Source organism: Solanum dulcamara, chromosome 4 (genome assembly GCF_947179165.1).
Source record: "Solanum dulcamara chromosome 4, daSolDulc1.2, whole genome shotgun sequence".
Classification (NCBI taxonomy): domain Eukaryota; kingdom Viridiplantae; phylum Streptophyta; class Magnoliopsida; order Solanales; family Solanaceae; genus Solanum; species Solanum dulcamara.
This window is the reverse complement of record NC_077240.1, coordinates 39,972,444-40,044,532: the sequence shown is the minus strand read 5'-3', so window position 1 is coordinate 40,044,532 and position 72,089 is coordinate 39,972,444. Positions and strand designations below refer to the sequence as shown.

At 36.4% G+C, this 72,089-nt stretch overlaps 1 protein-coding gene across 1 annotated transcript; it reads right to left on the bottom strand.

Moving 5' to 3' along the window:
- Positions 1-31,936: 31,936 nt before the first annotated feature.
- Positions 31,937-36,461, bottom strand: LOC129887350 (acetate--CoA ligase CCL3-like). Its single transcript, XM_055962414.1, has 3 exons — positions 36,083-36,461; positions 33,863-34,453; positions 31,937-33,067 (listed from the first exon to the last, which is right to left on the bottom strand). Exons 1-3 carry the CDS (start codon positions 36,296-36,298, stop codon positions 32,171-32,173), a joined length of 1,704 nt encoding a protein of 567 aa, XP_055818389.1. The 5' UTR covers positions 36,299-36,461; the 3' UTR covers positions 31,937-32,170.
- Positions 36,462-72,089: the final 35,628 nt, after the last annotated feature.

Genomic DNA, 72,089 nt, shown 5'->3' with positions numbered 1-72,089 from the left:
ATGTCTCTAGGCTGATTTATGGCTTTACACACATTGAATTTAACTTCCTCATTATTAATCCTGAAGGTGATCTCGCTGCTCTCCATGTCCACTAATGCTCTGCCCGTGGCCAAAAATGGTCTTCCCAGGATTATGGGGACTTCAAAGTCCACCTTGCAGTCCAAGATGAAAAAATCTACAGGGAATAAAAATATGTCAACTCTCACAAGAATATCACATAGTATCCCCATGGGTTTTGTCACTAATCTATCAGCCATCAACAATCTTATTATAGTTGGTTTGGGGGCTCCCAAGTCTAACTGTCTGTAGATCCTAAGTGGCACCAAGTTGATACTTGCTCCTAAGTTGCATAGAGCCCTGACAAAATTGCATGCACCAACAGTGTATAGGATAGTAAATGCAATTGGATCCTCTTTTTTTAAAACCAACGACCTTGTAGTAATAGCGCTACAATGGTGTAGGTTGTCAGCGAGCTCGAAGATGACTATCCTCTTCGTAGTAACCAGGTATTTCATGAACTTTTCATAACCCGACCTTTGTTCCAATGCTTCTACCAATGGAATATTCATGGGCAGCTCTTTCAGCATGGCAATGAATTTCAAGAATTTCCCATCTTCAGCCTTCTTTTTTCAACCTGTAAGGAAATGGAGAAGGTGGTTTGCGAATTGGTGGCAATGGTTGTATTACCTCTAATTCGCATTGTTGTTTACCTTTTGCCTTTTTTGTCATCTGTGATTCTATCGCAATCTCATCATCATCAACTAACACTGCCTCATGTCACCCAAGTTTTTTCCTACTCGTCGACGTCGGATGCAATATCCTTATATTGCTCACTGCTTGCAGGTGATTGTACCTGAATTATATTATCACTTCTAGTTGTCATTGCCATGCATTTTCCATCTTTCTTTGGGTATTGTGCAGTGTCACTAGGAAGTGTGCCATTATTTCTTTGATTAAATATCGCAAATAACTGACCCATCTGGTGCTCTAACTGTTTTATAGTAGTAGAGCGTGAATCAACCAGTTGACCCATGTTGGACATATCTACCTTAAAGTATTTGAAACCTGCATCAGTTGACTCTACCTTTTTCAGGACTTATGCCACTATGTCTTCCAACTTTAAGTTTCTAGAGCTAGTTGTTGCTCGATCTCTGTTCCCTGGGGCACATACTCACCATTGCATTCATTCTGTTACATTCATTCTTGAAGGTATATGTTCCTTACATGTTTCCTTGGTCGTGGTTACTCGTTCTATCATAAGAGCCATCCTTATGAAAGTTCCGACCTTGATTTTAAGAATCATAATTCCGAAAAACCCCTGGTTGTAAAACCCTAGAAGTCGGAACATTGGAGACCAAAGACAAATCTTCAAAAAATGGATTGGACTTAATATTATTACTCACCTTAAGACTCATATAGGTTTCTATGACTCGTAGAGATGAGTCATAGAGGGACTCTGACGGTTGATCAGGACCAAAGCTCATAAGATGTCTTACAATCCAACACTACACTCGTAGATAATTTGAGGAGTCATAACATGGACTCGTAACCCAACTTCAAAGGCCCATGTTTCATAAGTTCCTTAAGGTTGAGTCTACGACTTGACAGGATGATTTGTTGAAATTGTTACGAGTCGTTCCAAAGTTCAGAGACCCTTATAGTTGTAGGTTTTGGAACCTGCAGGATCAGTACAAATGAAGATTCTTCATCATGAAGATGAGTCATAAAAATGACTCATTTGAAAACTCCAGGACTTGGAATCCAGCCCTTTTCTCAAACCTACAACACGAGTCATCTTTGATGACTCGTCATCACTTCTATGACTCATAGAGTCGATTCATTGGTCTGAATCCAATGTTTTAATGAGCGGTATTTTTCACATTTTTCAAGTTCATTTCAATGAACCTAAACACAATTATGGCTAACTTCAAGCCTATATCTACCCAATCCTTTGAAATTTCCCTCATTCTAAATCATTCTTCTAAAATTCTACAAGGCAAGGAACTCAATTCTCCCAAGGTTTCTCTCTAATCTTCAAGCTAAGTTTTAGATTTCTTCAGGGTTTCTTCTTAAATTTTAAGTAATCTCAATCATAGTATGTGGTTATTGATCCTTTGGTTCCTTTCACCCAAGGAGTCCCAAAGTTTTCTCCAAGTTTTTCCTCAATTTTCAATGATGTATTAACCCTAGTTTTGATAAATTACATTGGTTGTTTCAATTTCATTTTGAATTGTTATCAATGATTATTCTAAGCATGTTTCTACATGAATTGCATGATTTTTTAAGTTGAATTATGGATGCCCATGCATAAAGATATCTCAATTATGATTTTAAGGTTCAAAGATGATTTTCATGAGTTGATTATGAGTTCAATGATTTTCAAGGAAAGTTTTCATGTTTTTAAATTTGAGATTATGATTTTAATAATGAAGTTATGATCATGATCAACTTATGATCAAAGAAATTTATTATGGTGTGATAAGTCCAATTCTCACACACTCATGTTAAAGATAGTGATAAGTACAATTCTCAATGAAGTTATGGATTCCTATGAATCATTAAAGCTAATGAGCTACTGTAACGACCCATTAGGTCATTTTGAGTATTAGGAATTTTTAGTTCATAAAAGACTCATCCCGTAAATTTTTAATTTGGTATTTTGGAATTTTTGATAATTATGGTTATTTAGTTGAGGGGAAAATAATTAGTGGGTTAAAGTATTAATTTAATTAATACTCTATACCAATTATTAAAGGAAAAGGATAGGGTTTATAAATTTTTATACATAATTAGTTTGAGAATAAAAAAAGAAAAAAAAAGAAAAGAAGAAGCGAACAGCGAAGACGAACAGAAGCAGAAGCTGGGGAAAAAAATACGGAGGAAGAAAGAAAAGAAAGGGGAAAAAAAAATAAAGGAGAAGAGAAAAATAGGAATTTTCATTCCAAAGCGTCAAGGTAATTATTCTCATCCTTTCCATTAAACTTTTATGTGATTATGAACATATTTTTAGGGTATATTGGTGGAGAAATAACGCTGAAATAAGAAAATATGACCCTAGGGTTCTTCACATAAAATTTTGATTTGGGGGTCGAATAACGATCCGTTTTAGCTGAAATTTGACATGTGAGTTTATTTTATCATGAGCGAACATAATCGGAAAGAAAATTTCAGATTTGACTTCAATGACTTGGATGACTTTTTGACCCAATTTTTTATTCAAAAATAAATATAGCAATATGGGTGTCATTGAATTCGTATTCTGATGAAGATTATGTATTTGAACAGATTTTGATCATTCGGAAGCATTACAAAAGGCTCAAGTTTTAAAGTGATTATTTAATTTAATTGAGGTTTAATCCTAGTTTTAAAATTCAGAAAATATGGGAGTTTACATATTAAGTGCCATCAAGATTAGGAACATGTTTATAGAATTGGGTGAGTTATTGGGTCTAGGTTAATATATATATAATATTGGTGTTTACGGATTAGTTTACTTATAAATATTATATATTTGATAGATTGAAATTGGTCTGAGGCATTGAAGAAAGAAAAGACATTGGTGGATTAGCTTGCTTTACTTCGGTTGAGGTAGGTTATGGTTTTTATTCTATATCATATATAGACTCTTAATAGTGATTGTTATTCATTGAGTAATGTGTGAAGTTTACTATGCATTTAATTGTTGTGGTTTGGATGGTTGATATGTTCTTGTGATTGGTCTAAAATCCCGAGGCCATAAAATCCATAATCTTGAACTTGCCCTATCAAAAATGGTACCTTGAATAAAGAAGGCTTGATGAAATATTGTTAATGAAGTAGAATGTAATCATGAAGAATGATAAATTAATTATATTTGGATCGGGTGTCACATTCCGACACGGTATATTTGGATCGAGTGTCACATTCCAACATGGTATATTTGGATCGGGTGTCACATTCTAACATGGTATATTTGGATCGGGTGTCACATTCTGACACGGTATATTTGGATCGGGTGTCACGTTCCGGCACGGTAATATTAAACAAAAACAAATTAAAATAACTTAATACTACCCAATCTCAAATAACTCATTTTCTAAAAGAGTGTGATATGGAGGCTTGAGTCCTCATGTGTGATCTTAATATTATTGATTGGTTATGAAATTATTCATTGTGTTGTCACTTGATCTTGATCTTGTTGGTTGCCACCTGTTAAGTGCTACGGTTGATTTTCCGCTATTACTTATTGTATATTGATTCCTATTTTGAGTCGGCTGATGATACCTACTCAGTACATGTTGTCCTGTACTGACCCCTACTTGTATCTTTTCTTGTTTTATTTTGTGGGGTGCAGCGAGTGTTCCACCGACTTTGACTCGACCTCAGCTCTAGTTAGTCTCCAGTTCATAAGATTTTAGGGTGAGCTATCCTTCTAGCTGGCGATGGAATCTCTTGTCATGGCATGGTGTCCTTAGTTTTCGGATATGTTATGCTATTTATTTATTTGGTGTTTGATAATTCGAGACTTAATTTTAGAATTTAGATGTCCTTTATGTGATGACTTTCAGGTTTTGGGGAAAACATATTTATTTGAGCTTCCGCGTTATTGTTATATTTATTAGTTGGGGTTTGTATCATTGCTTCTTTCACCTAGGAGGTTAAGTGTGGGTGCCACTCATGACCCATTTTGGGTCATGACAGCTACACCTAGTATGTTTTTAAAGATGGAATGATAGGTATTTACTATATTTCTTTATTATGTTATGATCATGTTTTATGAGTTTCCGTTGAGATATTGACTACGCACCGAGAGGGATTCTATGTGGGGTTCGATCCGGTAACGCATTTAGTTATCTAAAGGAATGTTAGTAGCAACCTAAAGTCCCAAACTATATGGCCCGTGTAGGATTGCCTTTATGTCCTAGATAGTAGATCCACATATAGCACAATTCAGTTGAGTTGAGTATTATGAGAGAGTATACCCTGGCAAGGTAGCCTCTCCCTTCTTGATAAGCCTTCCATCGGATTTCATGTTATATCTCGCATGGTCTTAGATGTTGGTTAAAGTTGTTATCCTACACAAGTTGAAACTTAAGCTATGAATTTTTATGATGAAGTTTTATGATATCCTTTGACCATGAGTTTTCATATGTTTTCAAATGCTCTTAAGCCTTATATATGTTCATTATGATTGGTCATGCATCTTATGGCATATTTTTCATGCTCCTTTACTTGTTCATGCATATTTCACATACTTAGTATCTTCTATATACTAACACATATTTTGCTTGCATTGTCTCATAATGTAGGAACGGACGACACTCACGACCATCCTTTTTGTGGCTAGAGTTGCCTAGTTTTCTCAAAGAAGTTAGTGAGTCCTCATATCATCGAGGACATTAATTTATTTCACAATTGTTTCAATGACTTATTTCTATTATTTCGGGTGAGCTAGGAGATTATCCTAGGCCCCCATCAAAAGCTTAAACTAGAGGCATGTTTAGATGCCATGTGATGTAGTCCGTTGGACATATATCGAGTTTTCTATCCCTTAGACCCATTCCCTTAAGCTTTTACTTCCACTTATTTTACTATATTTCTTTACCTTATGTATGCGCTGTATGCTAAAATGGCTTGGTTAGGGTCCCTCACATCCCAAACGCCGTGTCGTAGCTTGGCCCTAGTTCGGGTCATGACACTGGTTTTTTAAATACTTAGCTTCCTCATCAAAACCTATCTCTAGATCATCATACCTGTTAGCCCTCCAACTATATTAACCTTCTCAGCACCTACGGATAGTAAGCGCTTAGTCAGTAAATCCACATAGGTTTTGATGTGAGCAATATCTTGATCAAGCTCCTCTTCCTTCATATTTTGCGCAGCTGACATAACAAAAGTGTAGCCCAGACCTCCAACTTCAAAATCTTTGGTGTACTAAGTTCTGCTAGTCTTTGAATATGATTCAAGATTTCTTACACTTCCATAAAAGTATAAGACATGAACGATCCACTACAAGCTTGATCAACTACTGGCTTGGTCACAAAGTTGCACGATCTATATAATATCTCCATCAAATGCTCATCTGTGAGATTATAATTTGGGCACTGTTTCAGCTACTGACTGAATCTCAACCATGAGTCATGCAATGCTTCATGAGCTAGTTGCTTGTATGCATTGATCTCATCCTTAATTTGCAGCTTCCTTGAAGGTGAAAAGAATCACTTTAGGAAGGTTTCCTTTAGCTCTCTCCAATTTGTGATTGTGTCATACTAGCTACTTGATTGCCTCCATAGACACAGACAATGGAAATAATTACAGTCGAATTGCAGTTTGACTAACCCTAGGGATGTCACACGTTTTGCATATAACAATGAAGTTCATCAAATGTTGATGTTCCTCCTCTCCATCAGATTCTTTAAATAGTCCTTTCAAATTCAAAAGTTGAAGTATGGTGCTAGTAATGGTGAAATTCACACCTAGTGGTAATGGAGGAAGAACTATTGCCCAGTGGCTCCAACTCTATCCATGTTGGGATCATCATCATCTAGAGAAAAATCAATAGGACTTTTTTGCACTCTATCTCATTGCATTGGTGGATTATGGAGGGGTACCTCACCTTCCTCGTCCCCAAGAGTATCATTGTTAGCACGATTGCCTATGGTTTGAGCTTCCACAAGTTTTTTCAACCTTTGCGCCTCACGCTCTTGTACATTCATCTTTCGAATCAATTTTCTGTATTTCAGGATCGTAAGGGAGTAGTGGTTCACCCTTACTTCCGATACTAGGCATACACTAACCCGTATCCTATATAAACAAAACTAGAAATAAATATAAAATTAGGAAATAAGACTACAAACCAAAATAAATACTAATAGAATATTTCAAAACCGTATTCCCCGGCAACAGCGCCAAGGAAAAGAATATCATGCTAAACACTTTCCGAAAATCACCTATGTGTTTGCCTACTTCATTATTGTGTCATGGTTCCCACAACCCTAGTTATGGGGTTTAGCTACTCATAATCATAAGAGATGAATCAAGAATTAGTGTTGAATTCATAAAATAAGACTTATGTTTATAGAAAAGTAAACCTCGAATTTCAAGATGAATGACGGATCAAGAACAAACCAAGGGTTTAATTAAGTTTGAATCTTGAAAAGTATCCAAAACAATATGCTTCACAATGTTCAAAAAATACTCGAAACTTAGAATAAAAGATGTAACCTTAAAAATAAAGGGAAAAGGCATAAATTCCCCCCTACAGTTGTACCGAAAAGTCAGTCACACACTTAAACTATCATGGCGACCTATTACACACCTAAACTACCTAAAAGTGAAACTATTACCCCCCCTAAAACTGACGTGGCCAAAAAAAGAAACAAGGCGTCAGATTTTGTAAAGTAAAAAAAAATAAAAATAAAAAATCACCCCACCCCTACATTCTTTCTTCTTCACACCCACCTACCATCTTCTTCTTCACATCCATCTCCATTTACTCCCATTTTGAATCTTGATTTGTTTTCTTTCAAAATCCATTAAAGTAAAAAAAATTAAAAATAAAATCACTCCACCCCCACGTCCTTTCTTCTTCAAAACCACCTACCCACTTCTTCTTTACACCCACCTCTATTTACTTTCCATTTTGAATCTTGATTTTTTCCTTTCAAAATCCATTAAGAAGAAGAATAATGTTTCTCTCTATTTTGATGGAAAAGACGATTGGGTTTTTTTTTTGGGGGGGGGGGGGGGAGATGGGTGGTTAATAATTAATTTGGAGTTAATTTGTATAAAATAAAGTTAATTAATAAATAAAAGAAAAGAAAAAATATAAAAAATAGGATAGTAGTTAATAATTAATTAGGAGTTAATTAGTATAAACAAAAGATAATTAATAAAGAAAAGAAAAGAAAAGAAATATAAAAAATCAGATGGGTGGTTAATAATTGATGGGTAGTTAATAATTAATTAGAATTTTATTAGTATAAAATATAGTTAATAAAAGAAAAGTTAATTAATAAAGAAAATAAAAGAAATATAAAAAATCGAATGGGTGGTTACTAATTAATTAGGAGCTAATTAGTATAAAATATAATTAATAGAAGAAAAGTTAATTAATAAAGAAAAGAAAAGGAAAAAATATAAAAAATCGGATGGACAGTTAATAATTAATTAGGAGTTAATTAGTATAAAATATAGTTAATAAAAGAAAAGTTATTTAACAAAGAAAAGAAAAGAAAAAAATATAAAAAATTATAATTTCTAACGTAGCGTCGATGTGGCACTGACGTGGTGCAATGTGGCAGCGAGTGTAATACACCACATACTATGAGAGTGGTGTTATGCATTCAGCTGTGTAATAGTTTTACTTTTAGGTAGTTTAGGTATTTAATAGGTCGTCATGATAGTTTAAATGTGTAACTGACTCTTCGGTACAACTTCAGGGGAGAATTTATAGAAGTATAAAACCTAGTCCTAAACCAACTAGTAAAACTTACGTCAACAGAATTCACGCCCATGCACCATGGTCCGTACAAGCCTTAACTCCTCGTGGTCATGCTCTGTGGTGTTTAACTTAGCTCCACCACTATGTGAGCCTTTTTTTCTTCATGGGCAAGCACCATGTCTTGTGGTCATGACTAGGGTCCATAGTGATTTCCTTTGCAAGTTTCAATCATCCATCAGCCATCCTTCACGAGCCTTCATCACGCCCCGTAGTGGAATACACGGCCTGTGAAGGGTCCTGTAGAGATTCACTTCGTCAAAATCTCAGAACTTTTAGCTTCACATGTATCAGCATCACTCTAACCACCATGGCTCGTGCAAGGAACTACAGTCCGTGCTGGCACTCGTGGTCCTTTGTCCTCAACAAAACACCATCATATCCTCAAAAATAATTCAGACTCATGTGCGACTTAGTTTTTCTGCAAAATGAGCAAAATACACATGATATCAACAGAAACGTGCTTGCAATGCCCACTAATTCACCATTTTGAGCATCGAAAGTTTCATAAATACGTGACACATCACCTACTATGACCTATCAATAGGCAAGCCAACCCATATCCCAAAACTGAGAGTAATGGGATGTAAGGTTAGAAAACCAATATTCAAACTAAAAACAGTAATAATATCACAAAAACACAAATAAATGGACAAAAGCAAACCAAAAATATATCAAAATAAAGGATCTCTCTCAGAACCTGAAAGTCACATGTACAGAGATACTAAACAAAATGAGTACAACTCCCAAAAGTAAACCACAGAAACAATACTGTCTCAAAAAGAAAAAGACAAGTCATAAATATATACAGAGGAAGACAGGTAAATACAAAATGTTGTGTGCTCACCTTTGCATCCGATCAAGACTACAGCTAGCTTGAGATCAACACTAATAGCTGGTGCTCGGACCTGCATCACGAAAATAGAAGCAGAGTGTAATTTGAGTACCAAAATAATAGGTACCCAGCAGGCATCATTAGCAGATTGAGCAAGAAAAGCAATGTAATCTAAAATACAAGAATCTAAAACACAACTAGATACAAGAACAAGGAAGTCAAATAGGTATGTACATGAGCGTACTCACACATAAAGAGTAAGAGAGAAGCTACCTATATCCACTGGGTCCCACAAACCCGATGGGTACGCTCATGTACAACTCTAAAGTAACAACCCAAACACACTCCCATAAGTTCGACAGGAGCAAAGACTGTTGAAATGAAATGAAAGAATCAGGAGTAATACCAAGAGTATCATAATTTCCTACGGACTTGAACCAAACCATTTCGAGAGCCTAAAGTTTTGAACTAGAAGCATGAAAGATTTATGGACTTGAAGCAAATGAATATGAAAGGATCAGGGACTTGAACTAAGATTTGGAATAACCAAGGACTTGAATCAAGGATAAGGATATTCATGGAAGTGAACCATGTAAAAATTTGACCTAGGACTTGAACCGAGGTGATAGTAGCTATGGACTTGAACCAAGGCTAAAAGATAGCAATGGATGTGAACCAGACTGTAAATGGCGGTGGAATTGAACCATGGATAAGTAAAGCCAGGGAATTTAACCGAGGATATAATACTAAGGGAAGGACTTAAACTGCGCTCGAAGGAGTGATTTGGGGACTTGAACCACGAATAGAGGTGAACTGTTAGAATTAGGATCAGGGGCAACCTCAGCATCACGGGGAGTACCCCCAATCTGATTTCCATCAATAAATCACTCCATCCCAAACCACTTCCAACCAAAATCGATGAATATACTTCCAGAACCAAGATTCATGTGAAACAGGACCAATGAAATCAGGACTTAAGGATATATGGTTCCAAAAGTTGTCACTACCTAGGTAAGTCTTAGACTATCAGACTCAAGTCTGCTATATTAGTCTATGGGGAGCTAAGTCGTCTGAAGCAACGTCGGAGAAGTTCTAATGTCTAACGGCTCAAAAAATATGCAAGTCTATTAAATAATATAAACCAAACACACAATACACGCCACAAAGGAAGCATGCTTCTATAACTTAAATTTCCCGAAAATAGAGCCGAAGACATGGTTTCTAGGAATTTAGCATGGTCAACACCCAAATACCCCCAATTTCACCCAAATCATCATAAAAATACTAATACATGCTTAGTCTAAGGTGGGGAAAGTCGTAGCCTACCGGTAGGCTAACCACGCATGCTCCAAGTTAGGTAATTGGAGTTTTCCCTTTTGTATGGCCTCAAAATGCTGCCAAGGTATCAAATATAAAATCATAACATACGGTTGTTTTAATAGTAAAATTATCAAATTCAGAGATGAACCAATGGGGACCTACTCTTGTAATTCTAAAATTAACACCGTAAAAAGATCCTAAACACTACCCCAAACTTATGTTCTAAAAATAGAACATAACTCAGGGCTCAAATCAACCCAAACAACACCATGCAACAACATCACCTTTTAAGCAAGAAACCCAAAAAGGATAGTATGTTTTTAATGGAATTCATCTTGAATGAAGACCTCTTGATAATCCCCGATTGGTCATCTACGTAGCCACGAAGTTTACCAAATGACAGGGCTTTGAATCGCCAAAATTAGACAAGAACTAAAGGAGAAATTGCAAGTTGAAATAGGAAATAAAGGTTGGTCGAGGTCTGGTCTTAATTTAAAAGACCAGGCGAGATTCCTCTTTGCGATTAGGAAAAAAGCCTAGTCGATCGCAAGGTTAACCTCCGTGATAGCGATGACCAAGACTTGTCAATGCCCAAGGATCCTCTTTGCGATCATGGCTAAGGGCCACGCGATCGCGATGCCCAAGTACTGAGGTCCTCCATGATCGCGGAGCCTTCTTCGCGATCGCAGTGAAGGAATATACGCAACTTTGCTGTAATAGCAGTGTTTGCCAAGTTTAAAATCTCCGATAGGGTGATTGAAATTCATTCAAAATCCCATGCACAAAAATAAGATATGCTACCACACCAAATTTGGCATATCGAACTCAATGGCGCATTCAAAATTCCCATACAAGGTTATTTTAATGAAAAGTAGGTCCTACACCCAAGTGTCTTTTAAAGACAAATTCCACAACTGGCCTCAAGATTAGATTGAAAGCCTCGTGAAGCAAATGAAGGGTCATTTTAAATCAAACTGAATATTTTGAAACTAACTGCACTGACAGAATTTTATCCGGGTGCATTTTCCGAGAATGTTGAGCAAAGTCAATCTTAGGCCAAATTTCAAAGGCTAAAGAAAAAAATAGCCCCAAACTCATACCAATTTCCTTGATACTCATTCCAACCATGCTACTAGCCTAATTTGACCATTTTAGAGCTGATGAAACCGTTAGAATTATATTTTAAGGTCATTTACCCAAATTAATGACCAAAATAAAATTTTCAAGTTATAAAATCTCCAAATAAAAGAAACAGGCCTAAAACCCAAAGGAACGACCAGGTGACCGAATAGTCTGTGCCAATAATTCATAAATGACTTGGGGTCGCTACATGAATGCTCTAAATGATGAAATGATGCATTAATTCAAAAATAACCTGGAGGATCATTACAACATCCACTATTAAAAGAACTTTTGTACCTGAAAGTAAGACTCAAGAAGTACATGAAGGTGCAAATAAGCCAGGGAACTATTCCCGCATCTCCTGCTCTCTCCTAGGTAGCCTCTTCAACTGGACGATGCCTCTAATAGAACTTAACCATAGGAATGGCTCTAGATCAAAACTGTCTGTCATCTCTATCTAAATTAGCAATTGGCTCCTCAATATAACTCAAACGATCATACAATTCAACCACATCATACTAGAGCACATGAGACTCATTTGGAACATACCAACGCAGTATCAAAACATGAAAAACTGGGTGAATAGCTAAGAAGGCCATGGGAAAAGCTAACTCATAAGCAACCTAACCAACTGTTCTCAAAATATCTAAAGGGCCAATATATCTAGGGTTGAGCTTTCCCTGCCTCCCAAATCTCATCATGCCATCATGAGTTGTACACAGAGGAATACTTTGTCACCAACGACAAATCTCAACGATTGACGCCTACGATCTACATTATTCTAGTGCTTACTCTAACTATCCTGAGCCTATCTTGAATCACACACACATGATCTAAGGCCTCCAACATCAAGTCTATATCGCGTGGCTTGGGCTTCATAGACTCAAACCTACCAACCAGAGAGCAACAACACCTACTATATAAGGCTTCGAATGGAGCCATCTAAATACTAGAGTGGTAGTTGTTGTTGTAAACAAACTCGGCCAAAGGAAAATTTTATTCCCACTGACCTCAAAAATCTATAACATAGGCCTACAACACATCCTCAAGAACCTGAATATTATGCTCTTACTGACTATCAGTCTGCGGGTGGAAAGCTGTAACTAAGGTCAATAAGTATACCAACTCCTCCTGAAAAGTCCTCCAAAAACTGGATGTGAACTGTGAGCCCTGGTCTAAAATGATAGAAATAGGCACACCATAAAGACGAACCACCTTACAAATATAGATACAATCCAACCTCTTAGCACTGCAAAAAGTATGAATAGGGAGGAAATGTGCTGACTTGGTCAATCGATAAACGATGACCCAAATAGTATCAATACCTATGGAAGTGAGAGGCAACCCCACAATGAAGTCTATGGTGATACACTCCCATTTCCACTTGGGTAAGGGTAATCTCTAAAGCTCTCCAGCAGGCCTCAAATGCTCAGTCTTAACCTGCTGACAACTCAAATAATACGACACATAGTATGCAATATCTCTCCTCATACCACTCCACCAGTAATGATGCCTCAAGCCACGATACATCTTAGCGATGCCCGGATAGATAGAATATCTGGAATCATGGACCTTACTAAGGATCAATTATATTAAACCCCCAACTCTCAGAACGCAGAGACGACCACCAAACCTAAATACTCCATCTATATATAAAGTAGTCTGGCTGGCTTCACCTCCTAATACCTAATCTCGAAGAATAACCAAATCCTCATCCTCAAACTGATGGCTGAAAATCCTGTCTGATAACTGAGTTCTCATATAAGCTAGCACATAACGGGAATCAGAAAGATCAAGCCGAATCATCTTGTTAGCTAGGGACTGGATGTCCAAAGTCAAAGGCCGCCCCATAATAGAAAAGAAGGCTAGACTACCCATACTCACTACCTTCCGACTGAAGGATCCTACTACTATATTCACCTTACTTGGATGGTAGAAAATAGAGAGTTCATAGCCCTTCAAGAGCTCAATACAATGTTTTTGCCTCAAATTATGATCATGATGAATCATAATGTACTAAAAGCTCTTGTGATTAGTGTAGATCTCGCATCAAACTCACTATAGGTAGTGCCTTCAAATCTTAAGTGTGAAGACTACCGCCACCAACTCTAAGTCATGAGTGGTATAGTTTCGATCATGCAGCTTAATCTACCTCAATGCATAGTCAATAGCCTGGCCCCACTACATAAGTACATAACCTAAACTAATGCTGGATGTGTCACAAGAAATTGTGAAGCATTGTCCCTCAACTAGAAAAGTCAAATATAGGAGTTATGGTAAGCAACTCCTTGAGCCTCAGAAATTTGCTTTCATACTCCTCTAACCACTCAAAGGGAATATCCTGAAAAGTCAAACGAGTCAAAGGTACTGCTATAGTAGAAAAGTCCTCAACAAAACAACTATAATACCCTGCCAATCTGACGAAGCTATGAATCTCTGTCATAGAGGTGGGCCTGTCCCAATCATGAATAGACTCAATATTCACTGGATCCACCACAATGCCATGGTTGGACACTACATGCCCTAAGAATCCTACAGACTAAAGCCAAAACTCGCACTTTGAGAACTTTGCATAAAGCCACTGATCTTTCAAAGTCCAGAGAACTATCCTTAAATATTGCTCATGCTCAACCCGGCTTTGTGAGTATACCAATATATCATCAATGAATACTATGACAAAGGAGTCCAAATACGACCTGAATATCCATTTCATCAAGTCCATGAAGGTGGCAGGAGCATTAGTCAACCCAAAAGACATCACTAGGAACTCGTAATGGCCATAACGATCCTAAATGCGGTCTTAGGGATGTCTGTTGCCCTAACCCTTAACTGGTGGTAGATAAATCTCAGATCAATCTTAGAAAACACCAAAACACTCTAAAGTTGGTCAAATAGATCATCAATCTGAGGCATGGGGTAACACTTCTTCATCGTCACCATGTTCAGCTGCTTGTAATCAACACACATCAGCATAGTACCATTTTTTTTCTTAACAAACAAGACTGGGCATGTTAAGGTGATATATTAAGATTAATGAATCCTTTACCTTAGAGATCCAGAAGCTGAACACTGAGCTCCCTAAGCTCTGCAGGGGCCATATAGTATGGAGGGACAAAAATATGATGAGTACTCGACTCCAAATCAATGGCAAAATCAATATAAAGATTTGTAGAAAGACTAGAAAGGTCTGTAGGAGACACATTAGCAAACTCTCAGACTATAGAAATTGAATCAACTATAGGGCGCTCCCTACTAACATCTCTAACATATGCCAAGTAAGCCAAACATCCACTAGCCACTAACCTCTGAGCTCGAATGAAAGAAATTACCCCAATCAGTGTGCGACTATAAGAGCCCTGCCACATTACCGACAGAATACTATGCATGGCTAAGTTAATGGTCTTGGCATAGCAATCCAAGACTACATGGTGAGGGGATAACTAGTCCATACCCAGAATCATATCAAATTCTAACATATCAAGTAAAATAAGGTTAGACCTACTGTCTCACCCCTAAATAGTCACCACACAAGATCTGAAAACCTGATCCATTACTAAAAAATCACCTACCAAGGTTGAAACACACAACGGCTCAGCTAAGGACTCTGGAGAAATTGATCGAGGGGCACAATAAATAGATATATATGAATAGGTAGAACATGGATCAAATAAATTTAAGTCAAGATGATGGCATAAAAGAATTATACTTGTGATCACATCATCCGAGGTCTTAGCATTTGCTCTAGCTAGAGCTGTATAAAAGTGGACATGGGCATCTCTACCATATTCATCTACTCGGTCACCTATCCTACATCCCTGAGTAGCTCCACGTGCACCCTGATGACCACCCTTATAGTCCTGGCTTTGATCTCTATCTCTAACTGAAGTTGTTGTTGGTGGTGCAGGCCTAGTGACCTGTAGAGTAACTGTGACTGACCTACAGAGATGTCACTTATAGGATAAATGATCTAGCTCTTTATAGTCATATAACCCCTATGGTTGTCTTCTAGAAATTAGAGGTCGTCCACCTGAACCTGAATGAATAGTCTGAATACCACCTTGGACTTGACTAAAATCGGCACTAGAACCACCTTGATAGTGTTGGTTTGCCTCTGTAGCATGAAGTGTATCCTAAAATAGGCGACTGGACTAAATCTATTGTAACCTCTAGCGGGACCTATCATATGAATCTCTAGGCCTAAAATAGGGCCTATCCTATCAGTCATCCAGCCTGGATCTCTTATTTTATCCCCCTTGAGCCTCGTGACAGAGCTGCTCAAGTGTCCAGGCATGGTCCACCATATACAAAAAGGAGTGCCCACTGAGACTAAGGACTAAGTCTCAATCTGTAGCTGGAGTTTCAAACCTCTGATGAAGTGCCGAGCTCTCTCCTTCTCAGTAGGTAAGATCATTCTGGCATACCTAAATAGCTCATGGAATCAGGTCTCATACACTAACACTATCATAGAGCCCTTCTTCAACTATGAAAATTGATCTCAAAGTTGATCTCTAATGCTCCTAGGAATGAATTGGGCTAAGAATGCCGCAGAAAACTCTGTCTATAACACTAGTAGAGACCCAGATGGCCTATTATCTAGATATGAATGCCACCATAGCCTGATAGGACCATATAGCTATTACGAGGTAAAGTCGACTCCTCTCGACTCCACCAATCCCAAAGTTTGTAGTTGCTTATAGAAAGTATAATGACCCTTCAGGTTATTTTCTTTGTTCTTTAATCTTTTCAGTGTTTAGAGATTTTTGCAGCGACCCCAAGTCATTTATGACTTGCTAGCACTAATATTCGATCGATTGCTCATTCGTTTGGGTTTTATGCATGTTTCCCTATTCTAGAGCTTTTATAAATGGAAAAGTTGACTTTTGTCATAACTTTGGGTAAACAACCTCAAAATGGAATTCTAACTGTTCCTAAGCTTAGAAATGCCAAATAAGGCTAGTAGCATGGTCAAAATGAGTATCAAGACAATCAGTGCGAGTTTGGGACCAATTGGCACTTTTGACTTTGAAATTTGGCCTATGATTAACTTTGATCAACATTTCTAGAAAACTTGCTCAAATTGAAATTATGTCACCATGGTTAGCTCTGGAATGTCAAGTTTGGTCTAGAATGACACTACATTTGCTTTCAGCGGCTTTCGATCTAATCTTAAAGCTCGTCGTAGAATTTGGCAAAATAATGACATTAGGAGTACGACCTATATTCAGTTGTAACAACCTCGTATGGAAATTTTGACTATACCATTGAGTCAGGAATGTCGAATTTGGTGGGTTAGCATACTTCGTTTGCATGCACGGGATTTCAAACGAATCTCGAGCACTCTGTTAGAGAATTGGGCAGGCCAAACTCTAATTTTCACTAGTTGAGTCTAGTGTAATCGCTAAAGAGAATCCTGGTCACTAAAGCAACTGTCGGTAAAGCAACCATAAGGTTGCTAAAGCACCCTAGGAGAGTATCGCTAAAGTGACAATAGGTCGCCAAAAAGACCCCTCGCTAAAGAGACAGGGGCCTCGCTTATGGGGTGGTCGCTTAAGAGAACAATGGGGTCCACTTAAGAGACATATGGGGTTTATTTTTAATGTCCAAATTTCAGTTAGGTGTTCAACTTTGAAGATTGATTTCACTTTCAATATTAAGGCATTTTGGGAGATTCAAAAGGCTATTTTGCATGGTTTTTCGAGAGGATTCTAGTGATGTTCTCAGAAATCTGTGTAGAAGCTTTGTGGGAGGTAATTTCTTCTATTTTAGTATGGCCTTTCTTATTTTTGAACCAAATTAAGAATGTCTATCCATATTGGTGTGGTGGTTGTTTTGAGTAGTGAATTGTTTTCCTTTTTAGAACACAAGCTTGGGATAGCATTTAGGACCTATTCTCAGAGTCAATTCTATAAGTTGTAGAAAGGGTCCCACAATTCCCGATCTTTGACTTTGAAATTAGCCCGTCTCTAAATTTGATAAATTCAGTATCAAAACGATCATATTAATGAGGTGATTAATATTTTTTTAGCATGGTGGCAATTGGAGGATTCAAAGCACGTGTGTTCGTCTTTGAGGTATGCTATGGTGTCCCCCTTTTTGACTGAACTCTATTAGATATCATAAAGTATATTTTACATGTGACTTAGGTGAGTAATTATCGAGATTAACATTTTCCTCATCTGATTCCGTTATCTTGTTCCCGAGTGAGCTTTAGGATAGAATAGTCAAAATACTTTGAATAGGTTGTGGCCCTTTGTTGTGGTGTTGTCTTATAATTATTATCTTGTTTAGGATTGCTATTGATGTCTTTAGGCTAGGTTTGAGCCTTAGATACTTTATCAGGTGTTTATTACCCTCTTAGCTAAGTGTAGCTTCCGGTAGGGCTTACTATAGATAGGATACACTTTATGCTAGGGCTTGAGACCTCTGGGGCACGTCATAGCCATAAATTTGGCTTAGCTTTGCTTGTTGGGAGATGAGGTGTCATATTTTGGGGTAAGGCATCTATCTTAGAGATATTTCTTCCCCAAGCAGATTTTAAGCCATGTATCGATTGTTTGCATTTGTTTAGTGATAGGCTTAGGATTCCTATTTATCTATTACCTATTGATTGGGCCTGAGGCCATGCTCGAGGAGACGGTTGGTATTGTGTGTTTCTTTATTAGATGCTGGTGATGGCATGCTTACATTGATTGAGCATATTCACTCATTTTGTGGTACGATCCTTGTATTTCATTGGTTTTTAACTACTGCTTTTGAGAAGGATTTCTCACACTTTTACTACTTTTAAACTGGTTTTTAATTATTATCGTACCACTTAGATATTGGTTACTATTTTTAATATCTATGAGGAGTCGAGGATGTGCTCCTTTTATACTAACAGTTTTAGAGGCATCAAAGATGCGCTTAATTTTTATTGATATTCGATGTGGCGTTGCCCTTTTATATGTTATCTCTATCCGAGATGCCTTAGCCTGTACTTGATTATCCGATATGGCATCGCCCTTTCTATATCGGCTTGGTTGCTTACTCTTTGATACCACTATAGGGATACTAATGCCTATGTAAGACCTAGTTTGGGCCCAAGCAGTGTATACAAACTTTCTGCATCCCCTATGAGCCCCTCTGGCCAGTGCTATACTGAACTAGATAAGGAGGTTGCATGGGTCCCACCTGGCAAGCCAGGGGCTGGGATAGGTCTCTACACTTATTGTTGTTGATCTTTGAGATCCATTGATGATGTCACTAGTGTGGTCCCCCTACTTTTGGGGGGCCTGGGTATATTTGTTAGTATTTGTACCTTCCGGGGGTATGGGCATTCGGTCAGTTATTTTCTATTAATACTTTTTCTTACCTTTGCATTGTACTTGTTATTGGTACCTTTCGGTTGTACTTATAGTTGGTACCTTTGGATTGCACCTGTAGTTGGTCTATGTGGTATTTGAGTTGGATTTTGGGTGGTACTCTCTGCTAGGTTCAGTCAGAGTAGTTCCTAGGTGATGTGAGGTTAGCATTGCCTATTAGCACTATATTTTCATTAATAGACTCCTATGATGCCTTCTTCCAACTAATAGGTTATTAGATTGTATTTCAAGTGCCTTTTTTGACTATGTTCCTTTATCTATGTTTTTAGTCTTCTTGCCTTATTTCCTGTCATTATTTTGATAATTCCTTATTAGTTACTTGTGCAATATTTACCTGATTATATGTTAATTATATTTCTTTATCTGTGGAGATCAGTCGGCCTATGCCTACTGAGTACCATTTATTTGGTACTCATACTACACTTCTGCCCCTTGTAGATTATAGTACGGGTTATCGCTATTAATTTAGACTAGTGTGAAAAAGATTCTGATTTAGAGATTTGGTGAGCTTTTGGCATTTGGAGTTTCCTATTTCTATCCATGCCAGAATAGGACTAGTCTTTACTCGCTTTCGAAGACTATCTGTACTTATATTGTATTTGTAAAAGCCTTGTACTCCTGTTTTGATTTAGATGCTCAACTCATGACTGATGCTTGTTCTTAGGGTGGTTTTTTGTGTTTTTTTAGTTGTTCTTTCTATTCTCATTAGCACTTAATTTCCACTTTGTTTATCCATCATACACTTGATAGCCCGTTGCCTCTGGTTCTGTGCTAAGGGTTAAGGTTTAAGCTTACCTACAAGTGGGTGTTAGTAGGTGCCATCATGGCCTAAGAAATTGGGTCATGACAAGTTGGTATCAAAGCTCTATGTTGACCCGCATCGTTGTTATGAGGGCAATGTCTAGTAGAGTCCTACAGATCAGTGCAGAGACGCTATATCCTATCTTCGAAAGGCTATAGGGCATTTCTAGAGAATTATGTTCTTGACTTCTTATCGTGTGTCTTTATTTTGAATAACCTCAAAAGTTTTCATTTGGAATACATTCTCTCTTAAATAGATAGCACGAGTTTTCTGGTGGACATAGTCAGAGCATCAGAAGGTTCTACCAGAGTTTTGACAGATGCTTCTTAGGTCAGAGATGGGTTGGTGGTGCCCCACCAGGGTTCATCATAAGTATCAGACTATGTCAAGGAATTTTTAGAGTGGGCTAGTAATAACCCCACTTCATCCCCTATAGATCAAGATATGAGTCAGGAGTTCATCAGGGGATTATCTTTGCCACTCTGTTTGGCGTTGGAGTACTTGATAGCAGTTGGGTCAGTTCTGGGAGTTGTGGTACGAGAGGATCAAATTGGCATTAAGGGTCGCTTTAGTTGCATGGTTCCCCATTGATTAGTGGGTGAGTGGTTCCTCGTATGCTATTTGCATAGCTAGAGATGCCTTGACTAGTATTTCTCTTCGATCATTCTAGTTTCTTGACTTAAATGGCTATCTTCGCTGTTGGTTATTGTTTGGTTTGGTCTAGGTTTTTCTTTGAGGTTTCCTCTAATATACTATCGGGTTGGATTCTTTATAGTAATCCTAGTTGGTCGTCTCTTCCTATGTGCCTCAGTCTTGTTCTCAGTTGTATGTTTTTGTTCAATCTTTTAGGAGTTGTCTCTTTTAATAGTTTTGATACTAGTTATGGTTTGTTGAGAATTTAGGATGTATGATCCCCCTTTGTGTCTTGTTACTTCTTTTATTAGTTCTCCGTGGTAGTGTTGGTAGCTCCCGAGGATATGTCGGTCAATTAGAGTTGGAGCACAGGTTTTCCTTGGTTGCTTCAGATATAAACTACGCTGGAGGTTGGGGAGTTGGTTAGAAATTTCATCTGCATAATGGGGTCAAAGTAATTCGTAGAGTGTGGGATTTTTAATTGGTTCAGGATGGAAGGCTTGATTTCAGCATATTCACTAGATATTTATATTAGTGAGTGGGAGTAAATGCCCTTGGATCATTACCGATTAGTTTTCCATGTTTGTACGTCGCCTACCAGCTTGGTTTCCTTAGACTAGGATGGTTGGCTGATATTTGAGGTGGCAAAGTGGTTTATGGGCACATGATGCCAGTTTTTCAAAAGTTCCTATGGTAAAGTAAGACATTACGGCTAGGCTCACTGTGTCCTTTCTACTTATGGGATAACCATCTCGTGGAGTGGAGTATTTAGCTTCAGAAGGTGAGTTTCATTTTGGTTTTTGGACTTTGAAGTCAGAACTTGAAATTTAGGGCTTTGCCCCTGTTCAGTTTCTTTGTTTGGTTGTTGTCATCCCTTGGGGGTTCAGTTGAGTTATGTGACTTCCCTAAGGTTGTGCAATGTGGTTTGGTAAGAAAGTTTTGGTTGGTGTTGAAGGTTTTCAAGATAACTAAGACAAGAAGAACGCCCTTTGTGGCTAGTATAAAATGGATTTGAAGCTTAAGGCAATTATTGGAATTTTAAGTTGAGTAGCATTTGCCATTGTTTGGCCTTGCTTGTGTTTGGTATTTTTGATGTAGTTCGATGTTCCTCAGATGAATCTGATGTTTTTGATCATGTTCGTGTTGATTAGAAGGGAGTTGGAGCCCATAAAGGGATTGAGAGGAGTTTTGGAAGTTTGAATGGAATTTGAGGATTTTCCTCTCAGCCCAAGTTTTGTGATGGCATTGTTCGAATAGAGAGGGTGTTTGAGGGTCTGGCAGGGTGTGCGTGCCTGATACCCCTATATTTTTGTGCCTACAGGCTATGACTGTACTTTTGATTTTGGGGACAAAAGCTCTTTTAGTAGTGCATGTTGTAATGACCCTTCAAGTTATTTTCTATATTCTTCAATCTTTTCACTATTTAGAACTTTCCGACAGCGACCCCAACTCATTTATGACTTACTGGCAGTGACAATTCAATCACCTGGTTGTTCGTTTGGGTTTTATGCCCATTTTACTATTATAGAGCTTTTATAAATTGAAAATCTAAGTTTGGTCATAACTTAAGGTAAACGACCTCAGAACGAAATTCTGATGATTCTATCAACTCTAAAATGTCCAAATTAGGCTAGTTTTATTGTCGACACATGTATCAAGAAATCGATACGAGTTTGGGAACAATTGATACTTTTGCCTTTGAAATTTTTCTTATGGTTGATTTTAGTCAACATTCTTGGAAAACATACTTGGATTGAAATTTCATCAGCACAGTTAGTTCCGGAATGTCGAGTTTTGTCTAAAATGACCCTTCGTTCATTTTTTAGGCTTATGGTCTAATCCTAAGGCCCGTTGTAGAATTTGGCTAAAAAGGCATTGGGAGTGGGACCCGCATTCAGTCTTAACGACCTTGTATGGAAATTTTGACGACACCATTGAGTCCAAAATATTAAATTTGGTGAGGTAGCCTTTTTCGTTTGTGCGTACGGGGTTTCAAATAATTTTCAAGTGCCCCGTTTGAAAATTGGGCATGCCAAAGTCTAATTTGCTCTAGATGAGTCTGGTGCAATTGCTAAAGTGACTCCTAGTCACTAAAGTGGCCAGGAGGTCGCTAAAGTGACTCCTGGTCACTAAAGTGGCCAGGAGGTCGCTAAAGTGACCTGGCCCTCCTGAGAGGGTGTCTCTAAAGAGACAATAGGTTGCTATAGTGACCCTTAGCTAAAGAGACAGGGTCCTCGCTTAAGCAAGGACTACCACTTTAGGGTGGTCGCTTAAGCGATCGATGGGGGTTCGCTTAAGCGACACCTTGGGTTCATTTTTATTGTCCAAATTTTAGTTAGGTATTCAACTTTGAAGATTGATTTCTCTTTCAATATTGGGGTATTTTGGGCGATTTAAAAAAGGTATTTTTTATGGTTTTACAAGGGGAATCCAGTGGTGTTCTCAGAAGTTAGTGTAAAAGCTTCGTGGGAGGTAATTTGTTCCATTTTCTTGTGGCCTTTCTTGTGTTTGAGCTAAATTGAGAATGTCTACGCATGTTGGTGTGGTGGCTATTTTGAGTAGTGAATTGTGTTCCTTTTTGGAATACAAGGTTTTGATAATATTTAGGGCCTATTCACGGAGTCAATTTCGTAAGTTATAGAGCAGGTCCCACAATTCCCAATCTTTGACTCCAAAATTGGCCTATCTCCAAATTCGATAAATTTAGTATCAAAATAATTGTATTAATGGGGTGATTAACATTTTGTTAGCGTGGTGACAATTGAAGAACTTGAAGCGCGCATGTTCGACTTCAAAGAAGGCTACAGTCTCTCTTTTTTCACTAAATTCTATTAGATATCATGTAGGATATTTTACATGTGACTTAGGTGAATAATTTTTTAGATTATCATTCTCCTTATCCGATGTTGTTTTCTTGTTCACGGGTGAGCTTTATGTTAGAATAGTCCCATGAAATCCTTAGAATAGGTTATGGGACTTGGTTGTGGTGTTGACTTGGCATTATTATCCTGTTTAGGATTGCTATTGATGGTCTTAGGCTAGGTTTGAGCCTTAGGTACTTTATCATGTATTTATTGCCCTCTTAGCTACCCGTAGCTTTTAATAGGGCTTATTATGGATAGGATACCCTTTATGCTAGAGCCTGAGACCTCTAGGGCTCGTCATAGCCGTAGGTTTGTCTTAGTTGTGCTTGTTGGGAGCTGAGGTGACATATTTTAGGGTAAGGTATTTATCTTAAAGATATTGCTTCCCCTATCTGATTTTGAGCCAAGTCTCGATTGTTCTCTTTTGTATAGCGATAGGCTTAGGATGTCTCTTTATCTATTTTCTATTGATTAGGCTGAAGGCCATGCTCAAGGAATGATTAGATCCCAGGTTATTCCCTTTTTGCCCTGACAGTGTGGTTTAGCTCGTTGTTACTATAGGTATTGTGTGTTTTTTATTTGGATGTTGGTAATGGCATACTTGCATTGATTGAGCATATTCACTTGTTTTGTGGTACGATCCTTGTATTCTACTAGTTTTTAACTACTTCTTTTGAGAAGGATTTCTCACACTTTTATTACTTTTAAACTGGTTTTTAAAGGGAGTCGTACCACCTAGGATATTGGATATTAGTTTTGAGATTGATGAGGTGTCGAGGACATGATCCTTTTATATTGACAGTTTTAGAGGCATTGAGGATGCGCTCAGTTTTTATTTATATTCGGTACAGCGTAGCCCTTTCTACATCGGTTGCTCACTCTTCAGTACCACTACGGGGATACTATTGCCTATGTAAGACCTAGTTCGGGCCTAGGTAGTATATACAGACGTCCCACATCCCCTATGGGCCCCTCTCGAGAGTACACCAGTGAACTAGATGAGGGAGTCGCAGGGGTCCCACATGGCAGGCCGGGGGCCGGGGTGGGTCTATACAATTGTTTTTGTTGATCTTTAAAAGCCACCGATGAGGTCGTTGGTTTTTACTATAGTCTTGAATTCATTAGCATTACCTATCACTATCATTCTTGTATGGTGTGGTCCCCCAGTGTTATGGGGGCCAGGGGTATGTTTGTCATTATTTATACCTTCGAGGGATATGGGCATCCAGTTGGTTGTTGTCTGTTCATACTTGTTCTTATCTTTGGGTTGTACTTGTAGTTGGTACCTTTGGGTTACACCTGTAGTTGGTCTACGTGATATTTGAGTTGGATTTTGGGTGGTACTCCCTACTAGGTTCAGTCAGAGTAGCTCCTAGGTGATAGCGGGGTTAGCGTTACCTGTTAGCATTGTATTTTCATTAGTAGACTCCTATGATTCCTTTTTCCTATTAATAGGTTGTTGGATTGCCTTTCTGGTGCGTTGTTTGACTCTATTCCTTTATCTATGTTTCTAGTCTTCTTGCTTTATTTCCTGTCATTATTGTTATAATTACTTATTAGTTACTTGTGCAGTATTTACCTTTTTATATATTATTTCTACTTGATTTATCTGTGGAGCACAGTTGGCCAATGCCTACTGAGTGTGGTTTATCGCTGTTGATTTGGACTGGTGCGGAGTAGCTTCTGATTCAGAGATTTGGTGAGCTCCTGGCGTTCGGAGTTGCCTATTTCCATCCATGCCTTAATTGGACTAGTCTTTACTCGCTTTCAAAAACTATTTGTACTCATATTGTATTTGTAAAATCCCTGTACTCCTATTTTGATTTAGATTCTCGATTACTAACTAGTGTGAGGTCTTGGGGTGATTTCTTGTGTTTATTTAAGTTGTTCTTTCTATTCTCATTAGCACTTACTTTCCACTTGGTTTATCCATCTTCCTCTTGATAGTATGTTGCCTCTGGTTCTGTGTTAAGGGTTAAGAGTTAGGCATACCTGCTGGTGGGTGTTAGCAGGTGCCATCACGGCCTAAGAAATTGGGCCATGACAAAAAGTAAGTAGAAACTCATGGGCATCCTCATCCATAGCCCCATAAAACCTTGGTGGTAATAATTTTACAAACACCCCGAGCATCTTCTGCTCGCATAGTGGCATAACGCCCTCTAAATCATTCAGATTAGTGGCAGGTACTAGTGGCAACTATACTACTGGTGCCACTGGTCCAGGTTCACCCTGCGGTGCTGGAGTAGCTGAAGATGGGGCCTGCTGCATGCCCCCTATAGCAGCTAGTATGTGGGCTAACATAGCCTATAGGTCCTAAGCTGCAACTAGCGTGGAGGTGGTCGGGTTGGTCCCAAGCCCACCGACTAATGACCTACTAGTAGGCAAGCCAACCCATATCGTGGAACTGCGACTAATGGGATGTAAGAGAAGAATACGAACATTCAAACTAAAAGATGCAATAATATCACTAGAACACAAATGAACAAGCGGAAGCAAACAAAAAATATATACAAATAAAGGATCCCTCCTAGAATCTGGAAGTCACATGTACAGAGCTACTAAACAAAATGAGTACAAGTCTCAAAAGTGGACCACAGAAACAAGACTTTCTGAAAAAGCAAAAAGACAAGTCATAAAATATATATATAAAGGGAGATGGGTAAATCCAGAATGTTGTGTGCTCACCCTTACCTCTGATTAAGACTATGGCTGGCTCAAGATCAACACTAATAGCTGGTGCTCGGACCTGCATCATGAAAATAGATGTAGAGTGTAGTTTGAGTAACAAAACAACAGGTACCCAATGAGCATCATAGGCCGACTGAGCAAGAAAAGCAAAGTAATCTAAAATGCAAGAATCTAAAACACAACTAGATACAAGAATAAGGAAGTCAGATAGGTATGTACATGAGCGTACTCACATATAAAGAGAAAGAGAGAAGCTACATACATCCACTGGGTCCTACAAACCCAATGGGTACATTCATGTACAAGTTTAAAGAAACAACCCAAATGGACTACCATAAGTTCGATAAGAGAAAAGACAGATGAAATAAAATGAAGGAATCTAGAGTAGAACCAATAGTATCACAATTTCCTTCGAACTTGAACCAAACCATTTTGAGAGCTTGAAGCTTTGAACCCGAAGATGAAAGAGTTAGGGACTTGAACTGAATGAATATAAAAGGATTGGGAACTTGAATCTAGATTTGGATTAACCAAGGACTTAAACCAAGGATAAGAATAATCGTGGACTTGAACCACATGAAAATATGACCAAGGACTTAAACTAAGTTAATAGTAGCTATGGACTTGAACCAAGGCTGAAAGGTAACGATGGACTTGAACCAAGGCTTTAAAAGGTGGTGGACTTGAACCACAGATAAGTAAAGTCAGGGACTTGAACCAAGGCTATAATACCAAGGCAAGGACTTGAACTGCGCCCGATTGAGTAATTTGGGGACTTGAACCACGAATCAAGATGAGTCGGTCAGAATTAGGATTAGCAGCCAATCGAGCATCACGGGAAGTACGCCCAATCCCCCTGCCATCAATAAATCACTCCATCCCGAACTACATACAACCATAAATGATGAATAGACTTCCAGAACAAGGGTCAAGTTATACGGGACTGATGAAATCAAGGAATTATGGAGATATGGTTCCAAAAGCTATGTTACTGCCTAGATAAGCCCTAGACTATCAGACTCAAGTCTGCTATATAATTCTATGGGGAGCTAAGCCATCCGAAGCGACGTCAGAGAAGTTCTAAGGCCTGACGGCTGCAAAAATACACAAGTCTATTACAATCACTAGTCTAAGCCTATACTAAGGCCAATCATGCTTCCAACGATATAAACTAAACACACAATACACGCCATAAAGTACGGTTAATCAACAATAATAGGAGGCATGCTTCAATAACCCAAATTTCCCAAAAATAGAGCCTAAGACATGGTTTCTATTAATTTAGCATGATCAACACCCAAATGCCCCCAATTTCACACAAATCATCATCCAAATGCTAGAACATGCTCAGTCTAAGGAGGAGAAAGTCGTAGCCTACTTGTAGGCCGACCGCACGCACTCCAAATCAAGTAATAAGATATTTTCCCTTTTGTATGGCCTCAAAATGTTGCCACGCTATCAAAAATAGAATCACAATGTCAATACGGTTGTTTTAACACTAAAATTATCAAATTTAGAGACGGACCAATTTCGGAGTCAAAATAGAAAATGTGCAACCCGCTCTGGTAATTCTAGAATTAACTCAATAAAAAGTCCTGAACAATACTCCAAATTTGTGTTCCAAAATAGAACACAATTTGATGCTCAAATCAGCCCAAACAATGACATGCAACAAAACTACCTTTTAAGCTAGAAACCCAATAAGGACAATAGGTTTTTAATGGAATTTACCTCAAATGAAGCCTTTCCGACAATCCCCAACTTCTTACCCACGTACCCACAAATTTTACGGGCCCACAAGACTTTGAATCACAAACATTGGACAAGAATTGAGGGAAATATCATAAATTGAAAATAGGAAATGAAGGCTGGTTAGGCTCTGTTCTTAAATTAAAAGACTGGATGAGATTCCTTTTAGTGTTCGAGTAGAACAAGGTCGTGATCGTGACCTTCAAGGAAAAAGGCCTACGCGATCGCGATGACCAAGACTGATCAACGCCCAAGGCTCCTCTTCGCAATCGCAGCCTAGGGACACGCGATCGCGATGCCCAGGTACTAAGGTCTTCCGTGGTTGTGAAACCTTCTTCTCAATTTCGATGAAGGAATTTCTTGCACCAGATTTTCACTGAAACATCAGTTTTGGTCAAGTCCAAACTCTCCGATCGGGTACTCGAAATTTTTTCGGAATTTTGTGCACGCAAACGAGATATGCTATCCCATCAAATTCGGCGTTTCAAACTCAATGTGTCTATTCAAAATTCCCATACGATGCCATTTTAACGAAAAGTGGGTCCACACTCAAGTGTCTTTTTAAGCCAAATTTTACAACGGGCTACAAAATTAGATCAGAAGCCTCGGGAAGCGAACGAAAGATTATTCTTGACCAAACTTGATATTTCAAAACTAACTGCGCTGACAAAATTTTCATTCGAGTGTGTTTTTCGAGAATGTTGACCAAAGTCAATCTTAGGCCAAATTTCAAAGGTTCAAGAGCCAAATGGCCCCAAAGTCATACTGATTGTCTCGATACTTGTGTCGACCATGCTACTAATCTAATTTGACTATTCAAAGATGATGAAACTGCCATAATTTTGTTCTGAGGTTGTTTACCTAAAGTAATAACCGTAATTAATTTTTTAAGTTATAAAAGCTTCAAAATATGGAAACAAGCCTAAAACCCAAACGAACGACCATACGATTGAACAATCAGTGTCAGCAAGTCATAAATGACTTCAGGTCACTATAGAAAGGTTCTAAACGATGAAATGAATGCACTAATTCAAAAATGACATGGAGGATCATTACAGAATGAAAAATGTAGCTAATGAAAAAGCCTCCAGTGATCTATAGACCATAAAAACTGAATTAAATTTGAAATAAAAATGTATTACACACACATTATAGTTGAATTAGAAAAGAATTATACGTGAATGAAAAATATAGGTATTGAAATAGCCTTACACTGTAGACCACAAAAATGAATTAAACTTGAAATAAAAATGTATTACACATATTAAAGCTAAATTAAAAGAGAATTAGAGACGAATGAAAAATGTAGCTAATGAAAAACCTTCAGTGATTTATTGAGTACAAAAAATGAATTAAACATCAAATAAAATTGTATACACATATATTAAAGTTGAATTAGAAGAGAATTAGACACGAATGAAAAATGTAGCTAATGAAAAGCCTTCAGTGATCAGTAGACCACAAAAAATGAATTAAATTTGAAATAAAAATGTATTACACACACATAAAAGTTTAATTAGAAGAGAATTAGACATGAATAAAAAATGTAGCTAATGAAATAGACTTTAGTGATCTATAGACCACAAAAATGAATTAAACTTGAAATAAAAATGTATTACACACATTAAAGTTTAATAGAAGAAAATTAGAGACGAATGAAAAATGTAGCTAATGAAAAAGCCTTCAGTGATCTGTAGACCACAAAAAATGAATTAAACTTAATAAAATATATTACACACTCATAAAATTGAATTAGAAGAGAATTTAGACACGATCAAAAGTGTAACTAACGAAAATATTGCCAGTGATCTGTAGACCACAAAAATAAATTAAACTTGAACTAAAAATATATTACATACACATAAAGTTGAATTTGATGAGAATTAGACATGAATGAAAAATGTAACTAACGAAAACCCAATCAGTGATCTATACACTGAAGTAAACTTGTATAAATAATGAATTAAAGAAGTAATTATGAAAAACGTAGAAACATAAATAAACTTTCATATTGAAACACAATTGAATAAAAATCATAGGACAAAAATGTGTACCGCTAATGAATTAGGCATGCAATTTAATTCAAACCTTCAAACAATTAAACATTCAACCATTCAAACCTTCTTCAAATTCTCTGTATCTTCAATAAGTAATCACAAATCTGTACTCAGAAATCACAATTCTTCAATTAATTCAAATATGCATTCACCAAAAATTCACAATTCTTCTGCAATAACCATCGAATATACACATCATTGAATTCCAAAATTAGAGTATTCATGTCGTAGAAAGTTGTGGTTGAGAGGCTAGGAAGGTAAGTATTGCCCTAATTTTAGAGAAAATCGTGGGTGAGAAGATTGGAGAGAATAATGGTGTAGCCAATTTGGAGAGAAAGGGGGAGAGAAAATTGCAGGTGAGAGTTTTATAGGAGAATAAAGACCGCACTTAATTTAATTCAAACATTTTTCTATATATGGTTAAAATTATTATGTTGCTATATGTGGTAAATAGTTTTTGAATATGGTACATTTAGGTGATTTACCCTTTATAGTTTATACTTCGAAAAGGGGCCTAAAATGCCCTTGAACTATTGGAAAAGGTACAAAAATGCCCCTCACCTTTAGGCCCAATAGATGGATGAGGGGCATTCTTGTACCATTTACAATAGTTGGACGGCATTTTAGACCATTTCAATAGAATTTTAATTAAATAATTTGAATAATTTTTAAAATGTGGCGGCCATCTATTGGTTACAATTTAATTATTTAAAATTAATTATAAATCAAAATTTATTTTAACAGAATTTTATTTAAATAATTTGAATAATTTTTTTAAACACTTGGCGGCCATATATTGGTTATAATTTAATTATTTAAAATTAATTATAAATTAAAATTATTTAACAGAATTTTAATTAATTAATTTGAATAATTTGTTTAAACACGTGAGGGTCATCCATTGGTTACAATTTAATCATTTAAAATAAAATCAAAAAAAATTTAACAGAATTTTAGTTAAATATTTTTTTTAAGTATGTGGAGGTCATCTATTGGTTACAATTTAATTATTTAAAATTAATTATAAATTAAAATTTATTTAACAGAATTTTAATTAAATAATTTTTTTAAACACGTGGTGACCATCTATTGGTTACAATTTAATTATTTAAAATTAATTATAAATCAAAATTTATTTAATAGAATTTTAATCATGGAAAAGGGCTTAAAATGCACTAGAACTATTGGAAATGGTACAAAAATGTCCCTCATTCATCTATTGGGCCTAAGATGCCCCTTTTCGTTAAAGAAAATGTCATTTTTGGACTTAAAGGTGGATGTCAAGGACATTTTAGGTCCAATAGATGGATGAGGGGCATTTTGTACCATTTTCAATAGTTTGAGTGCATTTTAGGCCCTTTTCCATTTATACATCCTTCGTTTCACTTTGTTGGACTCTAATTTTTAGCCCATTTAAAAAAGAATGACGCTCCTTCCCTTGTTAACTATTTTTTTAATTTTAATTTTACACATGACATGTTTAAGACTACAAAATTAAAGCATATTTTGATACATTTGACATATCTATAATTAAGATTACACAATCCAGAAGTCTTTTTGTTTTGTTATTCTCCATGGCAAATCAAAAAAGACCAAGTAAATTGAAACTAGGGAGTATAACATTATTTGCTTTCATGCACTTATTTTTGAAGACTTACTCCACACGGTAAATATCAAAGTGGGTTGATGATCTTATTGCATTGCGACTCGTCAAATTGCTCTTTCCCTGTACAAATCCTACTACTAGTAGTAACAATATCCAGTTACTAGCTGAGGTGAGCTAACCCCTTTGGATCATAGTGGCGTCTCTACTTTCTACTCTTTATATCAGTTACCGGCTGCCATCCTTCATTTTTGAATTTAGTCTTATAGTAGTTTCTTGGCTACACTTGTGGGATTTTAGGTTGTCTTCTAGACTTGCACCGTTTTTCTTTTCAATTCCGCTTCTTATAAGATTTTGAACTATTATCTACGTTGCAAAGACAAGATGAAATTACTACTGCCTGGAAAGACCAGAATTTTAACCTGATATAAAGATAAAATTTCCCATTTAATTGAAAATACAATCAACACCAATAGTTGATGATAAGAAAAACTTACATAGTGTTCTTCCTTAATTATCTAGCAAAAATTTGAAACATAACCTTATTTATCTACAAGGAGGATCATAATACACAGAGATGCATAGACTGAGCACTTCAAGCAGCACACGTCTTAAAATAACAAAGACAAATCAGGCAACCAGTCGATCGTGTTACATTTACAATCTACTCTTCTTCAGCGATCCCATCTCCTTTGCCTTTGCCCTTAATAGGTGCTTCTGTATTTTCCCTGTAGCTGTCTTTGGCAGTGGTCCAAAAAACACAGACTTCGGGACACAGTACTTAGGCATCTTTGATCGACTAAATTTCATAATATCATCTGCAATCTGTTGCTGATCCGTTTCCTTTACATCAGGCTTTAATGTCACAAATGCACAAGGTGACTCTCCCCATTGCTCATCAGGCCTTGCAACAACGGAGACCTCCAGTATTGCTGGGTGTTGATATAGTATATTCTCGACCTCAACACTACTAATATTTTCACCACCAGATATGATGATGTCTTTTGATCTGTCTTTTATTTCAATATATCCATCTGGATGTTTTACAGCAAGATCACCGGAATGATACCAGCCTCCCGCAAAAGCAGCTTCATTGGCTTTCGGGTTCTTCAGGTAGCCTTTCATCACAACATTACCCCTGAAGATGATTTCTCCCATTGTTTTCCCATCGGCTGGAACAGGTTTCATGTCCGTTGGATTAACTACCTCCAGATGCTCCAGGCTTACATATCTGACACCTTGACGTGCATTGAGACGCGCTTGAATATCTGTGGGAAGTAAATCCCACTCAGGCTTCCATGTGCATATAGTGGAGGGGCCGTAGGTTTCAGAAAGTCCATAAGTGTGTAAGACACGGAAGCCACGTTGAGTCATTGCAGCAAGAACAGGAGGAGGAGGAGAAGCACCAGCAGTGCTTACATGTACTAGCCGAGGCAGGGGAAGGATGGTCTCCTCTTTTGGAGCATTAACTATGGTATTGAGCACCACAGGCGCAGCAGAGAAATGGGTCACACCAAGGTGAGCTATGGAAGAATAAACAGACTTTGCAGTTACCTGCATATGGACCACTCAAAAAAAAAAAAAGGCAACCTTATCAAGAGCCAAAAACAAGAAGCAGGGAGAAATGCAGCAATTTATTTGACCTGCCTCAAAGCCGTTATCTTTTCCAGTTACTTTTCTTAGTCCATTTTCGATATTGACAAATAGGTATGTGCCCCTCCTCCTCTAACTATATTAAAAAAATTCCAGACTCTCAACTCATGCAATAATCTTTGGGATCTTAACTAGGAAGTATACAAGGTGTTACTTTGTGAAACGTATATGCCAATACAGTAAATTTGATATTTCTCTTTAATATTCTTCTATTCCTTTAACTCATTTAAGATGAAACACAGAATAATTGTTTCTAGCCCTCATAGTTGGAAAAGTAGGATGTCATTGCTTCTTGATTGGTGACTTGTATTTTGTGTATGATCAGAAGACAATATAATCTTTTGTTGAATTTTTGCTTCGAAACTTTCATCGAGGGGGAAAAAAGCAGTGCAAGAATGTAACTCCTCATATTGTTCAAAGAGGATACAATCTACATCTCCTTTTATATCATCACCTATAATTTTCTCGCTTTATACATGGGTGAGGATATATCACCACCTATGCTATCCTTTCAGTTTTCCAGCCTTTCTTGATGGATCACCCTAATTCTTTGTACATATACTTATAGGTTCACGATCATTATCAACTACACATGTCCTTTCATGATCATTACCAAGGAAAATTGGGTGTGCTATTATAAGTAACATATATACATCATTGAAAACTCCATGTGCAAGAAAAGGACCAAGGGATCACCTGTCTAAGGCATATGTTGGTCCCACAAATTGCTGCTAGTGTCCAAGTGAAACACCAACCATTGCAGTGAAACATTGGTAGAGTCCAAAGGTACACAGCTCCCTCTTTCATACTCCAAACTACGGCATTACTTAGAGCCATAAGATATGCACCACGATGATGAAGCACCACTCCTTTAGGACTAGCTGTCGTACCAGAGGTATAACCCAGAGCAATACTCTGCCACTCATCCTGTGGTGGCTTCCATGGGAAGTCTGGGTCACCAGTTTCCAAGAAATTCTCATATTCAACTGCCCCTTTCTCTAAAGCATATTGGAATGGGGCAGGATCACAGTTTTTATCAGCAATAACTACAATAAGTGGTCGATTTGATTTTCCTTCGCTCTTATTTTCTAAAATTTCTAAAGCTTCCTTAGCCAATGGAAAGAATTCTTGGTCCACCATGAAAACTGCAGCGGAGCAATGGCCCAAAAGAAAAGCAATTGTGTCTGCATTTAAACGAACATTGACAGCATTTAAAACAGCTCCAGCCATTGGAATTCCAAAATGAGCTTCATACATAGCAGGAACATTTGGCGCAATCACAGCAACCTGACATGAGCCAATAAAGGGAAGGGCTTATAAGGTTCCAGCTGGATACCAGAAAACTGCAAATTTCTCAAGAGGATAACATTGTACATCCATAAAGAACTGATAGAGAGTTTCTGTGTGTCCATTAACTTCATATGGAGAAACAAATCGAGACAGGCAATGCAACATCCAAATATTTTCTGCCTGTTCATCGTGACAAGAGGCAATTCAAAACCTGATCATTTAGCTCCGAACTATAATTTTTCAATCAATTCTACCCCTCTTCTTTGAAAACAATAGGTTTAGCTTGATCAGCTTTTTAGTGATAAACAGATTATGTAAATAATCTGAAAGAATTTTTGGAATTTACGGGCTTCCTAGCAGGGTTAATCCGTGAAACTTTTGTAATTATAGAACTTCATTAGTGCTGATTCCTGTATAATATAATATACTTAACAACTCTACTGTTATTCGCCCTTCCTAAGTTAACAACTCTACTCTTATTTGTCCTTCCTAAATTTCCTCATAATGGGGGCTGAGAAGTTTCAAGTAAGGTCATATAGATATTGACATAATATCGATTGTGAATCCTGATAACCCCAGAACAAGAGAAAAGAATGGGGAAAGGTAACCTCTATACAGAGAATGAACTTACAGAAACCCAAAGCACAAAACCATGTAGTGAACGTACAAGATATATGACAATTCATCAAAAAATCAAAGACCATTCTGTGATTTCCAAACTAAAGGCCAATCTGTCTCCACCCACTCATTTGCTCCACAAGGAAATTGGACAATGTGAGCTTAGTTTGTAGAATCAGTACATTGTTTATGTTATTGTATGCATAATCTCCAACAGCCAAGGATCCTTACTGATCTTCAGGGAGGCCAAATAAGTATTCCTTTTCTCTTCCCTCGTATATCCAGAAAATTCAACTAACTTGTATGGTCAATTTGTTTTAGTTTAGTGATCCATAAAGAGTGGAAGAGAGAGTATGGAGTGAAGATATAAAACAGCTTGCTCTAAGCCATTCAAGTTGAAGTAGTTCATTGAAATGCCAAACTCTCACTAAGCCATTCAACAGACTGTAGCTAAGTGAGAATTTTTTAATCATGAGGATTCTGTGTTATTGAGGTTAGCTGCTCGGCAACAGTACCATCAGAAGAGATAATTTCAAATTTCAGAACTAGCAAATAAAGATTCAAAGAAAACATAGAACAAGTAAAGACATAAGCATATCAATTTGGGATAATACTCTCTCCTGTACCAGGGGTGTGATCAAACAGAGGAAAGTTATTTTGTTTAGTTGAAGAAATACTGTGCTAACTGATAGTGTGTGTGATCATTTAATAGACCGTACACCTAATTATTAGATCTAGCCTATGTTGCTCTGAATGGATGGGTGCATGTTGAATGGATGGGTGCATGTTATCCAGATCCGACACACAGGTGCAGAAATATTTTTAGAAAATCCGAACAACATACAAAATCACTACCTTTAATCTCTCACCACAAAAAAAATTGTCACTTTACTAGAACTAATACGTAACTGTTAAGCAGACACTAAGGCAAAGATATTTTTAAGCTTTTGCTAACAGTAATTGTTGGAGCGTGTACAAGTCCAATCTATTTTATTGTTGAAAACATACCGTGCTTCCAAAAGTAATGGAACGTTTAGTAAGAGCAGAAGCCAGTTGACGGCAACGGCGATAAGTCTGGAGCCATGTGTAGTCAACGGAGCCGTGAATTAAAGATTTTCTGTTGGGATACACCATAGCCGCCCTTTCCAAGAACCATAACGGCGTCAAAGCGGTGTAGTTTGCCGCATTCTTTGGAAGATGGTCGATATCTCTCTCCACCACCATTATCTCTCCCTTTGGACTTTACAACAAGAGTTTGTGGAAAATGAATTTTATATTGTTGGATTTTAAATAATATATATGTGACTCTGCATTGTGTTGAGCGATTTTAGTTTCTCGTCCTTTTATATTGGATAGGTTGGCTATGGTGAATGGTGATCACGGATGAGCAAAAAAAAAACAATTGATGTTTAATCAAAGTATTCTACAATTGTATTGCAAGTAGTGGTGAAGAGCACGTGCACACGGGCCCAACTATATATTGTTATAGTAATATGTTAAGCCAACTTATGATACCTATGATTTAATCTGATGAAAAGTGTTAAATATATTGGGAATAAATTCGCCATATAAATAATATTTATGGTAATACAAGCAATAAAAATGGAATGAAATAATCAGTTAATCAATAAGAATAAAAAGAGCAATAATGAGACCAAGATTTTCACATGAAAACTCTTCTAACATAAGGGAAAAAACCACGGCCGAGAGAAACAAGTGAGATCACTATAGCAAGGATTTATGCACTTGTACGTCTCAGTAAATACTCTAAATACCACTAAAAATTCAAAAGAAATATCTCTCTTTTTTGATTTTTCCACGTCACTACAATATCGCTCATACTCTTTATTTGTCACAGATTATTTCCCTCTTTGATGCCTTACTCCATGTTTCTCTCCTTTTGTTTTTTGGTGTGATTAACAAATGAGCTAATGAACTCCTTTTATAGGAAAAAATTTGTTCTCTTTAATGTCATTAATGACATCAATGAGAAACAAAAATTCAATGTTTGGTAGGTTTCTTGGTTGGAAAAATGGTGAGATTTGGTTGTTGAAATTTTTCAATTACCAAATCCACATTTTTTGACTCAGCATTTTTTCAATCTTGAAACAATTGTTGACTTCTTGGGGCTGAACCCCATAAATCTCCCCCTCCATGCCCATTTACTTGAAAGAGATAGCACCGAGCTTCTAGTTTGAGTGCATGTCGACAAGATTTTTGCACAATTTGAACTTGTCTTTCAATACCACATTGGTCAACATATTTGAATGATTCTCACTGGTAGGGATCTTCATGACTTGCATAGATCCGTCCTCTATTTTTTCTTGAATCGAGTGATATCTTAGGCCGATATGTTTTTTTCTTGTATGATACATGGTGTTTTTGCTAAAGTCTATTGCACTTTACTGTCACAATAGATGACATACTCCTTCTGATGCAATCTAAGTTCTTGAAGAAATCATTTCAATCATACCATCTCTTTGAAAGCTTCAATAGCTGCAATATACTCTACTTTAGGTGTAGAGAGTGCGACACATTTCTACAACTTTGATTGCCATGATACAGCTCCCCTTGAAAATGTAAATAAATATCCAGTAGTATATTTTTTGTTATTAAGGTCACCTTCCATATCAACATTTGTATAACCCTCTAAAATTGGATCAGATCCTTTAAAACATAAGCAGTCTCATCGGGTTTCTCTTAGATATATGCGTATCCACTTAAAGCCCGTTTGGATTAACTTATAAGCTTCTTATAAGCTGTTTTTAGCTTTTTTGAGTATTTTGCTGGCCAACTTAAAGTCATTTTGTGCTTAAAATAAGCCCCAATAAATAATTGAGTTTGTTTTGATTGACTTATTTTTAGCAGCTTATAAGTTAAAAATAGCTTATAAGTCAAAAAAATTAAGTTGGACTGCACCTACTTATTTTTTTTAACTTATAAGCAGTTTTCAACTTATAAGCCGCTTAAAATAAGTCCATACAAACACACTCTTAACTGATTTTCAGTGTACTCTTTCAGGATTTATAAGGAATCTACTAATAATAGCAATTGAAATGTAAGACTCGAAAGTCAAAAAGTTGGAACCAAAGAGAAATCTTCAAAAATAGACTGGAATTGTCACGATCCAAGCCTAGGGCCTACACGTGATATGGCGAATGAGGACCCGAAAGTACCTCAAACAAGCCTCTTAGAATTCTTTTAGCCTTTCATAGGTAATGATGATAAATAAACAAGCGGAAATCATAATAGTAAATCTTCAACTTACATCTATCCAACAATACCTCTAACTATTAGATTTAACGGGGCTAAGACAAGTCCCTAGCTCACCCTCAATCATAATAGAAGAAATGTCATAGTAAAATATCTTAACATATCATAAGCTAGAAAGATAAAGGAGTATTGTTCCCAAAATATGGGAACTCACCAAAAGTAGTCTTCAACGAAATCTCAACTAGCCACGTGGAGGAGAACGAAGAGGAGCACTGGTCCCTACATGGTGATATCATGTAGGCAAAAGAGTATGCGTTAGTACTTTGAATGTACTAAGTATGTAAGGATGCATGAACATTGAGAAAACATTATAACATTTATGTAATATGGAACATAATGTAATGCATGCATAATAAATCATATAGATATCCTTTAAAACATTCATTTTGTGGAAAATAACCATAACCGATATTTAAGACCATGCGAGCTATTAAATGGAATCCAACATAAACCCCTACGTTGGTTGGGGAGACTACTTGCAAGGTAGAACTCCGTCAACTTCATTCATTTCTTTAACTTTAACTTTAAGAGCTATTTATGGATCTATTAGCCTAAGCCTACAAGGGCTCCTATGTTGGCACATAGTTAATGAGACAAGGGGTTGCTACTAGGATTCCCTTACCGAATTCCACCTCAATGCCCTATTCGGTGCTAAGTCAATTCCACAGAATAGTTTAATACTTCAAAATATTCATAGCATATAACTTGAGAATTCAAACATCATATTCGATAGAATAGCTCATTAAAATATTTGATAATTCAAATATGCAAGAATTGTCCTTATTGCATAAAGAATCCACCATTCATATCATTTCATCAGTCTTTCATTTCATAAGATCCCCTTTTGATCATAGATATTGCTTTCATAAACATTCATTTGGAGTCAAAGTTTTTAAGTCAAACTTTAATAAAAATATAGTAAAACTAGGTGGGTTCAAATCACTTTAACTTGCAAATATGTATGTAAATAAATATACATAAATACTTTAAAATCCATTAATTAAAAATCATGTTTTAAACAACTCACCATGAATTTCAAGAACCTTTAAATAGATAAATAGAGGAATTACTTGTAAACCATCAATTCATACATATAAAATTATGTTGCATCAAAATAGAGCAATAATCATTAGTTTAACCATGATTCATACTATTAAGTAAAAATAAGAATTACCATAAGAAAATATTACTTGAAATCAAGAGACTTAATTGAAAGAGTTTTTGGACTACATGGGTGGAAGAACCCATGGATAAAAACCCACATAACTTAGAGTAAAGTTTAAAGAAAATAAACATAATTTATCATATAATCAAAATAATTTAGACATGAGAGTGGAAGAAATACTCTCATTGAAGTCTTACATACCTGGAATCCGAAGCTTTAGTCGGAACCGAAAGACTTAATGAACACTCTTGAGTCCTAGCTTTTCTCCTTGCCAGAACGTTTTACTACCCGGAGTATATGAATCACCGGAATAGTATTTCTTCACTACTAAGAACTAAAACTATATTTGAGAATGTGTAAAGAAGTGTATAGAGAGAAGACTTGCTTGAGAAAGCTTGATGAATAAAATGAGGAAATAAGGTGGGTGTTTATAGGTGGGAAAGAGGAACTTAACAATAAATAAAATAATTATAAAGAAAAATCTGAAAATTTAATGGAAAATTATGATGTCATGGATGATGTTAATTGGAGGATAATTTATGTCATGAGTGATGTCAAATGTATCTAGATCTTTCCATGGTAGGTGAAATGAGTTATCTTTGACAGAATACTCCTTTTCGGAGCTACTTTTGAACAAGATAAATTCATTATTAGGATTTGGTGTCTTCATAAGAATTGTAGATATAGAAGTCTAGTTCATATAGTTCAAGAATCAAACAATTTGGAAAATCCTAAAGTGAGATATGAATTTTCTTCTACAAATACTCCATTTCATCACATCACAGTATCTTACAATAATTAACTTATTTGACCTACTTAACCTATGAAAATTAAATTATAGTATCCACAAAAGTTGTAGGTAATGATCTTGTGGTTACTCAGAAAGTTGAATCACCCAATTTGGACAATCTTATAAAAAGGTATGCCCAAAATACAGAGGTTGTATCAGTTTTAGGCGAGAATTGAAACATCGTATACAACATTTTTAGGGGATGTTACATGAATCAATATTATGACTCACCCTACGAGATGAGTTGTAGAGGGAGTTTTAGGGGTTGATCAAGACCAAAGCTCATAAGAGGTCCAACGAGTCAACAATTCGACTCGTAGTTAATTCAACAAGTTGTAACACTGACCCGTAACCCAACTTCAAAGGCCATGTTTCAGAAGTTCTTTAAGGTCGTGTCTAAAACTTGACAGGATGATTCATAGAAATTGTTACGAGTCATAGAAACAATTCGTACCAAAAGTTCAGAGACCCTTAAAGTTTACAGGTTTTGACACCTGTAGGACGAGTCCAAACGATGATTCTTCATCATGAAAATGAATCGTAGAAAAAATTCCTACCAAAACTTCAGAGGCTTAATTTTAAGCCCATTTCTTAGGCCTGCAAGATGAGTCGTCTTGATGACTCGTCATCTTTTCTAGGACTAGTAGAGTCGTTTTGTAGGTCCGAATTTATTGTTTTAATGAAGGGTATTTGTGTCATTTTCTAAGTTTGATTCAATGAACCTAGACACAATTATGGCCAAGTTCAAGCCTATTTCTACCCAATCCTTTGAAATTTCCCTCATTCTAAATTATTCTTCTAAAATTCTCTAAGGCAAGAAACTCAATTCTCTCAAGGATTCTTCTCCAAGTTTCAAGATAGGGTTTCATATTTCTTTAAGGTTTCTTCTTCAATTCTTAGTGAATTCAATCAAGGTATGTAGGGATTGATCCATGAGCCCCTTTTACCCATGGAGTCCCAAAGTTTTCTCAAGTTTTCTTCAATTTTCAATTGGTGTATGAATCCTAGATTTGATGAATTGCATTGGGTTGTTTCAATTTCATTTTAAATTGTTATCAATGATTGTTCTAAGCATGTTTTCACATGAATTGCATGATTTTAAGTTGAATTATGAATATCCATGCATAAAGCTATCTCAATTATGATTTTAAGGTTCAAGTTGATTTTCATGAGTTGATTATGAGTTCAATAATTTTCAAGGAAAGTTTTAATGATTTAAACTTGAGATTATGATGATGATCAAGTTATGACCAAAGAAAGTTTTTATGGTGTGATAATTCCAATTCTCACACACTCATATTAAAGATGGTGATAAGTACAATTCTCACCGAAGTTATGGATTCTTATGAATCACTACAGTTAATGAGCTACTCCTACTATGTTTTATAAAAATGTATTGATAGGTAGTTACTATCTTTTCCTATTATGTTATGATCATGTTTTTATGAGTTTCCGTTGGGATATTTACCAAGCAACAAGAGGGCTTCTAGGTGGGGTTCGGTTAAGTAACACAGTTAGTATCCAAGGGATCCTAGTAATAACCTAAAGTCCCAAACTATATTTTCCACGTAGGTTGTCTTTATGGCCTAGCTAGTGGATCCACATATAGCACACTTGGGTTGAGTTGAGTATCATGGCAGAGTATATGACCAAGAGTTTTCCTATGTTGTTAAATATTTTTAAGCCTTACTCATGTTTATTATGATTGATTATGCATCTTATTGCATATTGTTCACGTTCATTTATTTATTCATGCATAACTCAAATGCTTAGTACCTTCTATGTACTAACACATATTTTGCCTATATTGTTTTATAATGTAGGGACGAACGACACTTACGACCATCCTATTTGTGGCTAAAGTTTCTTTAGATATTTGAAGTTGGTGAGTCCTCATTTTATTGAGGACATGACTTTCATTCTCATTCTTTACCTGAATTTACTTGATTCAGGTGAGCTAGGAGCTTGTCCTAAGCCCCTATCAAAGATTAAACTAGAGGCATGTTTAGATGTGATGTGATGTAGTCCGGTTGGATATCTATTAAGATTCCCTTAGTCCCATTACCTTGAGTTGTTACTTCCGCTTATATTACTATGTTTCTTTACCTTATGTATGCGATGTATTTTAAGATGGCTTGGTTGGGGTCTCTCGCATCCTGATTGCCGTGTCGCGGCTTGGCCCCAGTTTAGGTCATGACAAACTTAGTATCAGTACACAATGTTTAGAAGAGTCATAGGGAATCTAACATGCCACATTAAGTAGAGTCTTATTCATTGGTGTGAAGTGCCTCACATCCATGAATAGGAGGGTATAAAGCGTCTTAGAAAAATTTCACCTTTTTCATAATCTATGTCATTGGATAGAGTGGTTAAGTCTTTCCCTCTAACTCTTGTGCTTTTCAATTTTCAGAATATGCCTCCACGAAGATACCCTACTAGAAGAAATGTGGTTGAAGAGGAGAAACAAGATCTAAATGATCCCTTGAATGATCAAGTCTCTAATGCTGAGTTTCAAGCGGCTTTTCAAGTACTTGCTTAAGACGTTACGGCTCAAGACAATCATGAGGTGGTTGCTCCCTTGAACCCGAATGTGGGTACGATAGCGAAAACAGTTTTTGATTTCATGAGGATGAATCCTCCAGAGTTTTGGGGTTCTAAAATTGAAGAAATACTCAAGAGTTCATTGATAGCATCCACAAGATTGTATAGGAGTTGTCCATATATCAATTGAAGGGTGGTGTTGCCCAAATTTTGTTTAATCAATGGAAAAATGAGAAGCCTAGAGAGGCAGATCCCATGACTTGGGATGAGTTCAAATGGGTGTTTTTTGATCATTCCTTCCCATTGGAGTTGAGGGAGGCCAAAGTACAAGAGTTTATAAACCTTAACCAAGGCAGAATGAGTGTGAGGGAGTATTCTCTCAAGTTTACTCAATTGTCAAAGTATGTACCATTTGTTTGTTGACTCAAGAGCTTATAGATATGGTCTTAAAGGTAAGACGACTATGTTGATCCTAGAGATGGACATCTCTAGACTTATGACCTAAGCAGAGCAAATAGAAAGTGAGAAGCTAAAAGGCAAAGCTAGGGAGTCTAAGAGGCCAAGGACCAATGGTGGTGATTTCTCTAATGCTATGTTCGGAGGTGGTGGACATCCTCATTTTTGCCAAAGATACTCCGGCCAAGGATCTTCAAATACCACTACTCAAAGGTTTGACAACGATAGGGTGCCCAACCCTAAGCCTCAAGGAGGTGCTTCTATTGGCCAAGCTACTCTCAAATGCAAGAAGTATGGTAAGAACCACAAGGGTGAGTATTTAGTAGGTTTGAATGTTTGCTATCGATATGGTAATCTGTTTCATCATGCTAAGGAATACAAGGTCAAAGATGGTCGTCCTCAAGGCTAAGTTACCCAAGGTGCTGAAATGCAACCAAAGGGTGGTAAATGCAACAATCGTTTTTATGCTCTTCATGGTAGGCAATAGGTGGAGAAGACTACTAATGTTGTTATCGGTATATTACGGGTCTTTTTTTTTTTTTTTTTTTTTATGGGAACAGACCCTACACGAGGCTCCCACCTCTCGTGCACAGTCAGGGGTTAAGCAACACCCCCAAGCCTTAACATAAATAATCAAAATAAAATACAAGGAGGGGGACATAAACCTTACCTCCGATCCTATGGTGGTTCATAAGTCGGCTAACCTATTAAGGTCGGCTAACTCATCCCCGATACAAAAAAGAGACTAACTATAACTAGAAAGCAGTAAACCTGTGAGAGGACTCCTCCCGGTACAATTCAACTATGAAAGCATAAATGAGGGAGACTCTCCCCTTCCATGAGAGAAAAGGAAAGTAACCTACACTAGTCCTATTCCAACTATGCTACATACCAGACATAACTACATTGAAGAAGAACAAGTATACGAAACTTCTATCTCGCATGGGATGGGAAATTCTTTTCATCTTTGCTCTTTTTAGTCTTGTCGTACCAAGTAAATCCAGGTGAAGTGTGCCTTTGTATCAGTATCATGATTACCAGCTAAGGAGGCTGAAAGGAGAGGAAGTATATGGAGCTATAGTAGCCAACAGCCTTGGAGTTGTTGTGGAGAAAAGTGTGGCTGCATTCGAACACCTGCATGGGGGTCCAAATGTATGGTTGCTGCAGACCTGCACCTACAAGTAGCCAAGGCAGCAAACAAACATGGTTGTTGTAGTTCTGTACATGGGAGTGTGTTACTTTTGGCATCTGTTGTTGCTGATGCTGTTGAACTTCATCTTTCAAGTCTGCACTTTTAGCTTCAGCTCTGTGGTTGAGTTGTTGTTTGGTGTGTGGTTGAGCAATTGTTTGGTGTTGTGTTCCCACAGTATGTATATGAAGTTGATGGAGATGTAACATGTTACAGCTACTCATGATATTGTTGTTGGTTCTTGGATGTTGTCTATGAGGTTGTTGGAGTTCCATCTGAGTTCCACTGTTGCCTGTATCTCCAACAACATATGTTGTTTGATGTTGTTGGTTGTTGCAGTGTGTCAGTTCAGCAGCTTCCATGTGTAGGAGTTCTTTAGTATACCTGCACAAGCAACTAAAAGGAAAGCATACAAACCTGCCAATCTGCAGGTTGCTGGAGCTTGCATTTTGGACTTATAAGTGCTCCTTGTGTACTGCAGATTGTTGGAGCTCATTTGGTGTACCAAAGCTCATCATCAATCCTATACTTAATGGACTTAAAGTTGCCACCTGTAGGCAGCTTCTTGTTGCCTCCAATGGAGAGATGAGCAGCTCCTTTGAAGGTATCTTATGTGCCTGCACATAACAAATGCAATGGGGCTACTGCAGCTTAGTTACAGATGTTACAGGGAGGGTGTTGGCATGAATGAGAGGCTGACTATTTGGTGAAGTCCTAGCATGCCAGGTTGTTGTTTCTCTTTTGTTGAAGTAACTTGAACCTGTAAAGACAAGTGACAAGAAGACAAACAAGGAGGATAGATGCACAGGCTGCTGCAGGTTCTTTTGTAGCTCCAAGTTACTTCCATAGTAAAGGAGGTTAAGATGCATGTTGTTGCAAGCTACTTCCAAGAGGGGACCCTTAGTTGTGATCAGGATCATCTCCTTAGGGTACCTGCACCCACCAACAGAAACAGAAAAACACACATACAAACAATTTTGCAAGTTATAGTAACTAATGACTTGTAGGTGTTCCTTGTGTGCTTCAAGTTGGTGGAGTTGTTGCTGGGGTGTGTTGATGTTAGAGAATGTGGATGGAAAGCTGAGTGTGCTGCTCCATAGAAGCCCCAGGATATTGCAGCCCTTATAGTAGTTCCAAAGAGGGCCTAAGCAAAAACAATCAAACAAAGACAAGCTACCAAACAAACACAAAAACCAGGAGGGAATTGCAATTCTGCACAGTCCTTGTGTAGGCCTCTTAGTGAAGGTATTTGTTTTGGTGGTTGTATCTGTGATGTGCTCTATGTAGGTGTTGAGAAAACATGTTGATGAGTCCATCCTAACATCTGCAGCTACAAATACACAGCAACTAACTAAAGACAAGCAAAGACCTGTACAGGTTAATAGAAAAGAATGGGTCTCAAAGAGAATTTTGGAGCCTGTTAGCATTTTCCATGTCGCTCGACTAATGTCTCCACTTATCCGTTTGAGCTGAAACTTTCTGAAGTTTGCATATATATCCTTTCCTTTGGCCATGCAAAGTTTGAAGGCTTGTTTCCCAAGTTGGAGCTTCCATTTAGCAAAATTCTTCCTTTTTAAGCTTAAGACAGCTGATTGTTTCAAGCTCGCTCGCCTAACGTCTCCAATTATCCGTTTGGGCTGAAATTTCTTGGGCCTTGTCAAAATAATATATACTGCAATCCTGAAAAGTTTGGGGGCCTTTGGATAGGTCCACAAGTGACTCCTCACCCTGCACCTGCTGCCCTGCTGAAGCTTAGAGGTTGCAGGGTGTTTGGAAGTTGTACTTGTGCTCTTCTCTATGTATTTGTTGTTGAAGAATGCTGATATACCACTCCAGACACCTTCAATAATACAACAAGCAAACCCAAACAAAACATAATATACACAGACTAGCAATAAAGAAGGGACCTCAGTAAGAGCTTTGGAGGGTGTTATCATTTTCCAAGTCGCTCGACTAACGTCTCCAATTATCCATTTGAGCTGAAACTTTATGAAGTTAGCATATATATCCTCTCCTTTAGCCATGCAAAGTTTGAAGGCTTGTTTCCCAAGTTGGAGGATCCAAATTACTAAAGGCCCTTTCTTTAGGCTTAAGTCAGCTGATTGATTAGCAAATGGTTCCAGGATTGCCAACATAGTTAATTTGTGATAATCCTTGAGTTTTTGGAGTCTATCCAAGGCACCTTGAGTATCAATACTCCTTGCATTCCAGCATATTGTATTCATCATCAAAGTTTCAGGGATTTGGACCTTGTGTTGATGCCACTCTTACAAGTAGCATTATCTGAACTGGTGGAGATGTCTTGTTTCTGTTTTTTCTTCTTGTTCTTTGCTTGCTGACCCCTGGGTGATAAACCCTGCTTCTCAGTGACTTGCAACACTTCATCCTGAGTTGTAGAATCTGTGATATCATCCATTGCTCTAATGGGAGAGGCACTAGTTTCCTCATCCTCATCATGAGTTTGTTCCCTTTGATCTAGGTCCTCTTCATCTTCAGATTGAATAGGTCTATATTCATCCTCCAAGTCATCTGATATGGCTCTCTTATTAAGCACACACAATTCAGTAGAGCTGGATTGAATTTGAAGAGGTGAAGCATGAATCCCTGCTTGTTCACCAACCAACACATAGTTTCTGTGTTGTGTCTTTTCAGACATCTAGGTGGAAATTTGTCTTTTGTTTTTTGTCTTTTGTTTCTCATTATCTGGCCATGAGATTTGATGTTATCCCTAAAACATTGGTAAAGCCTTTTTCCATTTATACTTCCATAGGTAAGTCGATTGTTGCTTAAAGAAGTCTATAGAAGTTGTCTGGTTTTGGTTTTCTATAAAGTTACTCTATGTGATCGAGTTAAGATTGAGATGAACAATTTTGATGTTATCCTTGGTATGGATAGGCTATATGCATGTTAGAACACGAGTGGTTAAGTTTTAATTCCCAAGTGAGACGATTCTAGAATGGAATAGTAGTAATTTTGTATTCAAAGGTCAATTTATTTTGTGCCTTAAAGCTCAGAAAATGATTTCCAAGGGTTGTATTTATCATCCTGTCAGGGTTAGGGATGAAAATTATGAAGCCTCTACTTTAGAGTTGGTCCCCATTGTAAATAAGTTTCTAGACAAGTTTCCCAATGATCTACCCGGTGTTCCTCCCAAAAGAGAAATTAATTTTGGTATAGATCATCTTTAGGGTACTTAACCCATTTCTATCCCTTCTTACCGAATGGCTTCGGCAGAGTTAAAAAAGTTAAATGATCTTTGAAAGACTTATTAGACAAAGGTTTCATTAGAACAAGCATATCCCCATGAGGTGCTCCTGTGTTATTTGTTGAAAAGAAGGATGGTTCGCTACGTATGTGCATTGACTACAAGTAATTAAACAAAGTGACCATCAAGAATAAATACCCAATTCCAAGAATAGATTATTTATTTGACCAATTGCAAGGGGGAAGCTATTTCTCCATGATTGATATTCGTTCCATTATCACCAATTAAGGGTGAGGGAGAGTGATATTCCCAAGATGATATTTCGAACAAGGTATGGACATTATGAGTTCTTAGTTATGTTATTTATTTTGACCAACGCCCCCGCTACATTCATAGATTTTATGAATAGGGTGTTCAAGAAATATTTGGACATGTTTGTAATTGTGTTCATTAATGACATTTTGGTTTACTCTCGAAAGGTGGAAGAACATGCTAATCACTTGAGGATTGTATTGCAAACACTAAGGGACAAACAATTATTTGCCAAGTTTGATAAATGTGAGTTTTGGATAAGAGAGTGGATTTTATTGGTCACATTATATACAGTGAAGGGATTATGGTTGACCCTAAAAAAACCAAGGCGGTAAAGAATTGTCCTAGACCATTGTACCCTTTGGATATTAAAAGTTTCTTAAGCCTAGCCAGATATTACAGAAGGTATGTAGAAGGTTTTCATTGATCTCTTCACCTTTGACAAAGTTGACTCAAAAGAAAGTGAAATCTCAATAGTCAGAAGTTTGTGAAAAGAGTTTCCAAGAGTTGAAAGATCATCTTACTACCGCTCTTATTTTGAATCTACCGGAAGGGGATGGTTTTGTTGTATATTATGATGATTCAAGGGTTGGTCTTGGTAATGTTTTGATGCAACATGGTAAGGTAATAGCCTATTCTTCTAGGAAACTTAAAGTTCATGAGAAGAATTATCCAACCCATGATCTTGAATTAGCAGCGGTTGTATTTGCTTTGAAGATTTGGAGACATTATCTTTATGGTATCCATGTTGATGTGTTCACTGACCATAAGAGTTTACAATATATATTTAAGCAAAAGGATTTGAACCTTCGGCAAAGAATATGGCTTGAATTATTAAAAGACTATGACATGAGTGTGTTGTACCATCTGGTAAAAGCTAATGTGGTTGCCAATTCACTTAATAGATTGTCCACGAGTAGTGTTGCATATGTTGAAGAAGGTAAGAAAGAATTGGTTAAAGATGTTCATAGATTGGCACGTTTAGGTGTGCAGTTGGTTGACTCCGATGATAAATGTGTTCTTGTTCATAATAGTTCGGAATCGTCTCTTATGTCAGATATTAAGGCCTAACAGGACTATGATCCGCTATTAGTTGAACTAAAGAAGTTAGTTGCCTAAAAATACATTGAGGCTTTCTCCCAGGGTGGAGAGGGTGTTCTTCATTATCATGGTCAGTTGTATGTTCCTAATGTTGATGGATTAAGAGAGTTGATATTGAATGAGGCTTATAGTTCCCAATATTCAATTTATCTGGGTTCCACCAAGATGTATCATGATTTGAGGAAAGTGTATTGGTAGAATGGCATAAATAAGGACATAGTGGAAATTGTGGCTAGCATGAGGAAGGACATAGCAGAATTGGTGTCTAAGTGTCCAAATTATCAATAAGTTAAAGTTGAGCCTCAAATACCGAGAAGTCTAGCCCAAGACATTGAAATTCCTACTTGGAAGAAGGAAGATATGAATATGGACTTTGTAATGGGTTTGCCTCGTATTATTAAGCAACATGATTCCATTTGGGTCATTGTAGATCGAATGACTAAGTTGACTCTATTATCTACCGATTAAGACTTCTTATGGTGCCGAAAACTATGCTAAGTTGTATGTTTATGAGTTGGTAAGAGTTCATGGTGTTCCCTGGTCCATTATATCGGATTGAGGTACTCAATTCACTTTTCACTTTCGGAAGTCATTTCAAAAAGGTATTGGTACAAATGTTAAGTTAAGTCCCGCTTTCCACTCTCAAATCGACGGTCAAGCCGAAAGAACAATCCAAACTTTAGAGGGTATGTGTGATTGATTTTAAAGGAAGTGGGGATGAAAATTTACCATTAATGAGTTTGCCTATAATAATAGTTATCATGCTAGCATCCAAATGGCTCCTTTCGAAGCATTATATAGGAGGAGATGTAGGTCCCTGGTGGGATGGTTTAAAATGGGTGAGATGGCCTTGATTGGTCTATATTTGGTGATATATGTAAGAAGGTGAGACTCATAATGAATAGGTTGAAGATGGCTCAAAATCGTCAAAAGTCCTATTTTGATGTTAGGAAAAGAGACCTTGAATTTAAAGTGGATGATTGGATCTATTTGAAGGTTTCGTCCATGAATGGTGTAATGCATTTTGGCAAGAAAGAGAAACTAAGTCCTAGGTATGTTAGTCATAAGATATTGATACGTGTTAGGAAGGTGGCTTATGAGTTAGATTTAACTTTCGAATTAGCTATGGTTCACCTAGTGTTTCATATATCTATGTTGGGAACTTTTGTGGGTGATCCGAATTCCATTGTCCCATTGAAAGATGTAAGTGTTGAAGAGAATTTGACTTATGAGAAGGTTCCGGTGGAAATCTTAGATCGACAAGTTAAGAAGTTAAGAAACAAAGAGATTGCGTCCACCAAAGTATTTTTGAGGAATCAACAAGTAGAGAGTGCTACTTGGGAAGTGGAGGAGAGATATGATGAAACGATAACCGTACCTCTTTCCCTCTATTCAAGACTAATATAATAAGTTATTCTTATTCACTCTAATTGAACTCTTACGTATTCAGTTCCTCCTATGTCATTCATATGCATGCATGTTCATGAAAGTCAATTTTTAAAGTCATATTTTATGTTGAGTTGAGATTTTCATGTTGTATCCATTTTAAAGTGTCAGTATATTCATGATGGGTTGCTAGTATTATTTCCATGTCTTTCCTATGATAATTTAATCTAATTCGCGGATGATCCAAAGAAGAGATATTGTAAAACCCCGAAAGTCGGAAAGTTGGAACCAAAGAGAAATTTTCAAAAATGGACTGGACTCAGTATTACGACTGACCTTATGACTCATATAGGTTTCTATGACTCGTAGAGATGAGTCATAGAGGGAATCATGGGGGTTGATCAGGACCAAATCCTATAAGAGGTCCTACGAGTCAATATTTTAACTCGTAGTTAATTCAACGAGTCGTAACACTGACTCGCAAACCAACTTCAAAGTCCATGTTTCAGAAGTTCCTTAAGATCGAGTCTACGACTTGTTCGTAGAAACAACTCGTGAAAAAAGTTCAAAGACTTGTAGGACAAGTCCAAATGATGATTCTCATCATGAAGACGAGTCACAAAAATGACTCATTCCAAAACTTCATAGGCTTGATTTTAAGGCCATTTCTCAAGCCTACAAGATGAGTCATCTTAACGACTCATCATCATTTCTATGACTCATAGAATTATTTCTTAGGTCCAAATTTGAAGTTTTAATGAAGCGTATTTATGTCATTTCTCAAGTTCAGATCAATGAACTTAGACACAATTATGGCCAATTCATGCCTATGTCTACCCAATCCTTTGAAATTTTCCTCATTCTAAATCATTCTTCTAAAATTTTCCAAGGCAAGGAACTCATTCTCTCAAGGATTCTTCTCCAATTTTCAAGATAAGGTTTCATATTTCTTCAAGGTTTTTAGTGAATTTGATCAAGGTATGTGGGGATTAATCCATGTGTACCTTTCATCCATGGAGTCCTAAGGTTTTCTCAAGTTTCCTTTAATTTTCTATTGGTTTATGAATCCTAGATTTGATGAATTGCATTGGGCTATTTCAATTTTATTTTAAATTGTTATCAATGATTATTCTAAGCATATTTCCACATAAATTACATGGTTTTAAGTTGAATTATGAATGCCCATGCAAAAAGCTGTCTCAATTATGATTTTAAGGTTCAAAGATGATTTTCATGAGTTGATTATGAGTTCAATGACTTTCAAGGAATGTTTTCATGATTTAAAGTTGATATTATGAGTTTAATGATGAAGTTATGATGATGATGACGTTATGATCGAAGAAAGTTATTATGGTGTGATAAGTTCAATTCTCACACATTAATGTTAAAGATAGTGATAAGTACAATTCTTACCGACGTTATAGATTCGGATGAATCACTAAAGTTAATGAGCTACTCCTTATATGTTTTATAAATATGGATTTATAGGTAGTTACTATATTTCCTTATTATGTTATGATTATGTTTTTATGAGTTTCCATTGGGATATTGACTAAGAACCGAGAGGGCTTCTAGGTGGAGTTCGATCCGATAACGCAGTTAGTTATCCAAGGGAATCCTATAGCAACCTAAAGTCCCAAATAAGTTGCCCATGTAGGTTGACTTCATGGCCTAGCTAGTGGATCCATAAATAGCCCAGTTGAGTTGAGTTGAGTACCATGAAGGAGTTTACCCTGGCAAGGTAGCCTCCCCCTTTTTGATGAGGGTTCCATCGAATATCATGTTATAGCTCACATGGTCTAAGATGTCGGTTAAACGTATTATCCCACACAAGTTGAATTTAAGCTATGAGTTCTATGATGAAGTTTTATGTTATGCATTGACCAAGAGTTTTTCTATGTTTTCAAATTCTTTTAAGCCTTACTCATGTTCATTGTGATTGTTCATGCATCTTATGGCATATTGTTCATGTTCCTTTATTTGTTCGTGCATATCTCACATACTTATTACCTTCTATGTACTAACATATATTTTGCCTATATTTTCTCGTAATGTAGGGATGGACGATACTCGCGACCATCCTTTTCGTGGGTAGAGTTGCTTTAGATATTTAAAGTTGGTGAGTCCTCATTGTATCGAGGACATGACTTTTATTCTCATTTTTACTTGACTTTTCTTTACTTGATTAGGGTGAGCTAGGATCTTTTCCTAAGCCCACATCAAATATTAAACTAGAGTCATGTTTAGAAGCGATGTGATGAGGTCCCATTGGACATTTATTGCGATTCCCTTAGATCTATTTCCTTGAGTTGTTACTTCCGCTTATATTACTATATTTCTTTACCTTATGTATGCGATGTATGCTAAGATTCCTTGGTTGGAGTCCCTCGCATCTCGATCATCATGTCACAACTTGTTCTTAGTTCTGGTCGTGACATGAAATAAGCAATATCAAGTCTTGTACATACCATTGCATACATCAAACTCCCGATTACTAAAGAGTAGGGAACTTTGGTCATATTTTGTTTCTCCTCCTTTGTTGTAGGACAAATCTTCTTGGTCAACTTCAGATGACCAGAAAGAGGTGTACTAACACCTTTAGCACTCTTCATATTGAAGAGATCTAGTAAATATTCAATCCATTTTTTTGAGATACTCACAACTTTCTACTTGTTTGATCTTGAACAATCTTCATCCCCTTGTTGTGATGGGGCCAATTCGTTCATCTTAAATGACTTGGACAAATTTCCTTTTAACTGGGAAATCAACTCCTTCTCTTGTCCTACAATTAATATGTTATCCACATACAATAACAAAATAATAAAATTACTGTCACAAAATCATTTGAAGCATACACATGGATCTTTGTGTAAGTTTGACTTTTGATGAAAAAGTCACTTTTGTACCGTTGTCTTGAAGCTTACTTTAACCCATAGAGAATCTTATTCAATTTTCACATCATGTGTTTCATTTAAAATACTATAAATATTTCTTGCTGTTCCATATAAATCTCTTCTTTCAAATCTCTATGAAGGAATGTAATTTTCACGTTCAAGTGTTCTACTTCAAGATCTAGGCAACATCTAGGCTCTAGTTCGAATTGAAGTAATTTTGACAACAGGTGAAACAATTTCATCAAAATCAATACCTTTCTTTTGTTCGAAGACTTTTACCACCAATGAAGCTTTGTATCTGACCAACTTGTCATTTTTATCCTTCTTAAGTTTAAAGACCCATTTGTAGTTAAGCGTTTCTTTACCTTTTGGATGTTCAACCAGCTCATATATGTTATTTTTCGATAGAGATTACACCTCTTCTTACATGGTTTTCATCCACTATATCTTTTTTGGATAAGACAACACCTCTTTAAGACTTTGTGGCTCCCCCTTATCATTGATGAGGACATATTTTGAGGAAGGGTACTTGGATGATTCTACCATTTGCCTTTCTGATCTTCTCAGAGTTTGAGATTATTCTTCTTCTTGAGAAGGGTACTCATCTTGCTCAATGCGATCACCAAGTTGCTCCTCTTTACAACCTCAATTGTTTGCTCTTTTTAGTCAGCAACCTCATCAGTCGTACTTTCTGTAGTTATGGATGTTATGAACTAGGCTAGATCCTAGGTGTGATACGGTGATTAGAATCTCGAGGGACCTCAACCAAGCCTCTTAGCATATCATTCATGTACATACATAAGGTAAGTAAATCAAATAATCAAAAATATAGATGTGGAAGCATAGTCTCATAAAGAGCATATGTCTCAAAAATTCGGAATGAAAGATAATATACACTCTAATCATCCAACATGCCTTTACTAACTACATAGGGGCGTAATACAAGCTTCTAGCTTACCCATGACAACATAAGAGAAATAAAATAGTCAAATGATGTAATAAAAATAAAGTGTCTAGTCCTCAAAGCATGAGGACTCACCACATGAACATCTATACTAAGCTTTAGCCATCAACGGGAGGATGAGTGTGATCGTTGGACCCTACATTATGATACAATATAGGTAAAAAGTATGCGTTAGTACATGAAATGCACTAAGTATGTGAGAAGTATAAATGAACAATAAAAATAGGACAAATTCAATATAAATCATGAGATGCAAGACCAATATCTTAAAACATGAGTAAAACCATGAAAACATTAAAACATCATAATCATTGGTCAATGCATCAAAACATCATCATCATGTCAAATTTATACTTTTTTCTTTAACTGGTGTGAGATAGTAAAAGCCATTTTGAGAGCCATAAGACTTGGTTAAACATACCATTAACCGATATATGAGATCATGTGAGCTATAACATGAAATTCTGATGTAGCTTCCATTTTGGGAAGAAAGAGACTACTTGCCAAGGTAGACTCTGTGATACTTAAGTGGATCCACTAAGCTACTAAAGAATCAAGCCTCAACTATTGGGTGACCCTTTCAAGGCAATCAAGTCTCTACTAACCAGTGGTCCTTCTTCCTATGGTGGAACATAGTTATGGGACAATGAGACTTTTGCTAACGGTCTCATGCCTGTTCTAAGGGGTGAGCATATTATCCCAAAGTCTACTTGGTACTAGGTTAACTCTTAATGGTATATCATACATAATATATTATAATCTTTGAGGATAGTAAGAATCTAGTAATACCAAGTTCATCATAAATACTTGAAAATCATAAGAATAACTCCTTTAATATATCATGACATTATAACATAATTCATATAGACTCTCACCTCTAATAACGATATCTAAATCATTATTTCTTTCATATTGTGGAAAAACCTTTCATAATTCATGGTTACTTGCTTGAAACATCATTGAAAATATCATTCTTCACTTTCACAAAGCATTCATAAGCGTTGATAAACATTCATAAAACATTAATGGAAATCATTCACAATTAATGATCATAAACCCTTGAAAACATACTTGAAAATAGTATATAGCATGGGTCATTGAAATTAACCTTGAAATCATGCAATGTAATGTGAATTATGCATAGTCCAATCAATAATCCTAAGATATGTCATGAATAAGAAGACCCAATGCAACATCATAGAATTAGGACTTTTAGAAGAAGAAATCATAAGTGAATTTGAGAGAAAACTTAGGATTACATGGGTGAAAGGGCCCAAGGATGAATTTCCACATATATTAATGAATTCTAGCCTTGAAATTGAAAAGGAGACTTGAGTTCTTGAAACTCTATCTTGATTTGGGAAGAAATATTGGGAAAACCTTTGATAGAATATGTCATGACCCAAGCCTAGGAGCTATACATGACATGGCGAATGAGGAACCCGAAAGTACCTCAAACAATCCTCTTAGTATTCTTTTAGCCTTTCATAGGTAATGATGATAAATAAACAAGCGAAAATCATAATAGTAAATCTTTAACTTACATATGTCCAACAATACCTCTAATTATTAGATTTAACAGGGCTAAGATTAGTCCCTAGCTCACACTCAATCATAATAGAAGAAATGCCATAGTAAAATATCTTAACATATCATAAGCTAGAAAGATAAAAGAGTATTGTTCCCGGAATATGGGAACTCACCAAAAGTAGTCTTCAACGAAATCTCAACTAGCCACGTGGAGGAGAACGAGAAGGAGCACTGGTCCCTACATGGTGATATCATGTAGGCAAAAGAGTATGCGTTAGTACTTTGAATGTACTAAGTATGTAAGGATGCATGAACATTGAGGAAACATTATAATATTTATGTAATATGGAACATAATGTAATACATGCATAATAAATCATATAGGTATCCTTTGAAACATTTATTTTGTGGGAAAATAACCATAACCGACATTTAAGACCATGCGAGCTATTACATGGAATCCAACATAACCCCCTACGTTGGCCGGGGAGACTACTTGCCAGGTAGAACTCCGTCAACTTCATTCATTTCTTTAACTTTAACTTTAAGGGCTATTTATGGATCTATTAGCCTAAGCCTACAAGGGCTCCTATGTTGGCACATAGTTAATGAGACAAGAGGTTGCTACTAGGATTCCCTTACCGAATCTCACCTCAATGCCTCATTCGGTGCTAAGTCAATCCCACAGAATAGTTTAATACTTTAAAATATTCATAGCATATAACTTGAGAATTCAAATATCATATTCAGTAGAATAGCTCATTAAAACATTTGATAATTCAAATATGCAAGAATTGTCCTTATTGCATAAAGAATCCATAATTCATATCATTTCATCATTCTTTATTTTCATAAGACTCCCTTTTGATCATAGATATTGCTTTCACAATCAATCATTTGGAGTCAAAGCTTTCAAGTCAAACTTTAATAAAAACATAGTAAAACTAGGTGGGTTCAAATCACTTCAACTTGGAAATATGTATGTAAATAAATATACATAAATACTTTAAAATCAATTAATTAAAAATCATGCTTTAAACAACCCACCATGAATTTCAAGAATCTTTAAATAGATAAATAGAGGAATTACTTGCAAACCATCAATTCATACATATGAAATTATGTTGAATCAAAATAGAGCAATAATCATTAGTTTAACCATGATTCATACTATTAAGTAAAAATAAGAATTACCATAAGAAAATATTACTTGAAATCAAGAGACTTAATTGAAAGAGTTTTTGGACTACATGGATGGAAGAACCCATGGATAAAAACCCACATAACTTAGAGTAAAGCTTAAAGAAAATAAATATAATTTATCATATAATAAAAATAATTTAGACATGAGAGTGAAAAGAATACTCTCATTGAAGCCTTACATACCTGGAATCCGAAGCTTTAGTCGGAACCAAAAGACTTAATGAACACTCTTGAGTCCTAGCTTTTCTCCTCGCCGAAAAATTTTGTGTACTACCCGGAGTATATGAATCACCGGAATAGTATTTCTTCACTACTAAGAACTAAAACTATATTTGAGAATGTGTAAAGAAGTGTATTGAGAGAAGACTTGCTTGAGAAAGCTTGATGAATAAAATGAGGAAATAAGGTAGGTATTTATAGGTGGGAAAGAGGAACCTAACAATAAATAAAATAATTATAAAGAAAAATCTGAAAATTTAATGGAAAATTATGATGTCATGGATGATGTTAATTGGAGGATAATTTATATCATGAGTGATGTCAAATGTATCTAGATCTTTCCATGGTAGGTGAAATGAGTTATCTTTGACAGAATACTCCTTTTCGAAGCTGCATTTGAACAAGATAAATTCATTTTTAGGATTTGGTGTCTTCATAAGAATTGTAGATATAGAAGTCTAGTTTCATTTCATTCAAGAATCAACCAATTTGGAGCATCCTACAGTGAGATATGAATTTGCTTCTACAAACACCCCATTTCTTCACAGCACACTATCTTACAATAATTAATTTATTTCACCTACTTAACCTATGAAACTTAAATTATGGTCTTCACAAAAGTTTTAGATAATGATCTTGTAGTTACTCAGAAATTTGAATCACCCAATTTAGACAATCCTATAAAAAGTTATGCCCAAAATACAGAGATTATATTATTTTTAGGCGAGAATTGAAACATCGTATACAACGTTTTTAGGGGATGTTATAGAATACTTCTCTTGATTCTTGAATTTTTTGACTTGAAAGCTTTTGGGTTTTGGATGGAGAAGAGGAACCCTATAATTGTTTTGAGAAAATTTCTTGAGACTAGGATGTTTATATTGGTGATTATAGAGGAAAACTAGTTATTGAATGTTATACACCGTTAAAAACACTCAAAATGACTTAAAATAGGGTTAACAAGTTTTGTAAAAGACATAAATAATGCTGGAACGTGTGCAGGATGTTGCTAAAAAAATTGCAGAAACCTTTTACAGAAGGCTTTACGGCCCGTGAAGATCTTCATGGTCTGTGAAGAGGGGTTGTGAACATGCGACTGCCTAATAGGGCTTCAGTTAAACGGGCATATCTGTTTACTCCAAACTCCAAATAAGGCAATCTTAGTGGTGTTAGAAAGAGGACTCAAAGACCTTTAACTTGATAGTTTATGGGCTATCTAATTATTTATATGCTCGGAGATAAGATTGTTTGAATTTGACCCAAGTAAAATTTTACATCGAAACTCAATCGGTAAGGAAGGTTTCTATTTAAAGTTGTGTTAAAGGATTCTTATGAACTTAAAAAATCTCCAAATCTATTTCCACACTAAGGAATTTACCTTAATACCCATAAGATAAAAACTGAATGGACCCCTGGATGGACCATCTTCATGGTCCATGAAAAGCTCCATGGGCTGTGGGGTGGTCCGTAAAGACTGCCTTGGTCAAGCTTGGATGAGGACTCTTAACTGAATAGGACCACAAGATGTGATGGTCTCAACGAGCCATAGTGTCCCTCGTTAGGCTTGCACACTTTATGGTTCTAAGGTAGGCTTTCACGGGCCACTTGACAGTCCGTGACCATGACTACGTGTCATGAACCTAGTCATGTTCTTCTCCTGATCTCACCTTTGTTCCATGGAACTTCCATGATTCCTTTCCCTAGGCCATGGTGCTGAATATGGCCCATGGTGGGCTTCGTGAACCTCAGGTGGTGCAAATGTTTTCTGAGATTTTATCCTTCAACTTTCGATATCTTACAATATCCCACTTTTGAAATATTCTTCCTCGAATGAGACTTAAGTTAGTATGAATAGGACATGGAAAGAGGACTATCAACCCAACATGAAAGAAATGACACATTTAAAATGCATAAACTATGAGATTTTCAAGTTAACATAAAACATAGTTCAAAATCCATCTTCATGAACATGCATGAACATGAAAAGACATGGAAGAGTTGAAACTTAAAGATTTGTAAGAGTAGACATAAGGAGCCAACAATGCAACTAATATAGAAATTCATCCACTCAGGTTCTAAAATCAATCATGGCATAACGAGCATGGAGTCGATCCATACTAAGATTAACATTAAAGTACTATACTGAGTCTATTGACGAATATCCCTTTCTCTTTTAGAAGCCGCCGGATAATCCCTCCTCTTATGTCCAACTTCACCACACCCATAGCAACCATACTTTCTAGACATGCACTCCACTAGGTGATTAATACCATATTTCATACAAGTAGGAAAAAGGTGTCTACCCTTATTTAAATTTGGCACCGAATCACTAGCAAAAGATGAACCACTATCGGTTCGGCCCCTTTTAGTGTCACACTCCAAGCTAGACTCTAAAAGTAACACGGCAATTGAAAACCCAAAGGATTCCAATGAAACCTCTTAGCATATATTGCATTCATAAGGTCAAGTAAAATGTTATAAAATCAAGCGGAATAAAAATCTCAATTATAGAAGTCTAGGAATAAAAAGAAAACTCAAGTCATATGTTGAAAAATGGACTAAATCACTCTATGTATAAACATGCCTCTATATAACTAGATGGGATCTTAGAACAAGATCCTAACTCACCCTACATAAGAGTCTCAAAATTTACAAAGAGAAAGAAAGTATCATCCTCGGTGAATGAGGACTCACCAAAACAATCCTAGAGATAGCAAGCTCTAGCCACAAATAGGATATGTAGCGTGATACTCAGTCCCTACATTACGAGACAATGTAGGAAAAAGAATGTGTTAGTACATTGAAGGTACAAAGTATGTAAGATATGTATGAATAATGAAATAACGCATGAGCAATATGGACATAGGATACATGACCAATGTCATGAAAAATAGATAAGACTTAAAAAAATTTGAGATCACGGTGAAAGCATATGGTTAATGCATCATCAAAATTCATAGTAAAACTTACATCATTTATATAACTGTGTGGGATAAGAACTTTAACCGATATCTAAGACCATGCGATCTATAACATGGAATTCGATGTAAATCCTACATCAAGAAGAGATAGGCTACTTGTCAAGGTAGATTCCGTGAGAACATCATGAATATCATAAGCTAGGCCATAAAGGAAACCTACGGGGGCAACGTAGTTTGGGACTTCAGGTTGATACTAGGATTTCCTTAGATAAATACTTTTGGTTACCAGACCGAACTCCACCTAAAAGTCCTCTTGGTGCTTAGTAATTATCCCAATAGAATAGTAAATCATAATACCATAGTAATTCATGAATATATTGTAAGCCTTTGAAATCCTTCATAACATCATTCATATATAGTAGCTCATTAAAAATTTGATTCGATCAATGTGAGAATTGGACTTATCAATATCTCGAATCCGTGAATAAGTGAGTCCAACTTAAAATCTTTGATTCCATAAATGTGAGGATTGTACTTATCACACCTTGAATCCATAAAAACATCTCACCATCTTTAATTTGTTCTTAAAGGATTTCAATAAAAAATGACTGAATAACTTCCATAAAGCTTTAGTGATGCCCTTATCATTCATAAATCATTATTTGGGATTGTTTAAAATTCTTGATCACAATTCATTGAAATCATAGTCAAAATTAGTTTCATACATGGGTAATTGTAAAACATCATAAATTAATGTAATTAAGATTGAGGTATAAATAATTAAGTCATATGAATCAAATAAAATCCTAATTAAATCAACCCAATGCAATTTTGACAAAACCCTTGAATTTATAGAATTGAAAGTAGTATAGAATTTTGGGAAAAACTTGGGACTTCATGGATGAAAGAAATGCATGAATGAAATCCCACGTACCTTAGCTAGCCAAGACCTAATAATGGAATTTGAATTTAGGAGTGACTTGAAGATCCTTGAACCCTAGTCTTGATTTAGAGAAGAAGCTTATTTATTTAGGAGAGAATTCTAGGGACAGAAATATTGCATAAAGTTAATTAGGAGGGAATCATATCGAAATTGAAGGGTTTAGGTATTTAGAGGTTAACCAATTAACCCTCAAAATGATGTAGTTTAGAGTTAGGAGAATAGGAGATGTCCAAAATACCCCTTATTAACTGCACTCGAAACACCCCACGACTGAGCTTTTATGAGTTGTCAATGCCTCTATGAGTCTTACAAATGACTCATTAATCCACCTCTAAGACCTTCACAAAATCAGGCATCAAGACTTTTCTTATGAGTCCTCTCTATGGCTCGTTGAAGTTTCTATGGGTCATAAGACCCACTTGTCCTGTAACTCTGTGAGAACCTGCAAAATTGAGCCTCTGAATCTTTCTTATAGAGCAATGTTACGAGTCGTCAATATGTTGATGATTCATCAAATTAAATCCTAGACCCTCCTTATACATAACCCATTTTCCTTACTCAGTACCATCCCTACGAGTCACTCCTACAACGCGTAGGAGTGCCTACAACTCATAGGTCAAGCTGTAGAAGCTGAGAGAATCTAATTTTCTTGAAGTTTTCCCTCGTTTCAACCTTTCAACTTCTAAGGTTTTACATTATCTCCCCCTTGGGAAAATTCTTCCTTGAATGAGGTTCATCTAGAATAGAAAGGACATGAAAGGAAGATTATTAACCCAACATAAGTGCAATGACACCTCAAAATGCATAGGACATGAGATTTTCAAACTTAGCATAAAACATGTCTTTAAAATCAATTTCATGAATGTACATGCATATGAAAGACATAGGAAACTGAAACATAGGAATTAAGGCGATTTGAGTAAGAGAAACCTAATACCTTAAGCTTGAGTTAAAGAAAAGAGGTACGGATATCTCTTTATCATGTCCACTTCCGCTTCCCATGTAGAAGTCTCTACTTGTTGATTTATCTACAACAGGATGCAACCTCTTTGTTCCTTATCTTCTTCAATTACTGGTCTATAATTTCCATAGGACCTCTTCATAATTCAATTTCTTTTGACACTCACGTATGCCAATGGCACAATAGAGTTTGGATCACCCGCAAACTTCCTTAACATTGATACACGAGACATCATATGAACCATAGTCAACTCAATTGGCAAGTCTAACTCATATGCTGCCTTGCCAATATGCTTCAATATCTTATAGGGTACCTTATACCTAGGGCTCAATTTCCCCTTCTTACTAAAAAAATTACACCCTTCATGGATGAGACCTTCAAATAGACCCAATCATCCACATCAAATTCAAGTTCTCTCTTCCCAATGTCCGAATAGGACTTTTGTTGATTCTGAGCAGTCTTTAATCTCTCTCTTATGAGGCTTAAATTCTCCATAGCATCCAACACTAAGTTGGGACTAGTCAATACCATCTCACCCACTTCAAACCATCCCACTAGGGACCTACACATTCTCCCATATAAGGCTTCAAAAGGATCAATTTGGATGCTAGAGTGATAACTATTATTGTAGGAAAATCAATCAATGTTAGATGCTCATCCCAACTTCCTTTAAAATAAATGAAACATTCCCTCAACATATCCTCCAATGTTTGAATCGTTCTTTCGACATGACCATCGGTTTAAGTGTGAAAATTGGTACTTCACTTGACTTTTGCACCAAGACCCTTTTGAAATGACTTCCAAAAATGTGAGGTGAATTCAGTACCTTGATCTGATATAATAGACAAGTGGACACCATGAAGTCTTACCAACTCATGAATATACAACTTAGCATAATCTTTGACATTATAGGAAGTCTTAATCGGTAGAAAATGTGCCGACTTAATCATTCGATCCACAACAACCCAAATAGAATCCTATTGATTCCTTGTATGAGGCAAATCCGTCACAAAGTCCATATTTACATCTTCTCACTTCCAAGTAGGAATCTCAATGTCTTGAGCCGAACCTCCCAATTTTTGATGTTCGACCTTCACTTGTTGACAATTAGTACACCTTTCCACATTATCCACTATGTCCTTCTTCATTCCCTTCCACCAATACACTTCCCTCACATCATGATACATCTTGGTAGATCTCGGATGAATCGAATATCGAGAACTATAGGCCATATCCAATATAAACTCTATTAGACTATCAACATTAGGTACACAAAACCATCCTTGATAATGAAGCACGCTATCTCCCCATTAGGAGAAAGCCTCAATGGCATTTCGGCAACTGACTTTTTCAATTTAACCAATACCGGATCATTATCTTACTTAGCTTTAACATTTGCCACAAGAGACGATTCCGAACAATTTTGAACAAGAACACCCCCATCATTAGCATCAACCAAACGAACAACTAAATAGGCCAATCTACGCTCATCCTTAACCAACTCCTTCTTACCCTCTTCAACATGGGCAACACTATTAATGGATAACCTACTAAGTGCATCAACAACCACATTAGCTTTACCCGGATGGTACAATAAAATTATATCATAGTCATTCAATAATTCATTCCATCTCCTTTATTAAAGGTTTAAGTCCTTTTGATTAAATACGTATTACAAGTTCTTATGATCGGTGAATATATCCACATGGACACCATAAAGATAGTGTCTTCAAATTTTCAAAGCAAATACAACCGCTGCTAATTCAAAGTCATAAGTTGGATAGTTCCTTATACCTTAAGTTGCCTACAAGCATAGGATATCACCTTACCATGTTGCATCAAAACACAACCAAGTCCAATCCTTGGAGCATCACAATACACAACAAAACCATTGGACCTTTCCGATAAAGTCGAAATACAAGCGATAGTAAGTCGATCTTTCAACTCTTAGAAACTCTTCTCACAAGCTTCCGGCTATTGAAACTTCACTTTCTTTTTGGTCAACTTGGTCAAAGGCAACAAAATCGATGAAAAACCTTCCAAAAGCCTTCTTAATAATAACAATAATAATAATGATGATGATGATGATTAATAATAATACAACAAGATAACCCCCAAGACCTGGTATCAGTTGATAGTTTAGCTACTAAACTAAATAATGAAGTAGAAGGTTTATACAAATACCATAATAGTAATAGTAATATAGACTATATCCAACTATAAAATAAAGACTAGTCCAACTCCAAAATAGAAGGAGATAGGCATCTCTGAACGCCACAAGCTCACCCAAGTCTCCAAAATCCAAGTGCTTCTCCACACTCCACATGATATCTAAGTAAGTAGTGCAAACCTATACTATGATCTGTAGGGTGCATAAGAATAGTATGAGTACCAACAACTGGCACTCAGTAGGCATCGACCGATTGAGATCCAAAGATAAAGCAAGTATAAAGAACATGTAAGCAAGGAGTATATATCACAAGTAACTAACAAGAATAATACAGATGCCTATAATAAGATGCATCAGTTATAAGAAATAGGAAATATGCAAGGAAACCAAGGATGTACCTAGTGGCACTAGTCCAAGACCTGAACACAATCACACACTATGAAAGAAGGAACCACTAAGTGACAACCTACTAACTAAACTAAACACAGATATCACATAAAGGTCCAAAGGACTGTATCAACTAAATCCCTGCATAAAAAGTTAGATAAATAAGAACAAGGGTAGTGACTACCTTCAAACAAGAGACCACCCTTTATACCGCCACAAGTTCGCAAATAGTAAGACAATACCTCCTGAGCCCCTGTGTGTCCAGAAAGTTTACTCACAAACAAGTAAACCCGTACAAAATCCCATACTACCGACAGGTATAAACAACTATGCTGATGATAGGCAATGCATATGTGAATGAAAGTTATGCAATAAACATAGTAATACCATTTGTACCAAGTACCTCATACCAAGATATATATACTTACTTTCAGTCCTAGCTAGGAAGTAGGACCCATACACCTCTCTAGGATCGCCATGGGGGGATCGAGAATGCCCCTATATACTTGCCTGATCCTGATCCAGGTCTTATATCAAATAGATCTCAATTTGTATATCCAATCATAAAAGTCCACTCCATCGCAGTGACCGGAGATAAACGTTAAATCAGTATAGAAAGGGTCGAAAATATTTATGACCTGGCCAGTATCATAAAAATAAGCTCATCCTCGATGCCTCAAATTAATATAATAAAATGAGCGCATCCTCGATGTCTCGAATCATTATAATAAAATAAGTACATCCTCAATGCCTCTAGTCCACTAAAATACTAGTAATAAAGGTAGTATGATCCCCATTTCAGAAAAATCAGTATAAATAATTTGGGTTACAACCCAGCTTTCTCAAATTAATGCTAAGAACCAATGTATGCACCAGGGTTGACTACATCCATGAGAAAATATTGATCCAACGCAATGCATGACATCATCAATACCCAAACAGCACGCTCAATCACTTACAATAATGAATACACAAGCACCTTACCCTCTAGAGCATAGAAATAGGACTACCATATGCATTTGACCTCTAACCAATACCTGTAGGTCAAATCTATTCCTCTAACTCAACAAGTAGGCCTAAATGGGAAGTCATCCCTAACTAGGTAACAAGGAGGAGGAAAGTGAGGAAATAGTGCTCAACTAGTCAATCAAAACCTCTAGATCCAACTAGGACCACGACCCCGAGAATACAACCACAGCTAGCCCCGCCAAATGGCAATAAGAAGGCATAGGAAATTTCAGCTCTAAATCAAGAAATGGGATCCAATAGTAATTTACAAGCCTGACTAGGTGAAAACCACTACACCAGGGCTCCAACATAAGTATACTACAATAAAAAAGAACACTAAGTCACATAAACTCCCGCTAACAACGGCTACAAGAACTAAGCATCAAACCACATCTCAAGCCTAAGGCAAAAATCTACCTACCTTAGTAAGCATCAAATAAGTCACCTCAAATTGTCTAATCAAGGCCAAACTAAGGCATCATAAAAAATCTTACCAACTAGTCTGAAAATCTTAGAAAGGCAACCTAGCCTAAGGATCACACCAAGACCAAGAACCAAAAATATAGGAATCAAGCCTACCCATCACATACAATACAAACCACAAGTAATTTATACTAGACAATACCTCATGAATCTCAATCAAAAGAAAGGAGATCGTAGCCTACCTCAAAACCAAACACGCGCACTCCAAGTCCACTTCTCGATAGTGTTTTGCTCCAAAAATGACTCCAAATGCCTCCACTCCATCAAAATTCTATTCTTTGGTCATTTTGCTGAAGTTGCAACCCAAGTCAACCATTCAAACTCAAAGAGCTCCAAAACAAGAAAACAGGCACAAAACCCTAATGAACGACCAGACGACCGAACTATCAGTGCTAGCAAGTCATAAATGGCTTGGGGTCACTAAAAAAGCTCTAAATGCTTAAAAGATTGAAAAGGATGAAAATTACCTGGAGGGTCATTACATTAGACAAAAGTATGCATTAGTACATAGAAGTTATTAAATATGTGAGATATGCATGAACAATGAAATAACGTATGAGCAATATGGACATATGATGCATGACCAATGTGATGAAACATAGATAAGACTTAAAAGCATTTGATTTCATGGTGAAAACATATGGTGAATGCATCATAAAACTTCATAGTAAAACTTACATCATTCATATAACATTTATGGAATAAGACCTTTAATCGACATCTAAGACCATGCGAGTAATAACATGGAATCTGATATAACTTCCACATTGAAAAGCGAGAGGTTACTTGCCAAGGTAGACTCAGTGAGAACATCATGAATATCATAAGATATATGTGGATCAACTAGCTAGGCCATAAATGCAACTAATAGGGAAAATGTAGTTTGAGACTTTAGGTTGCTACTAGGAATTCCCTGGATAACTACTTTTGGTTACCAGATTGAACCCCACGAAAAATTCCTCTCCGTGCTTCGTTAATATCCCAATGGAGTAGTAAATCATAATACCATAGTAATATTATGAATCAATCATAACCCTTTGAAATCATTAATAACATCATTCATATAGAGTAGCTCATTAAAACTTTGATCCAATCAATGTGAGAATTGGACGTATTAACATCTCAAATCATAAATAGATGAGTTTAATTTTAAAATTTTGATTCAATCAATGTGAATACTTTACTTTTCCCACCTTGAATCCATGAAATTACATATCACCATCTTTAATTCAGTCTTAATGGACTTTAATAAAATATGATTGAATAACTTTCATAAAACTTTAGTGTAGCCTTTATCATTTATAAAACATTCTTTGGTATCCTTTGAAATGCATGATAACAATTCATTGAAATTATAGTAAAAATTAGCTTCATACATGTGTAATTGTAAAGAATCATAAATTAATGTAATTGTGATTGAGGTATACATAATTATGTCATAGGAATCACATAAAATTATAATTATATCAACCCAATGTAATTTTGACAAAACCCTAGAATTTATAGAATTGAAATTAGTATAGAATTTGGGGAAACACTTGGGACTTTATGGATGAAAAGAATGCATGAATGAACCCCCACAAACCTTAGCTATCCAAGCCCTAGAAATGGTATTTTAATTTAGGAGACTTGACTTGAAGATCCTTGAACTCTAGTTTTGACTTAGAGAAGAAGCTTACTCAATTGGGAGAGAATTCTAGAGATAAAAATATTCCATAAAGTGAATTGGGAATGAATGATCTTGAAATGAAGGGTTTAGGTATTTATAGGTTATCCAATTAACCTTCAAAATAATGTAGTTTAGGAGTTAGAAGAATAGGCGATGTCCACAATACCCCCATTAATTGCACTTGGAAGACCCTACGACTGAGCTTCTATGTGTCGTTTATGCTTCTACTAGTCATACAAATGGCTCATTAATCCACCTATGAGACCTACACCAAATCAGGCCTCAGAACTTTTCTTATGAGTCCTCTATATGACTTGTTGAAGTTTCTATGGGTCTTAAGACCTACTAGTCCTGCAACTCTTAGAGAACCTGTAAAATTGAGCCTTTGAATCTTTCTTATGGACCAATAATACGAGTCGTCAACTTGACTCTTATACCCTCTTTATACTTAAAATTTTTTCCTTAGTCAGTACCATCCCTACTAGTTACGCCTATGACTCGTAGGAGTGCCTATGACTCATAGGTCAAGTCGTAGAAGTAGAGACAATCCAATTTTCTTGAAGTTTTCCCTTGTTTCAACTTTTCAACTTTCAGAGTTTTATACTTAGTTTCCCTTCTAGTCCGTTCTTTCACTTTCTCTTCTTCTATTCGTTCGACATGTGTCATCAGCCTAGATATGTCTATCTCCTTAATCAACATGATAGTTTTGCATTGCTTAGACACCAACTCCGAAACTCCCAATATGAACTTATTTATACGAGGTCTAGGGTTCACAACCATGAACGGAGCATACTTTGACAATTGTTTGAACTTCAATGCATATTCCCTCACACTCGAGTTTCCTTACTTTAAGTTGATGAATTCTTGACTCTTCGCTTCCTTCATCTCCAAAGGAAAGAAATGGTCTAGAAAAGTATCCTTGAACTCCTCCTAATCAATAGGACCCATATCCCTAGTTCTCTTAATCTTCCATTGAGTAGACCATATTTGAGCGAATCCTTTCAATTGGTAAGTGGCCAAATCAACCTTATCCACTGATATCACCCTATAATATCAACAATCTTTTGAACTCCTTCAATAAACTCTTGGGGGTCCTTATTCATCTTAGATCCATGAAAATCCACAAGATTCATTCTAGTAAAGCCATGAAATCTTGATGCTGCCATACCCAAATTTGGGTTCACGGGAGAAACAACTTCTTAGTTGGACCATGCCGCCATAGCTTGGGAAATCACTTGAAACGCTACCCTAAATTCTGTATGGGTCACTAGCGGGGGCATTGGGTCATTCGAAGCTAGTTTCTCTTCTCCAACATTCTTTCTCACTGGATCTGTTTATGGTGGCATGGTTCTATAATCTCAAAGAATAAGCATTAGAAGAAAATCCCTAGAGTTCAACTCTATAGCACAATAAGATCATGGAAGAAGTGAAGCTTTTTTCCTACAATGTCTCATAGCCTCCTATTCATAGATCTAGCATGCTTCACATTGATTAAAAAGACTATACGTGAAGAGACATGTTAAACTCCCTAGGACACTTTAAACCTTATGCTATTATACCATGTTTATCACAATCCTAGCTAGACCCTAGATATAATACGATGATTAGAATCCTGAGGGACCCCAACCTGGTCTCTTAGTATATCATTCATGAGCATACATAAGGTATGTAAAGAAAATAAACAACAACATATACATGGAAGCATAGTCTCAATAAAGAGCATAAGTCTCAAAAATTCAGAATGAAAGACAGCATAGACTCTAATCATCCAACATGCCTCTACTAACTAAATGGTGGTCTAAGACAAGCTCCTACCTCACCCATGACAACATAAGAGAAATAAAATAGTCAAATAACACAATGAAAATAAAGTGTCTTGTCCTCAAAACCTAAGGAATCACCACTAGAACAACTGTATGAAGCTCTAGCCATGAACGAGAGGATGAGCATGATCGTTAGACCCTACATTATGATATAATGTAGGAAAACATTATGCAATAGTACATAGAGTGCACTAAGTATGAGAGAAGTATGCATGAACAATAAACATAGGACATAATTAATATAACTCATGAGTTCCAAGACCAATATCTTAAAAACATGAGTAAAACTATGAAGAAATTTAAAACATCATAATCATTGATCAATGAATCAAAACATTATCAATATGAGAACTTTATACCATTTTCTTTAACTTGTGCGGGATAGTAAAATTCATTTTGAGAGCCATACATCTTGGTGAGAGATACCGTTAATTGACATATGAGACCATCTGAGATATAACATAGAATTCTGATGAAGCTCCCACATTAGAAAGAGGAGGCTACTTGCCAAGGTAGACTCCGTGATGCCTAAGTGGATCTACTAAGCTACTAAAAAATCAAGCCTCAACTATTGTGTGACCCTATCTAAGGAATCAATCCTCTACTAATGGGTGATACTTCTTTCTATGGTGGCATATAGTTATAGAACAATGAGATCAACTAACGGTCTCATTCCTCTACTAACAGGTGAGCCTATTATCCTAAGGTCCACTCGGTGCTAGGTCAACTCTCACCGAAATATTATGCATAATATATCATAAGCTTTGAAGATGGCAACAATCTGGTAATACTAAGTTCATCAGAAATATTTGAAAATTATAAGAATAGCTCCGTCAACATACCATGACATCATAACATAATTTATATAGAGACTCGCCTCTACTAACAACATCTAAATCATAATTTATTTATTATCGTGAAAAAACCTTTTATAATTAATGGTTACTTACTTGAAACATCATTCTTAACTTTTATGAGTCATTCATAAGCCTTGATAAACTTTCATAAAACATTAATGGAAATCCTTCATAATTAATGATCATAAATCCTTGAAAACATACTTCAAAATAGTATATAGCATGGGTAATTGAAATTGAACTTGAAATTATGTAATGTAGTGTGAATTATATATACTCTAATCAATAATCATAATATATATCATGAGTAATAAGATCCAATGCAGCATCATATAATTAGGACTTTTAGAAGAAGAAATCATAAGAAAATTAGAGAGAAAACTTGGGATTCCATGGGTGAAAGGGCCCAAGGATGAATTCCCACATATCTTAATGAATACTAGCCTTGAAACTGAATAGGAGACTTGAGTTCTTGAAACTCTAACTTAATTTGAGAAGACCTTAGGAAAATCTTTGATAGAATACTTCTATTGATTCTTGAATTTTTGACTTGAAAGCCTTTAGGGTTCTTGATTGAAAAGAGGAACCCTAGGATTGTTTTGAGAGAATTTCTTGTGACTAGGATGTTTAGATTGGTGATTATGTGAGGAAAAGTAGTTATTGAATGATATACTCCTTTAAAAACATAAAAAATGACTTAGAATAGGGTCAGAAAGATTTAGAAAAGACCAAAATAACCCTGGAATGCATGTAGGAAGTTGTTGAAAACATTTTGTAACAACCCTTCACACAATGCTTCACAGCCCGTGAAGAGGAGTTGTGAACATGTGACTGCGTGACAAGGATTTACTAAATAGGCATACATTTTACTACGAACTCCAAATGAGAAAAACTCGGTGGAGTTAGAAAAAGAATGCAAAGAAATTTAATTTGATAGGTCTTGGACCACCTAATTCTCTATGTTTTATAAGGTATGATCATTTGAATATGAACCAAGTAAAATCTTATATAAAAATTCAATCGGTAAGGAATCTTGTAACTTAAATTTATGATAAAGGATTCTTATTACCTTAAAAGGTCTTCAAATATATTTCTACACTAAAGAGTTTACCTTAATACACCTAAGATAAAAATTGAACGGACCCCTAGATGGACAATTTTCATGATCTGTGAAAAGCTCCACGGGCCGTGGAGTGGTTCGTGAAGATTGCCTTGGTCAAGCTTGTAATGACCCTCTAGGTCATTTTTGAATTTAAGAATTCATTCCATTATTTAGAGCATTCTTATAGCAACCTCAAACTAGTTAAGACTTGTTGGAACTGACTGTTTGGTCGCTTGGTCGTTCGTTTAGGTTTTAGGCCTATTTACCTGTTTTAGAGCTTTATTAATTTGAAAAGTTGACTTTGGTCATAACATCAAGAGAACAACCTCAGAAAGGAATTCTAACAGTTTCATCAGCTTTAGAATGGACAAATTAGGATGGTGGCATAATCAGCATGAGTACCAAGGCAATCGGTACGAGTTTAAGATCATTTGGCACTTTTGCTATTCCAATTTGGCCAATA

What these genes read in the sequence shown, in the direction of transcription:
- LOC129887350 (XM_055962414.1), bottom strand. Translation starts at nt 36,298, where the DNA reads ATGGTGGTGGAGAGAGATATCGACCATCTTCCAAAGAATGCGGCAAAC. An exon ending in CCATTACTTTTGGAAGCACG is followed by an intron (nt 34,454 to 36,082) that starts GTATGTTTTCAA and finishes GGCTCATGTCAG; the next exon opens with GTTGCTGTGATTGCGCCAAA. An exon ending in CCAACATATGCCTTAGACAG is followed by an intron (nt 33,068 to 33,862) that starts GTGATCCCTTGG and finishes GTCCATATGCAG; the next exon opens with GTAACTGCAAAGTCTGTTTA.